Below are 72,089 nucleotides of genomic sequence, written 5' to 3'. Positions count from 1 at the left end.
CTTTGCAAAATGTTTGCAAGTCGATACACGCCCCCTAGCTGTATGAGCTCCCCTTCTCCACCTCCCCTGCTATTTCCAATATTGACAGGCTTGGAAAAATCTCTGCCAACCTAAAGGTTCTAAAATGCTATGATTCCTTCGATTCGTGTTTAATTCATAGCTATAAACAAAATGTATTTTTGTTTATTTACATTGGGATTTTCGCTACTGAAAGTGCTCAGTCCAATCCTTTGCCCTATTTCAGTGAAGTCCTATATTCTTTTAAAGTATCTTTTTAGAAATCTTTATATTTTGGATCCATTTCCTTTGTCTGATTTGTATATTGAAAACATTTATTAATGTAATTGTCTAATAAAACAAATACAAAAACTTTAGAATGGAAAACTAATTAATATTTAGTGTGAATATACTGGTGACTGGATGATTTTATCCAACTACACTAATTAGGTTTTGGTTTGGATAAATTTTTGCGTGTTTCTGAAAAACATTTTATATGATTCTATATTTTCCTACATTTGAATGCTAACACATAAACTAGTTCATGTTTAAAAATTATTGTTCGTCCTTTATGAAGGACTTCCAAATTCTTTATAGATCTGCGATTATGAAAGAAGAAACAAACAATTCCGAAGGCAAGGCAGATGGGGTTGGGCATACGTGACCTGTTTCATTGCCTCTGGGCACTATAAACTGAAGCTCAATTATCAACAAAGGGTGTAGTAGTTTGTAGTATATTGTAAATGAACATTCAAAAGAATTGGCTGGATGAGAAGGTTATATATTGAACAAAAAGTGGGTGTAGTTAGTTCCTAGCTAGCAGATTTTGCTCAAGAGCACTGCAACCTTGCTTGAAAAACATTCCCTTCGAGGTTTTTAAATGGACACTTTTACATTTGGCTTCCATTCTGAGAGCCTAGTCATTTAAAAATGTTTCAGCGTTATCCAGCCCTCAAAGGAAATGAGCTATCAGGCCACAAAAAGACACGAGGAACCCGAAATGCATCGCTAAGTGGAAGAAGCCAATCTGAAAAGGCACCATACTATGTATATATGATTCCAACTTTGTAACATTCTGGAAAAGGCAAAACTGTGGAGACAGTGAAAGGATCAGCTATTGCCAAGGGATGCGGGGGGGAAGGATGAATAGATGGAGCACAGAGGATTTTTAGGGCAGTGAAAGTACTCTATAGGGTACCACAGTGATGGATACGTGTTATGATACATTTGTTCACATCCATAGACGACAGAACAGCAGTGTGAAGCTTTGAGTGATCAGTTAATGTAATTACTTTTAAGCATAAATGTTAGCTACATGTTTTTGCATCTTCAACTTATTATGTGAGCTGCTGGTGTATTCTTGTAACATCTGCAGAAGCTAATTTACTTTTTGAAGGACTAAGCAACACATTTTTAATATCAATAAACGCATATGCACAGCAATACAAAATATTCTAAAATTGGCTTTTCATTGATTGAAGCCCAACATATGTATTGAATGTTAGATATATACCTGATACATGATATGTAGATATGGACAGCATTATAAATGATCAAAAATGAGAATAGGTTATTATGATGAATACATGTTATTCTAAACTTATTGTTGAAAAATTCACAGGGTGTTTGACTAAATAGATAGGAGTAAAACATTATTTAATCATGCCTTTATCTTATATGAAGATTTTAAATTTTGTCAATACTTTTGTGAAATACATTTTTATAAAATCCTAATATGAAACAACGTAGCTAGCATTCTGACAATATTGCCATAACAATAGATGAAGGGATAAATATAGGTAACTATCAATTTATTTTAGGCAGGCAATAAGGGGAAAATGCCAAAAGTTTTTAAAAATTAATTTACATCTTTGAATGCTGTATTAAAAATGAGTCCTCTCAGGTAACGTGTCTGTTTTAAGCTGTCCAGACTAAATGGCCTAGAGAAAACCCAGTGAAATAAAAGCAAAATGATGGGCAATGTCCAGGGTCCTGGGGTCCTGGTATTAATGGAAGAGGCCACCTCGCCCAACTGCGTGATGTCCAAACACATGGGACAATGGGGTCACTGTGGTCTCTTCAATGTCCATGTTAGCACACCTTGAGGTCATAGTGTCCCAGACATACCTAGTAGGTTATACCCACACCCACACAGTTTATGAAGTAACATTTTGCATTTCTGTTCTACAAAATTACATGTGATTATTACATCTTAACAGGAAGTGGATTTGTCCAATACTTCACACAACTTTTGATAAATATGATTAGAAATACATAAGTAAAACCAGAAATTCAAGCGGCCTTCTGTGTACTGCTTCAGTGTTTTAGGAAATAAGGTTAAACACTAATCAGAGTGATTTTTAAAACTATTATAATTACATGAATACAAACTTTAGATTGGTTTATTAATTCCTTTCTATTTGATATATTTAATTAACTAGAGTAGGTCATTTGTATTCCATTTCATTTCTCTAGTCAACACTCACATTTTTTATTTAGTCTTATTTAATCCTGTATGCTGAAATTTGTAGTCTCATAGAGGACACTTAGAGTTATAGAACAGTCAATGAAATGTATCTTGGTAACTGATTCAATTACCACCATCTCTCATCCATTGCTGGCTGATACTTTCTATATTAAGCCCTGTGGCTCCATGCTTCTACTGAGTTTTTCTCTTTACTTTCTTTTTCTTTCTCTTTACTGTACTTTCACTCTCCTCCCTTAAAGGAACTAAGTCTTTACATTTATCTACAACTCCTCCCAAATGAACTAAAAGTTATAAACTGTAAAGATATCTCTGAAAATCTGATCCACAATGAACGAGCTTCTGGAGTCTTGTCTTGTGGGGAAAGCCTTACAAGTTAAATCCACATATGATTCTATAGGAGGACGAGATTTACATGAAGTTGAAAACTTTGCTCGTTAGAAATAGTTTGCTTCTGCATCAAGAACCAGGCCTGGGTGACATCCACATTACCCCAAACCCACCTTTAACACCTTAATCACCAGTCCCGCAGAAAGACCCAGTACATTTAAACTTAGAAGGATGCCAAGGAGACATCACGTAGCTCTTGACTGCTGTCATCTTTACCGGAGACCTGTAGACCCAAGACGGGCCTTCGACTAGTTCGCAGCACTGTGTGCTCTCATGGTCCCTCTCAAGGTTTACGTGGTCTAAGATGCAGATGGCACACAATCCAAGAACATCTTTGTGACCCGCCAGAGTGTCCCAACCTGCTGGCGGGGACACAGCGGCTCAGAGAAGCATCACATGTGTCGTGCATTTTGCAAACCAGCCAGCCAGCCAAATAAAAAAGGATTTGGAGGATTTAGGAGACGTATTTATGACACGTTTAAAAGTCTGAATAATATTGAATGTCAATTGTGGTGGAAAAATAAAAAAATAAAAATAAAAGGCTGAATGAACAAAAAGAAGATTTCTAAGTACTATAGATGGGTTATCTGATAAATTTGGAAACATTAAAAAGAAATGTTTTTATCTATTTACACTTTTTTCAATTGGGGTATGTTTTTTTGTCTTTGCAGGATTTTTTTTTTCCTTTAAACTTAAAGACCTCAAAGTTAATCAGCATGTTTTATTCATTTTCACCAGATTTGAAATATTTATAGACACAGAAAGAATATAGTTAAGAATGATAGTTTCATGGCTTAGTATTTGAACAAAAACAGTTTAATACAGTTTCTTACTGAAACACTGAAGCGTGTACATCAAAGAATAAGTCAAGTCGCTGTGAATAAGAGCACGTTCTGACACTCCACCATGGCATCAATGTACGTGTCACCATTAAGTTACTGTTCTTGACCTTCAGAGCACTTACTACATTACTCTGTATCACAGTATGTATATATGTATATGTATTAAGCAGTATGTAAGAGTAATATATTAAGTTATATATATATATATATCAACCATCTCTTTAAGACCTGTCTTCCCCTTTTCTCTGCCAGACCACAACCTCTACAAAAGGAGGGCCTCAGTCGAGTTCAGAGCTTTCTCTTTTGTGTTGAAAATTGTGTCTGACACACTGAAGGCACTTAATATTTTTCAATTACTAAAGAGAGTGAAAAGGAATAAATCATGATCTAGTAGCAAATATTTATTAAGCGTGTGTTATCAATTAGAAGTTATATTAATACCTTGACATACACAGTCTCATCCAATTGTCACAGCAATGGGTGACAGTGACCTCTCAGTGCCTCTGCTGCGCAAATGTGGACACCGAGGTCAGTGGACGAGCGTCGGAATTTCAGGATTTCAAAGCTTTTGTTTCCCGAGAGGTGTAATAAACTTCTAACCATATTCCAAAATTAACACCTTATTGTTACTTAATTTTCCTGTCCAGTCCTATAATATGCATAATAAAAAAACTGATTATATTCTATTCCTTCCTTAATTCCTGGAAATATCTGTAAGAGAATACATATTCCATACAATCACAAAATATTGCTTTTTTTGTTCATGTACCTAGGAGACCCAAGTTCAAACTCATAAACAAGATCATAAGATATTTATAGTTTCCTCATATAAAAATTTTTGAACTTTTATTGCAATATCTGGATTTTCATTAGGTAGAAAAATGACAACTTGTAGTTTATCAAAATTAAATATTCCCTTGATTCAACAATGAATGCTTTTATATGAGAGAGAAAACCCTTGTAGTGAGTATTATGTACATATGTTTATATATCTAAGTATCCTGTGTGTATCCAATAAGGCTGTGCTCTAATTACATTTTATTCTTACATTTTTGTTGTTCAGTTGACACCCCCAAATATCAGTTTTGCATAATGCATCACATGTCAGAACTTAAAAGAAGCAGGTAACAAAAGACAACCTACACGGCAGAGGGATTCGATGTAAAACACCCACCACTTTGAAATCAAGTCAGATTTATCATCATTTATAATTCATTAGGACTTCCCTTTAAACACTGTTTCAAGCATCTCCCAGGCATTTCTGTCGGAGAGAGGGAAGATGCAGAGATGCTTGTTGCAGCCTAATAAATCTCCTTCCTGCGTTTCACTTGCAGTAGCAGAATCCCCTGACCTTGGAGGAGAGCTTTCATCCGGTGTCTTTATAGAGATGTGGCAGCCGCTTCAACAAGCGACAGATAAAACCTATGTGGTCTAGAACTCTCTCACCATTGCTTCATCTTCTTGATATACTAAGACAAATCCTCTTCCTCATTTTTATATTAACATATTTCATGTTTATCACCTCCTTTTCTAACTCTTAAGTAGGGCTCTGAAGGGTGTAGGAAAAATGCCGTGTGAGCACACTATTAATGGAGAATGCTCCCGCCTAGAAAAAGCCACCGGAAAGCTGATTTTAAATCAACACAAAATTACAGGAGGGAAAGATGAGGGTGGCAAGAACAAACCCATAAAACTATAAAGGATGGGGCAATAAAAGTAAAGCAGTGAGATGAAAGGTAATGTTTATTAATTGTCTAGTGACTTCTCTTCCTATTGGGTCTCATCCCTCCTCCGAAAGGCATCTAAATAAAAATCGTGGCATCTGCTTTTTTTCTTCCTCTTCTTCTACAGAGGTACCTGTGGGTCATATATTTGCAGCTGCTTCCCTGAATCACAGGTAATTGTGTATGTGGGTTCTCATTTGCAACAACAAACACAGTGTTTGAAGAAAAAGAAAAGATTTATGCATGGTGCTTCTTCAATGCTGGGGCACGGTATTATTTACCTGGGATTTAGCAAACTGCTTAAAGACCTTTAGTGGTGTCTTTGTCCCCCCACCCACACCCCCAAATGTTCTTCAAGTAGCGCAGGTTATGTTAATTACCTAAAATTCTGACCACATACCATGTCCATACGCTAATACAACCAAAGCGTCTTTTAAAGAAATAACTCAGTACATTTAAAACTTTGTCTACTAAAACTTTTACATGGAGTTTCAACATTTTACCCTGTTTAAAAGTTCGAAGTGAAATCTTAAGGCTGCCTTATTGAGTAAATTGGTCGGGTGGAAAAAAACACAGGGCGCTTCCCCTACCAAAGCACTTAGCTATTTTCTGTTTTATGTAATGGGGTCCTACATCACAACACATGTGAGGGAGGATTTATTTCCCTGTTAAATAATTCAGAAAAACCAAACTCAAAAGCTTTACATTTTAAAGTGTACCAGGTGGGGCAAGGGTAGGTTTATCATTGTAAGTATGCAACACGAAGAGTTTATTCTTGTATTATTATTTATTAATTACTGTGTTATTTTTACATGAACAACCGTAAACCTCTCTCTGCCCCAGGCTGCATCCTCATGCTCAGCTGCTGTTTACAATGACTTTCTCTAACTCACTGCATCCCATTCTCTTCACGACAGCCCCGGGTTGCTTCAGTACCACTGCACGCTACCTTTACTAAATAAAGAGTAACTATTGTGCTTTTCCCATGTGAAAAAGGAAATCCAAAGGAAAATAAAATGTTTAGTTAATGATATTTTGGGTAGTACTACAAAATATAACTTAACCTAACCAGAAGGAGGATAAATTATTCCTCATTATAAGAAATATACAAAAAACGAGTACATTCCTTTCTGTTTTTTGCTTTTGAAAAATTTTTGTTCAATTAAAGTTGTCCCCTTTTCCCCTCATTACTCTCTCCTGCCCTACCCATCCCCACCTCCCACATTCAATCCTCCCCCAAATTGTCCTTGTCCGTGTGTCCTTTCTACATGTTCCTTGATGACCCTTCCCTTTCTTTCCCGTTATCCCCCTCCCCTCTGGTTACTGTCAGTTCATTCTTTATTTCTATGTCTCTGGTTCTATTTTGCTCACTTGTTTGTTTTGCTGATTAGGTTCCACTTACAGGCGAGATCATATGGTATTTGTCTTTCACCACCTGACTTATTTCACTTAGCATAATGCTCTTCAGTTCCATCCATGCTGTCACAAAGGGTAGGAGCTCCTTCTTTCTTTCTGCTGCATAGTATTCCATTGTGGAAATGTACCACAGTTTTTTTTATCCACTCATTTACTGATGGGCATTTTTCCATCAGTACTATTTCCATGAGGCTATTTCTAGCACTTGGCTATTGTAAATTGTGCTGCTATGAACACTGGGGTGCATAGGTTCTTTTGAAATTAAAAAGCTTCTGCACAGCTGAAGAAAACATCAGCAAAATGAAAAGGGAACCAGCCATATGGGGAAATATATTTGCCAATGATACTGCAGACAAAGGTTTAGTCTCCAAAATATATAAAGAACTCACATGACTCCAAACCAGGAAGACAAATGACACAATTAAAAAATAGGCAAAGGACCTGAACAGACACTTCTTCAAGGAGGACATACAGAGGGCTCAGAGATGTATGAAAGGATGCTCAGCATCACTAGCCATCAGAGAGATACAAATTAAAACCACAATAAGATACGACTTCACACCAGTCAGAATGGCCATCATTAATAAACCAACAAACAACAAGTGCTGGCGAGGATGTGGAGAAAAGGGAACCCTAGTGCCCTGTGTGGCGGGAATGCAGACTGGTGCAGCAGCTGTGGAAAACAGGATGGAGCTGCCTCAAAAAACTAAAAATGGAACTGTCGTTTGACCTGGCAATTCCGCTGCTGGGATTACAGCCTAAGAATCCTGTCTTCTGCTTTTTTAATGGGACTCTGTCACTTAAGATTAATTTCCCCTGATAGCAAAGGTGATCCAAAGTCACAGAGGCTGAAACTAGACAACAATGTTTGTGTCTCTATAAAATTCTGGAGGCAGGCACTGCAGGGCTGGTAGGTCAGTACAAGTTCCCAAAGTCTGCCAGAATCCAAGCTCCTCCAGGCTCCTCCGGCATTTAATCCACCACCCCCAGAGTGTTGACTTTGCCCATGGGTCCAGGATGGTCCCTGGAGGCACAGCCATCATATCTACATCTTTGGCACTGAGGTAAACGAAGGGAAAAGGAAAGGGGGAAAAGTTTTACATCTGGCTGAAGGAGCTTCACCCCAGCTGTCAAATAACCAACCCTTCTACTTAAATTCCTTTGGCCAGTATTTGTTCACAAACTCACATCAAGCTAAAGGAAGGTTTTATTCTAGGTGGCCATATATCCTGTTGAAAGTTTACGTCTGCCTTTCCCTTTTCTCTTGAAGCTGGAAGTGCCCCAGAGGTTTAGAGCTTCAACATAAAAATTAGATCAGCCTTCAGTCTAGAGCAGGGGTGTCTAACCTGTCGGCGTCTCTGCACCAACCTAGAAGAAGAGGTGTCTTGGCCCACATGATAAACACACTGTGACACGCAATCACAAAACATCTCATAATGTCTTAAGTAAATTTACGATTTTGTGTGGGGCTGCATTCCCAGCCATTCTGGATTGTACATGGCCTGTGGGCCACAGGTTGGACACCCCTGGTCTAGAGCGTTATTGTTATTCACATGTCATGGATGGCAACACTGAGACACCGAGATGTTAAGCAATATTTCATTTTCTCAAAAACACTGTGAGCAGTTCTAATGAGTTACTTGAACTTCCAATTTGTAGATAATGGGTCAGAAAGACAGGTAGCAATCTGGGCTTGCTGTGGGCATCTGAATTGGAGGGTGGTCCCATGGGACTGAGCCCTTTGCTCGTGGAATCTGATTGTATCTCTGGTAGACAGTGTCAGAACTGAGCTGAACTGAGTTTGATTCTTGGACATCCCATTGGCATCCAAGAATTTCTTCTTGGTGTAGGGAAACCTCCACACACACAATAGAATGGGCCCAGGCATTAATATAGGTATTTACAAATAAGAATATTATATCTCATTTTAGGCTGGAAAAACATTAAAACAATCTATTAGAATTAATTCATTTTGGTTGTATATTTCTGTGTTTTATGATTTTATATATTGTATTGGTGTTATCCAGATAAACATTTAAGTTTCTAATAATTCACAGTTAACCTTACATTGTGCTTAATGGGAATTGAATAGGAAATGATACCTGTAGGGAAAATTAACTTTATCCCTTAAAATACATATATCAAAATTGTTGTACTGTATTGTACAATTATTTGACACCAGGACAATATCATGCTCTCATAGTAACTGTAGACCATCCACTCTTCAGGATTTGCTATATTCTGAGCTGTCTAGAAATTACACAAATGTATACACACAAACACAGACACATATACTACACACATATATGTGCTTGCATGTGTACAACTATGTGCACACAAATATATGTATATGTATAGGTGTAAACCATCAAACATTAAGAACACTGTGCTTTTCTTTCTTCTCTTGCAGTTTAACATGAAGAGTTGGGATCTCAGAGATACATAGTTTTCAAAAGTCAAAACTCATCAGGCTCATCACTTAGGGGGAGACTGGTTGTTGGTACTGGCTTCTCTGCAAGGACAAGTAGACAATTTCCTACCATAAAGTTCCTAGTCAAGAGAAGATAGGATTATTTGCATAATACCATGCACATAATTGGGAATTTGAATATGCAAATTGAGCACTCCATATTCTGGCCTTGTTTCTGGGACTTCTAGGGATTAATTGCCCTGAAGAATTTTAAAAGGATGAAAAGAATAGAGGTTTCTTTTACAATCAATCCACAAACAAATAAACAATAAAACGTGCCTATAAGAGTGGATGACTTCATTGGGTACAAATATTAAAGACATAAGACTTGAATTAAGTGAACGGGGAACATTTGAGCTACATCTTTTCTATCATCCTTTATTTTCTAGGGCAATCTTAATTTTTCCTTCCCTTATTTCACCTTGCACCGTATGCATCAGTGTGCACTTACCAGTGCCGATGTATAGCATGATACACATAACTGAAAGATGGCAAATAAATTAAGCTGCAATAAGAAGTTTTAAGTGTTTGCAATCCTAGTTAAAGGTGGAGTTATAAATGGTGGCTTCTGAACAGAGGGCAAGAAATCGAAGCAATTGACAAGAGACGTGTTAGGGGCTGACTGGTAGACCCCCCCCATCCATGTGTGAAAACCCCAATTTCTGAGTACCTCCAGATCCGACTCTGGAGATGAAGCCTTTGAACAGGTGACTAAGTGAAAATGAGGCTGTGAGAGCAGGCCCTAACCAGTCCGACAGGTGTCCTTTTAAGAAGAGGACCGTGGACACAGAGAGCTGCTGGAGATGCAGGACACAGAGGGAAGACCACGTGGAGGCCTGATGCGAGGCGGATTCTGCAAACCAGAGAGAGTCGAGTCAGGAGACACCAAACCTGCCAACATTGCAATGGGGGGCCTCAAGCCTCCAGAATTGTGGGGGGAAGACTTGTGTTGGTTAAGCCACCCACTCTGTGGTATTTTGTGTGGCCGCCCTAGCAAATTAAAATAGAAAGTATATTTATTATTATTTAGATTAATTGTGATAGTTACAAGTGGGGCCAAGGGAAAGTCCAGATGATACTGTAAATACAGACCAAAGCTTACAATAAACAGGCACCAGGAGTAAGCTTTGGTCCACCTGCTCAAATCTTAGATACATATATTTCATGCATACATACTTCATAGTATTTTATCTTTTGAATATTTGAGATCAGAGAAAATATCCTACTATTTTTATAAGACTTTATGAGTACATTTTCAGTAAATGCTATTTAATAAAAATGAAAAACACAGATCTTGAATCAACTGTTGAATGGCTATTTGGTCCAAGAACTTTCCTAGTGTTAGGGAAATGGCCAGTAAAGGTGAATAAATCACCATATAGAAGACATCACAGAGTAAGTCCACTGATCATCAACATCATTCTGCAGGAGATCAGAAAATATATCGTTAGAAAGTTGAAGTGTAGCTACCACTTAAAGGACAAATCTTATTTCCAGATTTTTCAGCTAGCATAGAAAAAATCTTCTTGCCTCAGGGACCAGTGAGCCTAAAGAATTATAGATAGACTGTCTGAGACAATTTTAATTTGATCAATTCATATCATCAATCAGTGGTGACAACTTGCTCATATAGATAGAGACAGAGATAACAGATGATATAGATACAGATATAGACAGACATAGACATATATAGATATATAGATATATAGATATATAGGTATACAGATATACAAATATATAGATATATAGATACAGATATTAGATACAGACACACGGCCACAAGGACCGGGCATGGACCCCTCTGTGCCCTATTCCCCACACAAGCTGTGGCTTACCTGGTCCAACAGGCATTAATGTCGTGAGCCTGAAACTGTCAGGCCTTATATAACTTTTTAAAGAAATTAGAGGTAGGTGTAAACATGCACTAAAGAAGTAAATAATCAGTTTCAAGAGTTTGAGATGCCATGGAGAGAAGAAGGGATTTGACTGCTTAAAACTGGGGATTAGAAAATTTTTAGAAAGGTCCCAATAAATCCAAAAATTTGAATAGAGGTTGGATATGTAAAATAAGAGACTGTCATCAGAAATATTCCAGGAAGTGGAGTCAATCGAAGTAATAATCACCTTCAATGTGAGAACAAGGAAAAACGTAAAGATACAAGCCTGGATCATTGAGACAAATGTACTGCCATTAAGAGAGGGAAAAAGGCCTTCGTTATGTGGATTAATTGTGCAAGGGTCATTGTATTCATGCTTTCACACATGTGGATGCTGAGTTGGGCAAATCATGGAGGTGATCCAATACATGAAAGGAATTCCAGAAACCTTGGTCCTAATGTATAGCCCTTATGTTTAGCTTTTAAACAAATATTTTCTCATTCAGCCCCTTCTCTTCTCCCCAACAGCTACTGCCCTGGTGATGAAGTCACCAGTGAATCTCGCTGAGATGACGATATGCACTTCCTCAGCGCTATGTCTGCATTTACCTTTGCCTTCTCCAGTGTCCTCTTAACTCAGCATCCAGAGCATTTCCATTAAACGTGAGTCAAACAGTGCTCGGACCTCTGTTGGAAATCCTCTAGTCCTTGTAATGGCCCCAGATCTCTGTGGGTTCTGCTCCCTGATTACCTTTCTGATGTCCTGGCCTCTGTCTGTCTCATTCATTGCCTTCCAGCTACTGACCACTCCATCTAAACTCCAACGCCCTTCTCTCTGACAGTTGCTACTACCCTTTGCATCCTTCCTTTTCTCCCTAGTACTATCACTTTCAAACACACAGGGTATCTTATTTATCATGTTATTTTTCACCTCCGTTCTTAGAATGTGAACTGTGCAGGACAGGGATTTTCGTCTGTTTTGTTAGGCACTGTGATCTTGGATGCTTGAGGCATAATGGTTGGTAAAGATTTGCTGAATGAGTGAGAGAAATATTTGTTGCTCAATGAGTTCCAAAAAATATTATGTGGTATTTTTAAAGAAAAAATGGCATGGACAAAAAAACTGGTAAAACTAATCCAAATGGAATTTCTAAGAAAAGTTATTATAATTAATATTAAAAACTCAACTAATGTAAGTTTTAACATTAAAACACTTTGAGTGTGTTTTACATAGAGATTTTTTCCTACAGTTCTCTTTCTAGTAATGTGAGGGGCTAGTATTTGATAGCACCACTGAAGACACCTTAAAATATTGGGGACATAAAGCCAAAAAAAGACCTTCTTAAAAGCATCTGAATGCTGATGACAGAGTCAAAAAACAGTAACCTAAACACTAAAACAGTTTTTGAGGATATTTCACAAATGTAGGGAATCTGAGATATGTGTTCACAAAACTGAGGAATGTGCAGGAAAAAAGATAATACTCAGAACTTGTTATCATGCGGCAGAACCTAAGATACTCTCTCAGCTAGAACAGGAACCAAAAGCATTACTCATCACTTAACAGTGACCCAGAAGTAAATGCACTCCCTCCCTTATCTTGAGGAGATTTCACCAAAAGTTATGGGCTACTAACCAGCATGGTGAATAAAAACAAAACAAATATTTGAAACTTTACCTCCACAAATTGATCCCTGTGTGTGGCGGATATGCAGATCAAACTCACAATATCAGCCTTAATTAATGAAACGCATGCAGATCAAACTCACAATATCAGCCTTAATGAATGAAATGCAAATATTTATCTTAGTAAAAGAGAAGCATGAAGGGTGAGATTTCATAAAGTGATAAAATCAAAATCTAGCCCTTTGAAAGGACAACAAAATCGACAAACTTTAGGTAGGTTGATTAAGAAAAAAAAGAGAGAATCCTTGAATTACTAAAATCGGGAATGAACGCAGAAACATTGCTAGTGGATTTATATATATAAATAGGATTATCAGAGAATACTATGATCATTCAGTGACCACACATCAAATAACTTAGACGAAACAGACATACTCCTAGAAAAACAAACATCACCAAGCAGACTCAAGAAAACTAGAAGGTCTGAACCTACCTACACGAGTGAAAACTTGTGCACTCAGACCTCCCAACAAAGACAAATGTGGGTCCGTGTGGCTTCACTGGCAGAAGCTACCCATTGCTTCCAAAATAATGAACAGCGACCCTTTTCCAATTCTTCTGATAAAACAGAAGAGGAGAGACGCTTCACACTCATCCTGTTACAAAAGTAGTGCCCTGATCACACAGACATGCACACGGTCATGATTCTGCAGAGTTATGACAAGTTTTGAAATCAAGTTAGCCCTTTGTCTTTGTCCTTGTGTTGTGAAAGCTATTTTGGCAATTTTAGGTCCTTGGAGTTTATGGATGAATTTAGAAACAACATGTCAATTTCTATAAAAAGCCTGCTGAGTTTTTAATAGGTATTTCATTAACTCATCATTTATTTTAAAGATGGTTGACCTCTTCATAATAGGCAGTCTTCTGAGACATGACCAACTTACCTCTCTCTTCTTGTCTTCTCTGCTTGCCGAACAGAAATCTGCAGTACGTTTAGTTCTCACTGTGACCCCACACCTTTTCTCTAAGGTTTATGTTGATATTATTTAATTGATTTAATTGATACAGGTCTTGATACAATTATTTGATATTATTAGAACTGCTATTTTTATTTCATTTCAATATGATTTTAATTTCATATGGTTCTTACTAGCATAGAAATACAATTGATTTTTGTATATTGATATTATATCCTGTGGCCTTCCTATACTCATATGTTCATTCTGGTAATACTTTTGAAAATCTATCAGATTTTCTACATATTGAATAGATGATCCTGTTGTCTGTAAATAAAGGTAGTTGTACTTTTTTCTTTCTAATCTGGTTACCTTCTGTTTGCACCTTATTATGCTTATTAAAACCTTTGGCAAAGTATTAATAGAAGCTGTAACCACAGATACACTTGTGTTTTTCCTGATTTTAAGGGGGAAACATTCACTATTTGCATGAATTACGATGCTGTCTACAGAGTTGATGCAGACGCTTGTATCAGGCTGAAGAAATTCCCCTTTGTTTCTACTTCCCTGAAAGTTTTTTTTTTTTAATCAAAAGTGGATTTGGGGGTTTGTTCCATTTCTCCTGCACATATTAAGATGAGCCATACTGGCTCTGACTAATTGGAAGCAATTTCTGGAGCTGGATATGGGATCATCTTCACCCAATCACATATTAGGACAGCAGGCACCTGAACAAAATGAATGGCAGCAATGGATTCTGGGTAGGAACCAAGAGCATCCTGTCACCTGCCTTTTATGTGAATCCACTTTCTCTTATCTCCCAAAACGTATTATCCAGCTCAAACTGAGGTGTCCAAAATATATTCACCTGGGCCTCTCTAACCTTTTATATTGTTTAATATTTACTAGTTTTACATATTCGGTATCTCCATGCACATGATGTACTTACAATCGTACTTTAAGTCTCAAAAAATATGTTAAATGCATTAGGGAAATTTTTATGCGGAGAGTTACTAACTTGCCGTTCAGGCTTCCACATGAACATGAGAACAGAGTGTTGTACTTTTACACACAGAACAAATGCTACAATAGGGGTAGTATTTCAGGACTTGGGGACATAGCACCAACAGCGAGCTATGTACAATTTTTCAGAGTGTTAAAATTTTCTATTTTCCTCAGGTACACACTATGGTAGGTCATTTAGAACCATATTTTGGATTAAAAAATGTTTCATTAAGTGCTCCTTCCAAATAATCTAATTTGTGAGAATATAAATATTTTTCCCTGGTTTACATATTGAATTAAATATGGTCATCAGAGTAATGATAAGTCCCTACTGCAGAGAGTTTTCCTGCAGGGAACAGGCTTTCCTTCAGTAACTAGATTTTAGTTCTCTTTTCTTTCACACTCTTAGAAATTATATACATGAGGAAATGAATAGTGTAATAATGTGGTGTTTATCCGACTTGAAAATACAGAATTTCTAAGGAAAGTACACAAAATCACAATAAAGCAGAAAATAAAATAATGGATTTTACAGACTACATTGTGATTAAACCATGGATATTAGAAATGAAAACATATAACATATTTAGGTTAGTTAAAATATTTCATAAAGGAAAGTGATATAACACAGTCAACAAAAGCAGCAAAAGCCAGGATTATTATAGTCAATACAAAATGAAGAGACATTCCGATCTTATCGTTGGTGAGACTGCAGCTGCTGATATTGTGTGAATTCTGAGGCACCGCAATACCACGTATACACAGAAATGCTGGCAAGAAAGAGTCCAGGAAAAAAACCAGCTGAATAATGAGAAAGGAAGCCTGATTTATGAGGGGAGATTAAAGCAGCATAATATTTATAGCCTGGTTAAGGGAATATGAAAATGATCTGCAAATATTTGAAAGATGTAAATAACAAGTAGAAAAGGAATTCTTGAGGAGGTAGCGGAATTAGAGGCAATGTAATCTGAATGAAAAGTGGCAGGATTATTTATGCCAAGTAAAGATTAAAACACACACATGATTTCCTGACCGGACTACTAAACAGAAGCACAGGCTTTCTCCTTAAGCACTAAATGCCCTCCTGCACGAGGCAATGAAATGTGTTATTTGCGGCTCGCCCAGGCATTGACAGGCAAAAGCGTAAATTATTTTATCGAAACCAGAACAGAAAGAGAGAGGATATGTTGCCTGACCCACTGTCTGGATCTACTGAGTGGGACTGCATTTTCTTCTCTGACTTAAGAATGCAGAATCTCATTTTCTGTTTTTTTTAAACCCTTCACATGAGAGGTTATTTGAGATGATTAGACATTACTCATTATTAAAATCATAGCAAGCAAGGAGAATTTACAAAGAGCCGGGCCAGGATCCCGCACCAAGAGGCGAGGATGAAGGACTGACTGGCAGTTAAGGGGACCTGCAGATGGTGAGCTCTCCAGCGCAGGGTTTCCTTCGTGCTTCTATGAACCGGCCTCTTGCTTCCTTGAATTTCTGTCCTTTGGTGATCTTGTTGAACAACGTGAATTGACAGCCCAATCTGTGTTTATTCCTCGGAACATCTCATTATTATTTGCACACCTTAAAAAAGTCTTGACCTGTGACGGGCACATGTCCAGGTAGACATTGTACTTCCCGGCATCTTACACCACCTGGCTGGTGGTGCCCACGTGACTACTTTTCGCCAATGAATGGTAGAAGTGATGTTTCCATCTTTTGTATTTATGCTTACAAAGAAAACATAAGTAAATGATCTTCCCCTCTTTCCCTCAGCCTGGCACAAGTGTGTGAGCCCCGTGTGAACATGCAGCTAAAGCAGCCCCCCAGAGAAGAGCCGAGATCACATCTAGAAAGAAACTAGGTCAGTTAACGATCTTTGGGAGCAGGAGAAGAGCTCCCAGCCACCCAGCGCAACCACCTTGGGTCTGTTACTTGAAACAAAAATAAATGTGTCACCTCTTCAGCCACTTTATTTTCAAGATATCTCAGTTGAATTTGCTTACCTTGAACTTAAATTACTCACTGGGGTCACGTTAGATCCTCTACTATCACCCTCAGTGTGCCACTGGAATTTCCAAGCAGTTTTTTCATATTTATTTGGCTAGCCCATTCATCTTTCCCCTCCCCTGAGTGATGATTTTAGACAAAAACCAACAAACAACAAAAACAATTTGAGGGAAAATAATGACTAGTTCAATACATTAGAGAAAGCTTTATGCAAATAGAGTTGTGATTCTAGAAACCAAAGCAAGAATGTAGGTCAGTATCAGAACACCAGCAACCTCTGCTTCTGTGCACATTTGCTAAGGCCCTTTGTCAACCACTCACGCTGGCCCACAGTCCACGAGAAATAATGCCACCGCTGCCACACCCAGCTTTCCGTGTGAAAGTCTAATCTATGTAAAGACGTAAACGACCGCTACCAATTTCAGCTCTTGCCTGGGAGAATCTTTCTGTCTAAGTTATTATTCCTACAAGTAGACAACAGGTAAAATTTGTTACAAGTAAGAACAAATACTTGTAAATTAAAATTTCAAAACTCCAGAAACCCAGATAGTTAGGAAAAAAATGGTTGTTGACTCACGGACAAACAACTCAAAACCTAAGACTACCTTAACAGCCAACACCAGATTAGAGAATGTTTAAGAGAAGTGCAAATGTATAGGAAATTGTAGAACAGAAAGTGAAAAAGTTGACTATGAACAATATTTTCAAATGCAGTATTTTTGCCTACAGTAGGAATATATTAAACACATTGCATTTTTAACTACTTTAGGTAGACTTTGAGAACTTTTAGTTTAGTTTCATCTTTCAAAATTATACTAGTACCTCAAATGTCTTGGATTTAGAAATATATTATGAATGTGGCACTGATGTTAATAGAAACCTGTATAATAAAATAAAAGATTTTTTCAGACAGTATATGATTGTTCAAAGTTGTTCTTCAGCAAAAATAAAATTTTAATTTCTCTTCCAGTTGATTATAACTGTAGTTTGATTTTTTCAGTTAAAAAATTGCTCTTCTATTTATATCAGAAAGGAATTTTAGCTTGAGAAATTAACCAATTCCCTGAGTATGAAAAGCATATTATTTTTCTACTGCCTTGGGTTATAACCTTGGTGCTATAAAGGTTTTGCTCAGATAAATTACTTCATAAAATTCACTCCAGAAGCAGGGACCCAAATACTGCATACACCTCTGTAGTCACAAAACAGCTGAAAGAAACTGATGTTGTTCTTTGTAGACTCTATTCGGGATTTCAATAAACGATATCTAAGGACAACAGAGCGTGTTGGACAGCATTCCTGTCACCATATATAATTTTTTTGCATTTTACGTCATGCTCACTCATTCTGATACTAGAATGTTCCTCCTGCTGATTGAACTTGTGATATAGCCTTCTAGAATCAGCAGTAGTTAGCTAAAAAAAGGGGGGGAGCAAAGGGAACTAGATATTGAGTTTAATAAACTGGGAAGTATAAGCCTGCTTGCTAGCCAGGAAGCAACAGGTTTCACTCTCCCGGGGAAGGCAGGCACCTGTGTGATGGAAGTCAAAAAGGGGCAGGGGGAGGTGCTGAGCCATTGATACTTGTCAGTCAGCCTGGGGAAAGAAGTGACTGGTTGGGAGGTAGACCCATTGGAAGCATACCTGAAAGTTTGGGAAGTTGATCGGTCCTTTTGAGAAAGCACCTGATCCATAACCACATCTAAGCTAATACAGCCACAGGGAAACGAAGCTGCTCTCTCTTGCCTGGGTGACCTGCACTCATTCTGTGCCTTCGCTCATCCTCTCTCCAAGCTCTCCAAGGCCATGTGGCCCCAGCAGCCACGTGGCCCATGGCCGTGCAATTCCAAGTGCCGGCTCCAGGAGGGAGCCTGAAATGGGCTACAGCTGGAAACACACGCTAAGCTAGCAGGATGCTGGACTGGACTGGACTCCCATATGGAGCCTAGACTCTGGGCAGTGTGGCCTTCCTCCTGGTGCTACTGAAGACAAGGCTGGACATTTTCCATGGTGACACAGACAGAGATGGGACACTGGGAAGTCAGGAGGGGAAGCCCTTTCATTCTACATCATCAAAAAACTATACCACGGGGCTGGATCCTGTGGTGGGGGTCTCAGGAAATTATTTTCCTTTAGATAACACAGGAACCCGCTTCTACTGGTAACACTTCTTTGTCTTACTTTGAACAGTTTCAAAGGTAAATTTAAGGAGTACTTTTATGTTATGCAAACTGTGTAATTGTAAACATAAAATCTGAAATAGTAGTATTAGTATTAGTAACATTATTATATAGAGAAAGATGTTCCTAAAAACATAGATATGTTCATTCAGATGTTTGAAAAAATAAATAGGACAAAACTGGTGTTAATGCCTGTTATGTTTCCATGTAATGTAACTATTTCTCATGTCTGTAGGAAGAGGAATTTATTCTTCACAGGAGCCCTTGGGTGTGACAAAGGCAAACTTCTCTCTTAATACAGTTTGTTATTGTCTTTCTTTCTGTCTCTGTTGTTTTTTAATGGATACATAAGTGTCAATAAGTAACAATTAAGCTGGGATTATTGATAGGTTTAAATGACAGGGAATATATTATTAGAGCTAAATTTCATCAGAGTAGGAGGAAATCAAAATTAGATGAGAATCGAGTGATGATAAAGCTTTTATCCAAACCAGACTTGATTTTATGTGTTTGGATACAAGTCAGTAGACCACTTTGCTATGTCATTTAAAATTGTAACAGTAATAGCCAGATTAATTTTATAAAATTTTATGTAACTTACTTTCTTATCAAATATGAATGAATATGACTATTTCTTTACATCTCTGCAATCACTGTGTTTCACTAGCCTTTTTTAATCTTTGCCCATGTGAGAGGTAAAAATGGTTTCTCATTGCAATATATTTTTAGACAATATGGCACATAGTGTTAATTACATCTACTTAAAAAACTCATTTTCTAATAAACTGAGCCAACAATTACCACCATTGAAGATTAAAGTTGTCCTTTAAGTTAGAATTCAAGGATAGATTTTCCTTTCCAGAACTTACGATTAAAATCAACACCAATTACTTGAGTGTGAGAGGGATTTCTTCCTTGTCGGTAAAGAAAAATGTTCAGTACTAGAATGAGTTATTTAAGGGATTATTGGCATCTAAAGACCAGTGACAAGATTTAAAGAGGGGGAAACTCAGGGGACTAGAAGAGAACACTCAGGCAGGCAGTAGAAGCATTACAGGCAGGTGGTAGAGGCATAACAGCAGGGGGTAGAAGAAGTGCAGGCAGGTGGTAGAAGAAGTGTAGGCAGTTGGTAGAGGCATTACAGGCAGGTGGTAGAGGCATAACAGCAGGTGGTAGAGGCATTACAGCAGGGGGTAGAGGCATTACAGCAGGTGGTAGAGGAGTAACAGGTAGGTGGTGGAAGCATTACAGGTATACCCTACATACACGCAGAACCACTGAAAGCTGCTCAGGTACACACTATGTAAAATTTATTTCCAGATATCTCTTGTGATGTCAGAAAGGAAAATAAGGGATTGAAGCAGGCAATTCTTAGTGTAGAGATATATGGAAGATGGGAGCGAAGGCTTGGCTGCCTCACTACAGAGTAAGTGCAGAACTGGGGGCCCCAAGGAGACTGAGAAAACCAAGAAGAGCTTCATTTAAGGTGCTATGACCTGAATGCTTGTGACCTCCTAGATTTCTATTTTGAAAACGTAACTCCCAAGATCATGATAATAGGGTGTGGGTCCTCTGGGAGGTGGTCAGACCCCGAAGCAGGAAGCCCTGGTGAATGGCCTTAGTGCCTGTGAAGGGGAGGCCCCAGAGAGCAAGCCTGACCCTCCCACCTCGTGGGCACTAGATGTCTGTGACCTGGAAGAGGGCCACCACCCAACCATGCTGGTGCCCCAGGCTTAGACTCACAGCCTCCCAAACCATGAAAAATAGATTTGTTGTTTATAAGCTACCCAGTGTGGTATATTTTAATAGCAGCCTGAAGGCACTCTGATATAAAGCAATTTAGTTTTTGGAAAGGAATACAGGAAAGTTACTATTGAAACAAAAGGAAAATTTCATGGCCCGGTCTTTAATAACAAATGAAACATTCAGTTTCTGGAATGAAGTTCAAAGACGGGAACTTGACCATCAATCTGGGGTGTGCCAACCGAGGAGTTGTATTTTGTAATGAACTACAGAATGAATGTGCCTTATGCTTCTTAACAAACCACCCTGTTCCCCAGGAGCATACTTAAAATAAGTTAAAAATAGCATAAATAGCAAGGAAATTAATTGAATGCATTATTTAAACAGTGCCATCTGCTGAATGATACTCACAGTGAAAATTCAGGTGAGAGGAAACATAAGATCCACTGACTTCTCTGATATATGACAGTTTATAATAATTCCCAAGAAAGTAACTAAACCTTTGGGAACATCTGTTCTACAGTTGAGATTCTCAAACAAATATATTTCAGAGGAAATTATAATTTTGTCTAAAAATAACCACAATTTGGGGAAATTACTTTGAATGAAAGAAAACCACACTTTCCCCTACAATTTTTCTCTTTCACCATTCCAAAGTTATCTTCTAAATTCATTGTCTTCAATATTTTGTTTAATTGATATTTGTATGCGTACATTGTATAAGCATGGATTCCACAAGAGATCAAGAAAGAAGAGAATAAACATAATTTAAATATGGGATATAACATAGCATTTAATTGGAGAGACAAGTCAAATATAAAATGGAGCAAAATAATAACTTAAATTCCCCAAAAAAGAAAATCCAGCAACATATAAAGTAAATTATGTACCATGACCAAGTGAGACATACCACAGAGATACAAAGTTGGCTCAATATCCAAAAATCAAGTAATGATATATACCATATCAATAGAATAAAACAGAAACACATGCTCATCTCAGTAAACTCAAAAATCATTGGGCAAAATCCTACTATCTTTCATGATATAAGCATGCAATGAACTAAGCTACAGAAAACTCCTCAACCTGGTGAAAGCATCTACAAGAAACCCACAGCTGCCATAATTCTTCTGTGGTTAAAGACTGGATGCTTCACCCCCAAGATGAGGAACAAGATGGGGTGCCCACTTTCACCACTTGCAGTAAACACCGTACTACAGGTCACACCCTGGACAATCAGACACAACCAAAAAGAAATAAAAGGCACCCAGATTTTAAAGGAACACATAAAATTACCTGTATTTGCAGATGATATGCCTTTATATACAAAACATTCTAAGGAATGCCCTTACAGTCTATTACAACCAATGCATGAGTTCATTAAGGTTGTATGAGGCAAGATCAATATACAAAAGTTAATGATGTTTCTAAAATATTGCAATGAACATTCCCAAAATGAAAAATTTAAAAATCCTTTTGCACTAGCATAAAATAGATTAAAATACTTATAAATAAATTTATCAAATGTTTAAAATTATACTCTTAAAACTGTAAAATACTGTTAGAAGAATTTTTTTAATCTAAATAACTACAGGAAATATCTATGTTTGTAGATTGGACAAGTTAACACTTTCAGAAGACTTTACACCCTAAACTGATGTACAAATTCAAGACAATACCTATCAGAATAAAAGCTGATTTCTTTATTGAAAGTGGCAAACTGATTATAACGTTGACATGGGATTGTAAGAGACCCAGAGTAATGAAAACCACCTTGAAAAGCAAGAACAAAGTCGTCTGATGCTCACTTCTCGAGTTCAAAACTTACTGCAGAGAAACAGTGATCGAAACAAGGCAGTACAGGTACACGCACAGACACCTCCCTCTCTGCAGGAGAACAGAGTCCAGAGTCTCCAGGGCCTCCAGATCACCCAGTGAGAACCGGGCACTCTTTCCAGCCACGGGTGCGGTTACCACTGCATGTCCACATGCAGAAGGGTGAAGTGGCACCTTACCTTACACAGCATACAGCATTTACCTCATAATGGATCAAAGACCTACATATAGGAGCTAATACCGTGAAAGTCTTAGCAGAAAAATAGGGGTAAATATTCATAACTTTGGCTTTGGCAATGATTAAAACAAAAGGAAAAATACATAAACCAGATTTTGTCAAGTGAAGTAAGTTGTTTGTCAAAGTACACCATCAAGATACTGAATAGATCACCCATAGAATGGGAAAAAATGTTTGCAAAGGCTGTGTATTAGAACTTTGCACTTAGAATATATAAAGAACTCTTACAAACCAACAATAAGAAGAGAAATAATCCAATGGACAAATTGGAAAAGGATCAGAATAGACATTTCTCTAAGGAAGATACACAAGTGTTCTGTGGGCACATGAAAAGATGTTCTGCATCATCGGTAATTAAGGAAGCACAAATGAAAACCACAGTGGTATCCTACTTCCTGTCCACTAGGCCGACCAGAACAAAAAAGTAAGAAAACAACAAGCATTGTCAAGGATGTTAAGAAATCAGAGGCCTCAGATGGTGCTGATGGGAATATAACACGGTGTAGCCACTTTGGAAAATAGCCTGCCAGCTCCTCAAATGATTAAACAAAGACTTACCATATGCCGTGGCAATTCCACTCTTAAGTACATACCCAAGGAAAATAAAAAGTTATGTCTACAAATAAAGTTGCACTTCATGATTATAACAACACTGTTCGCGATAGCTGAATGTTGGAAATAACGCGAATGTCCGTCAACTGAGAAATGCATAAAGAAAATGTGATCTATTTATGCAATAGAATATTGTTTGGCCATAAAAAAGAATCAAGTTTGACTTGTGCGACCACTTGTATGAATCTTGAAAACATCCTAAGTTAAAGCGCCAGCACAAAAGACTACAGAGCTATGATTGCATCAAATGGAAGTCCAGAACAGAGGAAGCTGGAGAAAGAAAGATCAGTGTTTGTGCAGGGTTGGAGGTGGGGAAGACGGAGGGATCGAGAGATAGCTAAAGATTGTGGGGGTCCTACTTCTGGGGAGGAAATGCTTAAAAAGTTTCTGTAGTGACGGTTGCCCTTATCTGTTAATAGGTTAAATATGGTAAAACCATTGAATATACTTTAAATGAGGGAATTGTGTGGTATGTGAACAATATCTCAATAAAGGTGTTTTTTAAAAAAGAAACAGACTTAACATTTAAAGACAAAATTTCAAGGAAATTGAAGAATATTTCAAACTGCAGAAAAATCATAACCTACCCTATCAATATTGTGAGATGTAGCTCAAGAATTACTTAAAGGGACTATTAGAGTATTAAACAACTATTTCGGAAAATTAGGAAAAGTTTCAAAATAATCCAGTCTCCACCTACAGGAATCCAGAAATAGGAAAGCAAAAGACATCCAGGATAAGTGGGAGAAAAAGGCACAATAAAAAGAAAAACAGAAATCAATACAATTCAAAATAATTATAGTGAAAATCCATGAAAACAAAAATTGCTTTTTAAAAAGGGCCAATTCTCACACAAAGGTTCTTTGCAAAAGCTTTAGCAGCTTTATTTGTGACAGCCAAAACCTGGGAGAAGAAAACATCTCTAAAGTTCATCAAAAGCTAAGTAAACAATTATGGTACACACATTTAATATTTTTAGCAGCAAAAAAAGAACAAGCAATTGATACATACACCAACAAAGGTGACTCTCTGAAGCTATATTTTACTGAGAAAAAGTAGCCATACACAATAGAGTACAATCGAGATACAATTCTGAAAAATAGAAACATATCTATAGCAACAGAACAGATCAACATGCCTGTGGGCAGAATGCAGAGAAGAGCCCACGACAAAGTAGCACCAGGCACCTTTCCAGAGTAACGGAAGGGACAATCTAACAACAGCCAAAGGGGAGTGGGGAGGGGACAGTAGGGAGAGGGGTTTTCAGCAGCTACTATAAAGGACAAAGGGACAACACCAAGGGGGAGGGTGGAGGCGGGGCAGGGAGGTGGATTTGGCTTGGGTGGGGTGGAGGGGTGGGGAGAAAATGCAGACAACTGTAATTGAACAACAATAAAAAAAAAAAAAGAGTAATGGAAAGGAAATGTCCACTATCTTGACTGTGCTAATATTTTCACAATTGTATGTACATGTCAAAGCTCCTGAACTTGTAGCATTTAAATATATCCATGCATTATAGTACATTAGTTTAAAATTTAAAAGAAAAAGAAATTATAGATATTTGAGATCCAGTGAAGGGAGGAAAAAATACTTTATTTAACATTCTAGAACAAAGGTTACATTTTCCGCTCTTACCAAGTTAAAAAAAGAAAAAAGAAAAAGAAATAAAGAAAAGGAATAGAAACGCCACATGGTAAAAGTGCCCCAGCTATGCCATCACAGTTTTCTGCATTTGTGGCCTCCATCAAAGTTCCCTGGGGCCACTTCTGTAACCTGCCTTTCTTTTCATAGTGTTTCTGTAAAGGATGACCTCTCGATTAATATGTGACTGCAAATAGACAGCCCACTTGCCTAAGAATTCTAGGAACTTCACAAGAAGCAGGCCCCCACCTCCAAACATCTGGCTTTGGGCAATCGGCTGACCTTCAAACAGTTATTTGAAAAGTCCCCTGCATGGAGAAGTCTCAACACTCTCTTTCCCATTCCTTTTTTTCCCCTTCCTTCTCCCTCCTTATCAAAACCCCTGCCCTTAACCAATTGTTAAGATGGACTTTGCAACATTAGTCCACCATCTATCTTTTCAGACTCTTGAATACACCTGCTTTCCTTCCACCAACTCTTGTCTCTTGATTACCGGCTTTTGAGGGGCGGGCAGCTGAACCTGGGTTTGGTAACACTTCCTTTCCTTACATCATCACCAGCCGTTTACCTATAGCATTATCGTCCTAATGGCCAAACTTGAATAAGCATATCCCTCTGCCTTTTCTTGAATTTGGAATCAGTTCTTTAAATCAATTTCAGCATGACCAGCCTTCTTTATGAGCTTCCCTTCCTGTAAATTTTCCACGTGTCCTTCTCCTTGACATCATTCACAGGATAACATACATTCCCAGGGCTCAGCACCATTCCATTGCATTTTTTAGTCATTATGGAACTGCCTCTAATACAAACGTAGATATTTCCTAACAGTTTACAATGCATAATTTGAAGAAAGGGAAGATCAACTAGGGCAAGTTTGAAGTTGAACTTGATGTTGAACTTCTACTTACTGTAATAAAATTCAAACTCTACCCCTCGTTTGTACATCAAGTAAAACATTCTCAGGCTGTGTTTTAGAGTTACAGACCGCTAATGATGTCCTAAAACAGCTTACTTGATTATCATAAATTAAGATCTTTGGCTTATAACTGCAGGACCCCTCAATGCCTTGGTGCATATTCATTACCTTTTGTTCCAGAAGAAGCAAAAGCAATTTACTAACGGGTGAAACATGTTAATATGCTTTTAAATTTTTGCAACTCCACAGGAAAAATAATGGAGTTGGAGAAAATTGTTATTTTGAATTCCCAGCATAGCGTAGGAGATAGTGTTCTTTTGAAGCTGTATAATAAAGCTGGGAGATGGAAGCAAAAGTCTATTACAGTATCAGCAGGGTATAGACACAATATTTGACAGAGTTTTTATGTGAGCTGCCCAGAAAGCAGTTGCTTAGAGCTACCTATTGAATTTGGAACATTCTCGAGTTGGAAAAATCACCACAATATTAATTTTCACCAAAGCTAGTTTTATTATATCCTTATTCATGATAGCAGGGTAGTTTCAATTTTAGGCTAGGAAAAAACTGCCAGTGTGGCAGAGAAGGCACTGTGATGTAATAGAAAGGAAGAAGTGGTCAAGAGAAGTGCTTCCGGTCTACTATTTCTGACTCAATGTTCACCTGCGGGTGGCTCTTTACACTGGATGGGCCTATCTTTTCACAATCATACACCAGGAGGACATTGGAGTGGATGATTTGTAACATCCCTTTTAGCACTCAGAACCAGCAGGACCCGTTGTCACACAGGGCAGACTTAACATGACATCTCCCTCTGGGACGATGAGGGGAATCTGTTAAATATGCATGGTTACAACACATCGGTGTCTGTTTGAGAATCCTGTAGCCAGCTGCTGGTCCATCGGGCCGGTACTTCCCTACTTCCTGCCTTTGGCCAAATGAACACCCCCAATTAAAATGCAAAGTCAGCCTCTCTGAGATGGAATGGTGCTTCTTCAGCAGTACAGATGTTCTTAAAAGTGGGCTCTGACTGATGCCAGAGGGCCCCAGGGAGGCCAAGGGAGGCCTCAAGCAGATAATGGGGTCCACATGCTTGCCACCGCACAAGAAAAACTTCCAGGATAACACAGAGAGATTCAGCAAAGCACAGTGAATATGTTAAAGTGGAAGTATGAACTCAAGAAGGGAGAGTGGGCCAAGGAAAATATGTCCCCACCGGGTCTGCGTAGGCAAGGTGGGGTTAGATGGGCTGGTCCTCCGCATCTGACACTGGCAGGGTGACTGCCCACTCAGGTCATCCTCGTCTCTGCCTCCAAACAGAGATTTCTTTCCTGGTCCTCTTGCAACTGGCATGGATAGTGGGGGGAGGAGTGGTCCCAAAACCACAGTGCAAATTTATTATAATAATGGTTGTAATGGCCCTGCTGGTCACTCGTAGGTCAATATGATTACTGAATCTGGTGGAGGCTAGTGTCTGTTTTAACTACAGGAAATGGGGGAGGGGAAGCTGGGGACCAGGTGGTCAGCAAAAGTCCCATCTGTGATGTTCCAACCAGGACGGAAAAGGGCAGGCACAGAGCTCGAGGCCTTTGTCCCCTATTCTGATATTCCTGCCTCATGGTCATTCTTACAGTGATAAAACCTTCTCGGTTCTTGCAAATGTTTGCTTCTCGATGTAACTGCCTCACGAGAGTTGCTCGCTAGCTGGGGAGTGCTGGTGTTAGATCCAGCGGGGCCCACTGACTAAATCTCTCTTGGGGCTTCTGGATCCCAGCTTGTCACATTAATGGTGACTACCTGTCCCTTGGATGTGGGTATCTTCACTTGGCCTGCTCGTTTTCTGTCACTCCCCTTGTGGTAGGATATGCCTTTTAATTCCAATCTCAGAGAAGCTCAGGAGAAAGTCACTTTGCAACGGGCCAACTAAATGGTTACCTGATTTTCAAAGAGGTGATACCAACTCTTACATGAGACTCTTTTGCAATTGACAAAGAACAGATGCATCAGACAAATTAAATAATGATGGAAATAATCAAGAACATAGCCACCCTGGCTTTCAGACATACAAATGAACCAAACTGCATGGTTTGACAGTAACTGGGCTGTGGCTATAATCAAAATTATTAAGTAAAATAAAATAAGACTCATGAAACTGCCATAGTATGCCTTTAAGCAAATAATGCTGAATTTTACTGACTTTGTTTTCTTCAATTTGTTGTTCACACTATGCACTAAATTTTCTCTTAAAACTGCTTTATGCAAATCATAATTCATTTTATTTTTTTTCTTTGATTTGCATCTACTGCATCCTTTGTGCTTCTCCTGCTGTTGGAAAGGATTTAGTTTCTAAATATAATGCTGGCTTGAAATGCTCTTTTCAGATGCTAACCTTTCATTCCAGGTTTTAATGAATGCAATCCCGCACAATGATCAGTAAATTTTTAGAACTTCTTATTGGTTAATTAAGTTGAATGATTATTTGAAATTTTCATCACATTTTTTTTAGTTGAAAATGATTGCAAATAGATGGAACACAATGTGTTTCCAGAATAGAAGATCTTAAATTTGAAACATGTATCATTTTAGAAATCATAAAACTGTCATAATTGATAAGCTTCCTATTGCATGCCATTGTTAATTGCTGTGATATTCCAGTGCTTCATTTTGAACGGTGAAACAACAGCCCTAAGAGACAACTTCTCTGTGTTTCTGTATCTTTAATGTTTGTGATTGGTACGAGTAATGTTGTTTGTTGTGCGGAGTTTTCTCCCCTTGCGCTAAAATCTTGAGTTAACCCTTCTTTACCACAGTGGGGTCTGAACAGCCTGTCTGCTTTCATCTCCTCTGCTTTCTACTCAGCACTGTGGGGGACACCTGAGAGTGTCCCAGTGGGTGGAAAAGTTAAGCAATGTCCACTGGAATGATGTCACACTTCTTTCTGCAAGTGTTCCTGTCACACTGGACGCACAGAAGGCCTTCATCTCCAAAGACACCTGAGTACAGGTATTCAGCCTGGTGCATCTGAAGGTTCGCGAATTGGGGTACGGATGGAATAAAAAGCCAGGACTCGTTTGCTGACCTTATGGAAGAAGTGCGAGGTACCGCTCCGACTGGGAGCTGGTAGATATGTACGGAGAAGCGGGCAGTGGGGCAGGATCGCCACGTTCCACATCGGCGGTGCTGGAAGACGCAAACGAGACCTTGCTGCCCGTGGGCGTCCAGGCTACGCAGCATCTCCGAATTTGTTTTCCGTGTGTTTGCTTTAGAAGCAGAGCAATGGGGACAGCAGAAAAGATAGCGCATAGGTAGGGAAAAACACTTGTCAAGGACGGGGAAGCGTTTTCCTAAAACTATGCTTGCTTCCGCTAGAAAGTGATATTTGATGCGATTCCAAAGTGCGTACAGCAAAGGAGGAACGAGGCTTAAAGGCCTGGGAACATCAGAATGCATTCTGTTGGGGCAATGTCGAGTCATGTAGGGTTCAGAATATCAGTTTTGTGGGGTTGAATCAGGGAAAGCCGATTTATTTACTTTTAAGCCGTAAGAAAATAATGAGCTATTAAACGTTTCTTAAATAATCATTATTAAAGACTTCACTGCTTGATGCACACTTCGCAAACCTTGTTTCTAACACCTCAACAACCAAGCAGCATGTGTGAAATGCAACATCTTTAACAATACCTTACTTCCTCTCTTTATAAAAAAAACAAACAAACCTGGAGGGATATTTGTCAGGAATGTATCTCTGTCCTTTTATACAATTTCCCAGTTTTCTAAATAAAAGTAAATGGGGGTAGATGACACTTGAGATGTCTTAATGAAGACCTAGCGCAAGGCATAGTGTGGCAATTCCATATTTTCTTATGAAGGGGAGCAGACTTTGCCACCCTAAAATACACCTCTGTCACAGCATTAGCTTGAGCTGGTTATTTTTAAGAAACAGCAGATACAGGAGAAGCTCAGAACCGAGCTTCTACCGAGGTAGAAGTTGGCTTTTTGTAAGGAGACATTTACATTGAAAGGGAACCCACCTGGAAGGGTGTCTCTCTGGCTGCACCAGGAAGAGGGGTGACTGAGGACTAAATCTCTAGAAACTCTTATCAGTGGAGAAGGCAAGGCCTTCACCCTGCCTCAAAGGCTTCCCCTCCCTTACTGTGCTTTGCCTGAAAACCTCCTAGAACAGGCTCCTCCCACCCCCACCTGCCCCCTCAACATCTCCTTCTGTCTTTAAGATGGTATTTAAGATGAGCCCTTGGGCCATTTTGGAGGGTTACTCAGTTTTCCTGGGTATCCCCCTGTATACAGGAATTTTACATGTTAATAACCTTCTGTTTGTTTTTCTTTGGTTGATCTGTCTTTTATTACAGGAGTGTCTCAGCCAAGGATGGAGAACAGAGGGAAAATTATTTTTCCTCTTCTACACTTAAGTAGAAAATAGTATTTGATTCCTGTTTTGCAGATACTTGCAAATAACCATTTTCACTTCACCAAATATTGTCAAGTAACCTCAAATATTGATTCCATTTTTCTCAAGTTTATAAAAAGTCTGTATCTGAAAGAAAACTTCTAATTTTGGGACTATATTAAGTATTTCTATGTACAATGATAAAAGGTTAAATTTAATTTGCAAAATGTCTGTTTTACCCACTAAGAATGCTTTTTTCACCTAAGTTCATTTCATGTGCCTGTCCCATTAATCCTAATAATGGGGGACTCAAGAGTTGAAAAATTTTAGTTTAGGTAATAGCTAATAAGCTTAGTAATCAACATTTGTAAAAGCTATTGTTCCAGGAACTGAAGGTATGACCCACCCTGACTCCAGGAGACCATAAGCGGTTCCACCTTTGCCAGAGGACTGCAAGCCATCAAGATGGTATCTGAGCCATTGTGCTCCCTGATGAGACACCCACTGCCCAGAACACAGATAAAGACCACTGCCCAGGGCACAGATACTAAGACCTGGGGCCAAGTGGCCAGATGGAAGAATGCTGTAGCTTTTGTCTGATTAACTTCTTCCCTGAATTCCAACCCCTTCTTCTCCTTATAAAAAGGGTGGGTTTAAAATGGAATTTAAGGCAGTCTGTTAGGGTACAGACCCTACATCTTCTCAGATTGCTGGCCTTCTGAATAAAGCGCCCATAAAGATTCCATCCCTGTCATTGCTTATTAGTTCTGGTAGTGCCAGGCAGCACGAACGCCAGCTTTTCCAGTTGCACTAATTGATCATGAAGGTTCCTGTTTGAATCAAGTGATATTATCATGTTTCCACTGAGACTTCACTAACTTATTTCTGCTCTTCTACATCCCCTTGGACATATTGTGCCCTGTTTAGGTGATTTACACCCTCCTCAGCCCTACAAATACACATTTTATCAAGCTTTTTCCTTTTTCCCTCTTGTTTCTTAAAATTTATATGAGAGTGTTCATGCCATTTTTAGTTACGATTTTCTTTTTTGCTCTTATACAGATAAGACCCCAAATTCACCTAGACTTGCTGATGTAATTAATGGCAGACTTTCATCGCTCTCCAAGGATACTTATTCTATGCACAAACATTTATTGCAGTCCCTCTGATAAAAAAGAGTCATGATTGTTCGTTCTACGGATGGTAGTATTGAGTTGAAAATTTAAGTAATTTACTAACACATAGTGATGGCAAGTAAAAAACATCTAAGATGTCTTAGATTAAACTGCAGCAGGCCAGAGAGAGAGAGACAACTGAAGTTCATCAGCTCACAGCTGTGGGCTGAATCTAACAAAAAACTACTCGCATTCCTGAATGTATATTGAAAATTAGAATCAACTTCCAGAAGGCTATGAAAAACAAAACAAACAAATAACAACAACAAAAACAACACTACACCTCACCACGAGATGCCACCGCACCATGCTGATGTGTCATCTTTCTGAACTACTGCCCACAATGCAACAGAAAGCAGTGAGCATTTCTCCCTTAGAGACCAAGGGCCTATCTCAGAGCTACCCCGCCTCACATTGCCCCAACCCCTTATCTGGGCCAATGTAAATTATTTCAAAACAAGTACATTTTTCTCCTGCTCGACACATGGACCGATCTGTCTTGTGCATTCAGCCCTGCTCCTGGGTTCTGACCACATGCCCCAAGACCCGTCCTTTCTCTGGCCAGCAAAAGGCTCCATACACCCTTTCTTTCAAAAACACCTCTAGTCGTGAAGGTTATCTGTTTGTTTGTTTGTTTGTTTAAAACTGATAAATCCCCTCTTCTACCAGACTGTAAAAATAACTGTGATTTGTATTCAAATCACATTAAAAAAATGCTAACACACTTCAGCAGAAGATAGCATGACAAGATTATCTCCTGTCCTTGATATTTTGACACCCTTCAAAATACATAAATAGGTAAATACATGTATAAATTTTTACTGTTTAAAATCCTAAAATCTGTTCCCATACATGATCATTATTAATTCCAATGGCATATACTTAAAGGTCATTTAAATGTAGAGATCAACGTTTGTTATATTTCAGCGATTTTGCTGACACCATTTTTCTTTTTTCCTGTTTTTCACCCTGGAGGCTCATTGTGGAAATTAAGTTTAGATGATGCTATCAAAAAATATCTTGTTTAATCTAAGCCTTCCCTTTTATTTCTTTGTTAATTTCAAATTTTAAGTTTCAACATTCCACAGCACTCACAGTACAATTTATGTGATTTATCTAACTCTTTATTATACTCCACATGGAAGGAAAACAATCTATACTAGCAAATGCCCCCCCGAGCTCTGCCTCTATTTTTAAAAATTACGAAATATATTTTAAATTAAAAAATACTTCTGTAAAAGTATGAAGTATCTATTTTAGTAGAGAGAGTAAATATAAAATATTGACAATAAATAAAAACAGCGTGACTAAGATTCAGTCAGGTTTTTCTAACATATTATTCATAAGTCATTAGAGTAGAATAGAAGCATTTTATACTCATTAAAAATGCATAGAGCTATAATTTTAAATAAACATAAGGACAATTGCAGAAGCAAAAAAAAAACAGTACAGTCTCCCAATTTAAAATAGGTTCTATTTATTCTTATAATTTTCAGGGAGGTTTTCTACCAAATATCATTTTTAAGATGCCTTAAGTACTGAAGAAAAACCCCACCCTGTTGTCCCTTAGCTGGTATTCTAAACCAATACAATAAGGTCTCCATTATAATAACCTACTTTATGAAGATTAAATGCTTTTGCAATTCAAACACAGTAAAATTGGCTTAAAGAAAAATCAAACACCAGTTTGCTGGTTCAGGATTTGAATAGTGGAATGAGAAATCTCTCTTATATTGCTATTGTGCACTGGTCAGCTAAGAAGTAATTGCTTTTTATAAGGCAAATTTGCTTTTACTTTTCTAAGGTAATGAAATGAACCTGAAACATTTCTTTTGAAATCAAAGTCATCATCCCTGAAATGTCACCAGACAAATTCCATCATATAGTTTCGGCAAACACATAATGAGAAAGTTGGGCCTGGAGTTGATTGACAGAATTCAATTAGAAAGCCTTCTCTCACATTCTTCTCTAATTATCTCTGTTGTGAATCAATACTGATTTGATTTCTTCATATTTGTGTGGTCTTAACATAAGGGAAAACCGAGTCATTCATATTTCTGAGAGGAATAGCCAATGCAGAAATGTTCCGATAGGCTAAGATGCCCCCACTAGATTCTTGACCCATTTGTGTGAAATGATCCAGTGGGATCTTAAAAATAAACGTGCAGCCCTGGCTGGTGTAGCTCAGTGGATTGAGTACAGGCTGTGAACCAAAGGGTCGCTGGTTCGATTCCCAGTCATTGCACATGCCTGGGCTGCAGACCAGGTCCCCAGTAGGGGGCGTACGAAAGGCAATCACACATTGATGTTTCTCTCCCTCTCTTTCTCTTTCCCTTCTCCTTTCTCTAAAAATAAATAAAATCTTTAAATAAATAAATAAATGTGCATGTAACTATTATATTTATACATATAAAGAAAGTGCCAATTCTTCAGCAGTTATCAAGTTATATATAAAATCAAAAATTTATTTCCAAAGTTTATTTCCAAATAAAATATGACAGTTTGAATTGATTATATTATTGGCTTAAGTAAATCATAATAGATAATGTATCCATCTCAGATCTCTACATGTGCTGACTGTAAGTGTGCAAATTACAGTTTACAGGCTGTTCAGTGGGAGCAGAATGACCTATAAGTTTAGTCATAACAGGATCATGGGTAGGATTAAATATGTCTAGACTGAAAACAAAATACAGATCAACAACACATAAAGAAGAAATTTTTGGATGTATTCCATGTTTAAATATTCCTGTGAAGTGGTTTCTAGGTAATTACTCATTAATTACTTATGTACATCTTCTTTTTCTGAAAATTATATGTAGCTTATGATAGCTGTATTACACAGATTTTTAAAAAATACATAAGCACCATGGGATGTTTTAATTTAAATACCTTTCCAGCACACGATTTTGAAATAACTTCTTTACCTGAGAACAAGTTACCACATAGAAAATGATTTAAAGAGCTAGTATCCAAGTTCTCGCGGTTCTTTGCAGTGCTCCAAACCTTGAACTATTTTGTGAAAGCGTGACATTAGTATCCAAGGAATCTGCCAACGGAGTAGAATAAATCAGTAGAGTTGAAAAGATAGGGGGGAAAAAAAGGCACGTGACATCAGGCACGGTGACATCTTTTCTAGCCAACGCCACATCCTCACTCCAGTCCCATTTCATACCCTTATTGAATTCAGGTGCGCGCGACATCACCTTCTGCTGGGCACGTCTGAAGCTACGCGGAGGCGGAGACATCCGTGAGCACTCAGTTGGCTACTCTGATCTGGAGTCTACAAACTGCGTATTATTTTGTTTGACCTCAGGCCCCCTTTGGCATTCAGAAAGTTCTACTTTGTTCTAATTCACCCCTTGAAATATGAACTCTTACTTTTATTTTTTCTTCCAGCTCACTACTTACGGAGCAAGATGTAATCTCACACACCCAAATGTGATGTTGGCAGTCACAGGAGTCATTGGCTACAGATGCTAGCGATCCACAATTATTTTTAGCCTCTAAATTTCTGTAGCCCCAGTAGAAATAATGCATCCACATCTAAGATTGTTTCCCCTGGATAACTGCTTACAATAGAAATTTCTTCAAAATGAATATTGTGTCTAACTTGCTGTTAGCTTTCTAACATCCATTCATTCTTTACTGCTTGTACTTGTATTTATATGGAATAAACACCGTGGTGTGAGGAAAAGACCCCCGATAGGACAGTTGACAAAGGAGACATGGAGCACAGCATTATTAACGAACTGTGTGATGGCGATATTGATCCTGCTTATGTAACTTCGCCGAATCCCGGTCTGTAGAAAAATAAGATAACAGGACTGACAATAATCTCAGTTCCTTTATTAATCTAAGTTGCCATTTACCTTCATTTGATACATACACTTACTTGATATGTCTGGGTGATTATTTTTTACATTTCCAACAACAAATTATCCAGCCTCCTGGTACCATATTCCTAGCTACAAGTAAACAAGGACAAATTAATGGATATTATTGGAAAGGTCCACAGCTATGTCTACATGATGAAAACTAATCAGCAAGGGTCTGGACAGACATTCCAAAGGACTGACTTCAAAATGATTTTTCAGCCTGAACGAGGTAATCAGATTTCACTCTAAAAAATAATGAAGGCATCCACTGTTCAGATAATTTGTATCAATTGCTCATATAAAATGCACATAAAATTTTAACACCACCTGTCCAAGATCTTAATGTGCCTGGAAGTGTAAAATGTTGGATCTTCAATGTGATCTGAAATTTCATAGATGGAACAGTGCTTAAGATTAGATTTTCAAATAAACTTTGATGTTTTCTAAAAGAAACGAATTTCTAGACAGCTCAGTCACTTTTGTCAGGTCAATTGCATCTGTTAGTGGCTTGATTCCCATTAACAAAAGGGGCACTTGCTCAGCATGTCGAGTACTTTTCTCCAAAAGGTCATTTCGTGTTGAATATAAAAGTATCTCCTATACATGCTCAGGTGAATTGTCAAAAGGAATAACCTCTTTTAAAACACTTGATTCTCCATTGGCTTTCCAGATGAGGTCAATCAGTGGTATTGTCCAGTATGTTGATCTTAATTTTGCCTCACCCAGCTGATATTTCAAAAACAAAGGTGGGTAGACTACCTGCGTGGAAGAAAGCTAAAGTGGAAAGTCAGCTGAGTTCTAATTGCAGTCCCCACCCACCGCACCGTGCTTTCAGGGAGTAAGGAGCACTGTGAGGATCAATTAATCGCTAAGAAGTCCTCCTGAGACAGACAGGGCTAAATTGACCCAGAAAAGAAAAGACACATTAGCCTAAAAGACATTCCTGAGTGAAAAATCAGATTTCTATAAGCCCGAAGCACTTTCCTTTGTCTTCATTAGATGCCCTCTCTGCAGAAAAGTTGTTTTTTGGGGGTCATACTTATGTCACATTCGATTTTGACTCTAAGTCCGATGCTCAGGGTTATTATTTAAGAAAACTTAGGAGGAAGGGATTTTAAAGCCTAGAGCTTCCTCAGCACGATTGATGTTAATATTCATACAGCTTTATAACTTATACTCAGAGTCTTTGCTAGGAGAATAAAATGATATTTCAAATTAGAAATAGAAAAATTATGCCATACAGACATCTTCATAATGCAGCCTATCCCAAGTGCACGGAACATATTTACACGTCTGTCTTTAGGAACATACTAGATACTCCTGGTATGTTTCTAAAGCTGTAGACAGCTTTGTAATTGAGGCAGCCATTGGGAGTCAAGTGCATGGAATAAAATGCACCCCGCATGTTAAAACTCTGCTACATTTGTAATTATAGTTATTATTCTTTCATACCATGTCTAAAATTAATTAATTGATCTAAATACCATTTTTAAGAATGATGTAAAACTTTACACCAAAGATAAACAGATTCACTGGGAATGTGGCCTTAAAGAGGTTTTCTGTGACAATTTAATAAGACAGTTATAATTTAAATTAAATCAGACATATTTTTTATGACAAAAGATTTTGCAATAATAAATGATTTACTATGAAATATGCCTAAAGAGTAAGGGCAAAAACATTGCTGATGAATACTTAAAATAGATTTTACAATGTGCCGGTGTTAAATTAGTTTGGGTGGTTTTGACAAGAGAAAAAAAATCATTTTTATTTTAGCATTGGTTAAAAAAACCTGATTCTGAGCAATGAGTTGTTTTTCCCTCTACTTTTTGTTTTTTTACCTAAGTTTTTAAGAGTTTATGAAATAAAAGTGTATTAATATTTGAGATTTTAAGTGGATTTACCAAAGACAAAATGGCAAAGACAGAGAAAATGAGAGCCTCAGGCCACCATATACGCGTGTCACCCAGATGCCATCTCCAGGCTGAGGGGAAGGAGAGCAGAGCCTCAGGGCAGACCCCTCCCTGGTCATTCTGGGACGTGAGTACCGAGCAGAACCTGTGTGCCAACAGCAAACACAGTCCTGAATAGGACTCCACTCTCTGTGGCCCGGGAAAAGAGGTGCTCGGGGACACACCCAACCACAGGCCAACACGGGAGGGAAGTGCTGTCTTCCTCGGCTGACAGACAGCACTTCCCTCCCATGTTGGACAGCACAGTCACTGGCAGACAGAACGACCCACCTGGGGAGTGAATGAAAGCCAGTCTGCATGTGTGTGAGACCTGGAGGGAGCCGACTCTGAGTTAGTGTGTGATGTGTCAAGGGCTACTGCAACACCGCACCATCACCTGGAAGGCTCAAGCCAATGGGAATTGATTCCCTGGCAGTTCTGGAGGCTGGAAACCAAGGCATTGGCAGCTTGGCCCTGGCTTTGGGCTCAAAGGAAAGTCTGTTTCTGCCCTCCCTCCTAGTTCTGCCGGTTTCCAGACAATGTTGGAGTTGCTTCAATTGTGGCAGACTCTGCCTCCAGCGTCTGATGTTCCCCTGTGTCCCCATGCCCCTCCTCTTACATGGACAGTAGTATCCGATTAGGGCTGCGCCTAATCCAGTGTGGCGTCATCTCAAATGGATGACATCCATAAAGACCCTTTCTCCAAATTAGGTCACATTCGCAGTTCTAGGGATTAGGACTCTAACATATTTTGGGGGCGGGGATAAAAATTCAACTCGTAACAGAAATACTAGTATTTACATTAAGTTAAAAGGTACTAAATGTATGAATTAAGTGATTTAAAGTTGTAAGACTGGTGAATAAAGCCATACTGTCTATACTATTTATGATGAACATGTATTGTGTATGTCGCCACAGTGAGATTGACTCTAAAGGGAAGCATTTAGTCATACTGTGCAAATATGGACGCGAGGTAGTAACATGGCGATGCTAATGTCAGTGAAGGTAAGATGCATTTCAAGAGACAAAAATATTTCATGTAGATAAACATGTCGATTCACGGAAAGATGTAACAATTATAAATCTGTACACATACAATAAACATCTTAACAATAAAAATTAACACAGGCAAAATAAAACAACGAAGACAAACTACAACCGCAATTCGAAATTCACCTCACTAGCTAACCAATCACACTGACGCCAAATTAGTAAAAGTAAAGCATCAGAGGCAACATGATGAGAGATGCAACCTGATAGGATCGAACAGAATACTGGAGTCCCCAAGTAAAAAAATAATAAAGACCTGCTCTCAGTGGAAGATTTATTACTGCTATCTATACACTGATTCGTAAAACAAGCCTCCACAATTGTTGTTTATTCAAAGTAAGTACTCTGACCACAGTACAATTAGTCTAGATATTAAAAAAACAAAAACAAACAGAAAACTCCCAGCTGCTTGGAAATTACCAACATATTCTAAATAATACATGTATAAAATAAGAATTGAAAGGAAGAATTTGAACTGACTTATTATAATGATTATTAAAATGAGAAATTCAGCTAATGCTGTGCCTGATCTACTTACTATAAAAGGAGTGAAAATAAATCACCCAGCAAAAAATTCATGTATAAATATATGAAGCCAGAAGAAATAAAATAAAGGAGATAACAAAGAAAATATCAGAAAGTAATAAAATAGAAATTAAAGTTACAATACAAAAAAACCCCACACCATATAGGGGCTCGTTAAATGACTGAGAATATATATGTTGGCCCCAATAAAGTGAGACACGGAGAGAGAAGTAATAATATCAGGAATAACAACAGCCACAGAGTTCTTGTAGATATTAACAATAATAAGAGGATATCTTGAAACTATAGCAATACATTGTAACAATTAAATAGGCACATTTCCAGAAAAATAAGCATAATAGTTGATATATTTTATTTTTATTAAAAAAATTGAATATGTGTATAAGAGTAGGTTGTTAAAGAAATCTCCACATGTACATGGTCTCGCTCCAAACCCTGGAGGAAGAAATAACACTAATTTTACACAAATTCTATGGGAAACTAGAAAATGTGAGAAAATGTCTGTACTCATTCTATGAGACCTAAAATGACAACAAAGTTTTACAAGGGCACTACAAGGAAGAAATACAAGCCAAACTATACCTTAAGCTTAGAGGTCCAATTACTGAGTGAACTTTTAGGAATCAAATCTCCTACTGCAAAGGGGCCATACTGTGCCTTGACCAAACCATTTCAGGTCACATGGTTGCTTTTACATTAGAACATTAGGTTAATGGTGTTAACCATATTAACGGCTTTACGGACAGAGACAATGTTAGTAGATGCATAAAAAAGCACCTGACCCCCCAAAAAACAAAAACAAAAACATTAAAACAACTCTAAGCAAACTAGAAAGACTAGGGGACATCTTCACCCTGAGGACGAGAATCTGCAAAATAAAAAATAAACAAACAAAAGTTTACAGAAATTGCACGCTGGTACGTGGGTGCTCCTGCGTCTCTTCCCTCAATGAAATTTGCACACACTAACTTCTGATTCATCACGTCGTTGTGAAAGATCAGGGGTCACTGTACAGTAGCTGAATGCGCTTTCTGTTACTTCCCCAAACATCTGTATGCCAGAGGGCACCTAAAGATAAGCTACTCTATACACACCAGTGAGGTCGCAGGCAGCCTGCCACTGCAACAGCAAATTTTATAAACAACCATAAATAATCCTCCAGCAGCACATCAGAGACAGTTAGCCCGCCCCGTCGGCCCGGTGCTTTGAGGTAGTGGGGTCTCTGAAGCCAGGGCAGTCCTTACCTCTCACAGCCAAGCGCAGGACTCCAGTGGTTTGATAGTTTTCTCAGGGCTCGTTGTGTTTGGCTTTGTTTCTGCGGTTTTAGTGCTTTTTTTGCGTTAGGAAGGTGGACACATACTGTCGGTCTTAGAGACATTCTGTCTTTTTGTCAGTAAACGCTAAGAAAGGTGTGGAATTTGCTAACTAGTGTCTCCAACCTGATCCCTTTTCCATGGGAGGGCGGAGTTGGGGCCGAGTAAGAGCCCACAGGCACTGTGGCCGGTTTCGTACCTCTAAATAATTTTGTATTTTAAATACCCAATTTTTCTCGACAGAGGACAGGTCTATATCCCAGGCCCATGCTCGTCACTTACAGTTGCTCAGTTTTTCTCTCTTCAGCCCCTAGTGTGTTTTACATCATCAAGCAATTGGTTTCTCAAGTCCTTATCTCTTCACCTTTGCCAAGTTCACTGTGTACTTCCCATGCCGAGAGAACAACAACAACAAAAGAGTTTAAAAGTCAGATGATAGAAGTAAAATGAAGCTCCATATAGAATTTAAACCCATTTTTCCTTGTCACACTATACTTTAGCTATTATTTATCTGAAGTCCCTAAACACAAGCCACGCCACATTAGAACATATCATTCAGCACAATATTCCTGAGAAAGAACCAGAGAAAGTTTGTTTTCTGTGGAGAATACATTTTTATTATATTATTTATAGTTACAGTGACTCCTTTAAGTGTCTTAGGTAGCTCCTAGGTGAAATGCACACTTAAATTTCCGTATGTCAAAGTAATTAATAATTTGTATATTTATATGAGTGCCATAATATGTGCAATTGTCAATATGTACCATGTCCCTACCACGTTCTTCAGAGAGGAGTGTTAGCTTCTCTCTGCCACCTTCTCCCACTAACGCTAAAGCTCTTGTCTTTCCCGGTGGTCTTCTTTCTCCTTTCTTTGCCTCTCACTCCCCTCCCCTCCCCGCCTTCTGTCCTCCCCTCCTTCATTTCTGAAAACAGCTCTTGTCTGCACGGTTAATATGACCCTTTGAATGCATGTCATGCTGGAAAATTTAGGATAGAAAAGCTTTTCTCGTCAATCTAGCTTGTCCTCAATTGAATGTACAGTATGTATGAGGCCTGATATATTTGTAATGTATTTTATGCCAGGTATACGTCCAAAACACTACTTTTAAGCACTGACATACCCTTTAACCACAAAATTTCAATTATTTAAAATTTATGAGTTTAATGTGGGCTTATTCTGTTGCACTCCACAGTGACTCCAAAGCAAAAATCTGGGGTTTTTTTGTTTTTTCTTTTTTAAAAATTGACTATTTTCTAGCCTCAAGCAGTGTGTTTCAGTTTACAGAACTGATGGATCTAATAGGGCCATACAGGGTATTTTTAACTGTCGGTATTTACTAATAAATGATTTATTCCTTGCTGTCCTTTCATTCTGCGTCTGCTCTATGCACTTCAAGCATATGTCCTAATAACAAGATTTTCTCAGAAGAATTTCCTAATTTGCAGAGTGCCGATTACATCAAGGACTCTCCTTACAGATGCTTTCTGTGTTATGTCCATTGTGATTTCTCTGTAAACAAAATGGAAGCATTTATTTACAGGGAGAAGCGGAAGATTTTCAAGCCTGTGCATCCTTCACTGATGCTTTCCTTTCAGTGGCAACATCTATATTCTCGGGGCTAGAAGGGAAAGATGCCGAGGAGCGCTGTTTCTGGGCCAGCTGTGCGATGAGATGTATGTTGTCTCTGCACTCTGGCGGTTTTTCTTATCTCCCTGAAAGCTAACGTCAATTCACCACCACTTTTCCCTCCGTTCCCAGAGCCCAAGTGTCCTGAGTTAACTGGCTCCTGCAGGGATCAAAGTCCCCTTGCCCCACAGAGCTGTGAGGGGACGTGCCTTTCATTCATGATGGTAATAACTAGAGAACGTCATTGTAAGCATCTTTTCATACATTAACTTTCTGAATCCTTACCACCATCGTGGGTGGTAGTTACTGTATGAGCCCTCATTTTATGGGTCAGAAAATTAAGGCACCCAGAGAATTTAGGTGTTCCCCAGGTCACATAGCACATGGGCGGAAGAGCTAACATTCAGAATCTAGTCTTAATCGTGTACTATAGCATCTTTCAATAAATTAGGAAACCATAAATCAATATATTAGTAACTAATACAGCCTTTTACACATAACACTTTAAAACTCAGGTAAATATAATTTTTTCAGGAGCTTAATTAATGAACACTGTGGCAATAACAATGGAGAGCATTGTCGTATTATGCTATATCTTTGATTTGGGGACATGCTACTGTTGACCACATACCGTACTTTTCGGATCATAAGATGCACCTAGGTTTTAGAGGAGGAAAATAGGAAAAAAATTTTTGAAGCAAAAAATGTGGTAAAATATTTAATAACACAAACATCCTCCCCAAGTGAGCCAGGTAAGCTACATTCAGACTATAAGATGCACCCCCATTTTCCTCCCAAATTTGGGGGGAAAGATCGTCTTATAGTCCAAAAACTACAGTAAATGTAGAATAGCTCCCTCAGCCTACACCTGGCTTACCCAAAACTCTGACAGAGCTCTTCCAAGTTTCTAATAAAAAATATATATGTACTGAAAATTATTTATAGACTATACCGTACATTTTAGCCAAACAGGAAATGGATGTTGCAATCATAATTCCTATTATTGCCCAGTGTACTACCTCATCACCAGGCCCTCGTTGCACTACTCCCTGTGTAATACCAATGTTCGCTGAGTCTCTGCCTTATGCAACCCTTCATGAAATGTTCTTTACATTCGATGTATCCAGTGGTCACAGTAACCAGTTATGCCCAATGTTAACATCTCAATTTAAACGGATACGGAACTTGAGGTTTATGTAAGTTCACTTTAATGTCACACAAGCTTCCTGGGCTCCTTAGAACAAAAGAACTGGCCATTGTTACAGCACTTCTCATGCACCTGTTGGCCACTGGCATGCCTTCCTTGGAGAAATGTCTTACTCAGCTCCTTTGTCCACTTTTCAACAGTTATTTGGGTTTTGACTATTAAGTTGTCATACTAAAAATCACCATGGAAAATGCAAATCAAAACCATAATATCCTATTACCTTACACCTGTTGAGGTGGCTATGATGATAAAATGTTGGTCAACGTGTGGGGAAAGGGAATCCACGTACATTGTCGGTGGGGATGTGATTTGAAGAGACGTCTGCTCTCCCACATTCACTGCAGCCTTACACGCAGTAAACAGAACACGGAAGAAAACTGTGTCCATTGATGGGAGGCGTGAACACAGAAAATGTGGCATATGCATGCCAGGCAGTATTATTCAGTCTTAAAAAAGAAGAACATCCTGCCATTTTTGACAACAAGAATGAATCTGTAGAATACTATGCTAAGCCAGGCGCAGAAGGACAAAAGCTCCGTGACCCCACCTCCATGAGGAATCTAAAATGGTCAGACTCAGAGAGGCAGGGAGTAGGACAGTGGCGGCCAGGGGCTGGAGGAAGGGGGCAGTGGGGAGGCCTTCGTCCAAGGCACAAAGTTGCACATTTATGCAAGATGAAGTCCTAAGCCTCCACTGTACAGCATAGTTGGCAATATTGTTTCATATACATAAAAGGTTGCTAAGTGGGTAGATCTTATATTGTGTTCCTATTACAAAATAATATGTTTGTTTATAAATAATAGTTATTATAAAAAGAGATTGGGAGGAAACTTGGGAATGACGGTATGTTTATGGAAGAATTTAGAAATATACCAACTAATACAAACATATAGCAGTATTATATAAAGAAGCTAGAAATAAAATTATTAATAAATAATTTCCACATAAAATTTGAGCACTTATTTGTTAATAAGCCACCCAAGTGGCGTGTGATTTAGTCATTTCCTTATATTTTACTTCTGTCCTGTTAGCTCTGAGACAAATCAACACTTTGATTTCGCTGGAAGGTTATTTGAAAGTGCTCTTCCCCCAAGGGTTAAGACTGGTTGTACAATATTAGAAAAAAAGGAGACAACTAGAAAGTAATATTTTACTTTGAAAACAATGACAACCTGTGGTAGAGAACTGTGACATTTCTACAGTAGCAAACTCTGTTATGTGGCTCATATACTTCTCAAGTCAGACAGATAAAGTGGGGCCCTTTGCACGTTGTTGAATTTGCCATTCTTAGGGACAGCTTTCCTGCCACTGATGATTAATGTGTCTAATAAAGTCACTTTTTTGCTACTGTCGTTTGGCAAAAGCATCAGGTCCTTGCAGGAAGAAGAAGGCAACAAAATGAGGAGGAAGCCGTTGTTAGAGAAAGAAGAAGAAGAAAAAAAGGAGAGGGCCAGTGACACCGTGGTCAAGTTCAGGGCAGGAATGTGACTGAGGAGCAAGCAGAAGAGCAGCACGGGGCAATGCATTACTGGAGTAGAAATGAATGGTGACCTCGCTGTAAAAGCGTATTGGTTTATGAAGTAAAATTTAACCTCAGTTACTGGAATACCTAATATAAACTCGATGCACTTTGTTCAAAAGGGATCACACGAGTTAGCTGCTACCTGGATTTACGACGTGGTGCTGGCCGTCCAGAAGTCCACTGTCTACCTGGGGAGACAGACACGCACAGGACGTGATCAACGGCACCAGGGACTTCTCGCCAGCAACCCCAGTCCGCAACTGCTGTCCACTGGCAACCGCACTCTCCCCTCGCATGACCACGCCGCGTGGGCACCTCCAGCTCTGGGTGGGCTCTCACCACTCGGAGCCCCAGCCTCCCAGCTTGCTCGCAGTCTCCCCACGGTCTCTGCACTCCCCGGGACTGGAGGTGCACTGGCCTGCCGTCTCTGTGGATGCATCGTCCGCCTAAGAACCCAAAGCGTGTACCAGTTCCTCTGAGCACCCCCCCCCCCCCGCCCCGCCTTGTTGTCCCCGTCACCACGCCAGCTGTTCCTTTAACAACTCGACAGGTCCTTCCCTCGCATCTTACTACCTCCTCTGCCTGAAATGTTCTCAGGGCAGCAATCTGCCGGACTCCCTTCATGTCCCCTAGGTCGCCTCCCTGTACATTCACAGCTGGGGGGAAATGCACCAAATGACAGAAACCGCATTCGAAAATGGGTGGTACGGGCTAGACTGAAAATCAACTTTCCCAGATAACTTTGTATATAACCCATGATAGCAACTTGCAGCATAATTTATTTATTAATTTATCCATCATATTTATCTCAAGGTCATTTTTAATCTAACTTGACATAGAACTACATGTGTATTTTATAAACACTCTCTCTCTTTTTTTTAAACTGCTGCAGGTCAGCTTAATTTTGATGCTACAAATAATAATATTTAATGAGTGGACAAAATTATAGAGACTATCTACAGCAATTTATTCGGAAGTTTAACATCTACTCTAAAGCAACTCCTGGGAATATCATAGAGCTTATCACGGACACCATCAGTGGTGGACGGAGGGGTCACTGCTTCATGAAGCAGCTTTTTTTCCCCCTTTTCTGTCTTTTTTGTTTTGAAGTACTGATGCACAATTCTCCCTTATATTCAACTGAAATGTAAAGTACAGCACTTTTCCTCATGGAGTTTTTAGAGTTTATAGTATAACTTTCTTCATTTTCAGTTATAACAGTGTGTATAACACGTGCAGATTTTGTTTAAAACCCAATTTCTGTAATGATTTTAACCTAGATCAACACTGCTGTTATTGCCGAGTTCTGTCGTGACTGTGGGAATATTTCCAGATTTATTACTTCTGCTTTTGCTGGGTATTATTCACATGTAACATTGGGTTATATTACCAATGTCCCAATCTCTAAAATTTTGCCCTTCTGTGAATCTCCTGGAAGATAAGATGCCACATGAAACAGCGACAATGATATTGTGGATCAAGCAAACCAAAGCAAAGCTTTCATCAACCTCAAACCAGCTGAACCCATCCCAAGCTAAGGGAACTACCCAGTCTGTTGACAGACCTCTGGGAGTGGGAGGCCAATTTATTCTTGTATGCCACTGAGGTATTGTGACTGTTCATTACATGGCATTGTGACAATAAATAACTAATGTGACTAGTTAACCATTTCATTGGTAAATAAATTTGCCTATGATAAAAAATGTGACGTTAAAACTAAACTACAAACATACATATTGTACTGTTATACTCAAATGATAACTCTTTTTACATATGTTTAAAGCCATCCACTAGAACACAATAAATTGAAATGTATGACTAGTAGAATACAGGTGAAACTTAAGTGCAGTAATGATCTGAAGTACTTTCATGGTTTAATTTATACATTAGATATTTATTACCAAGCAACAGAGCTGCAAAATGTGCCAACATAAACGTGCCAGGTAAAGCCATGGGAAATGGACTTGTTCATTTCTTCACCAAAAGAACTTACCACATTTGTTTTGCATAGGCATCAATATGGTGCTTATCAAAAATTGGGAATATAATAAACAATCTTCAGAGTCAAAGGACCAAAGTGGACTGACTTTCGTGCCCTAAGTCAAGGGATGGGACTATGATAACGAGTTTGTGATGTTTCCAGTGTAACTGAAATTACTAATCATTTGACTTGGAGTAACTAAAAAGGGAGATTCTGCAGGATGGTCTAAACTACGTGTATGAGACCTTAGGCAGAGAGCTTTTTTCCTTTTGAGAGCAGACTAGGAAGTGTGAGGTGGAAGTCGGAAGAAACTAAAGCATGGCGAGGATTTGACAGTGGGAAGAAATGACCTTATATGTTGGGTGTTGTGGGACATATCTGGGCAAAACTCCTGCTACAAACATTTTTTAAGATGGCAGATTTTTAAAAATCACATTTTAAAACCAGCAAAGAACCTGGTAAGCAATAAAAATAAAGAACTAAAAACCTATAAATTCATGGAGTCAAGACCCTTCCCAGGGTGAGTTGACAATATTCAGCCATATTTTTTTACTGAAGGCATTTTCAAGTCGTGGGCAAGCACAGAGGATCCACACGAAAAATGGCAGAGAGAAAAAAATAGTAGTCCAACAAGGCTGATAACAAGTTGGAAATTGAGGAGATACAAGGGAATGGCTGACTGCACAGGAGACTCGGGAAAGAGAAAACAAACCTTCTACAGGTAGAAAGAAATAACCCTCTGTCTTGGGACACTTATGAAGCGAAGACTTGGTGGAAAAGGAACTTATTGCAAAAACGTTGTCAGCTTCCTGAAAACAGGTGCATGATTGGGAAGCCACAGGGGGCAGGGAAAGACCAGAGAGTTAGGTTAAAATCCCTAACAAATATAATTGAATCCCTTACAGTGTTTTGGGGTAAAGGATACTGAGTTGGAAAGCTCTCAATCAAAACTTTGTTTAGGTGAGCCATGTTTAGGGAAAAAGGCAAACAAGAGGTGTACACAGTCTTATTAAGATTGAAACAAAGACCAATTTATCTTAATTTCTAATTGGATTTAGATGATTAGCTAGGTCCTCATGTATTTGCCTCACATAAATGTGGAAAAGATAAACCTTATGAAGTGCAATATAATATCATCCAGAATCTCTATAATTATTTCATTATACATTAACTGGCATAATTTAAAAAAAAACTAAAAACGGGCTAAGAATAAAATAACCAATCATCAAGGAAAAAAGCAATATATTTGGCTATGCCAATGGTCTACATATTAGAATTAATGAATACTTTAAAGTAACTACAGTTCATACGTTAAAAAAAATAGTGAAAGAGAAAAAACATTAAAAGTTAATGAAATTTACCAAAGCACTAGGATCAACAAGACTAAAGAATCAGTTGGCAATGTAAACAGAAAATAAAATATCTGAAATTATGAATAGTGGATAGTTTTAAACAGACACAAATATCAATTACCAGGTGAAAATCAACTGGGATAATGTAGAATGTAATAGATCATAAGAGACATTTTGGACACTCTCCAAAATTTACCATAATTATAATCAAAGATTTAGAAGGAGAGAAGAAAAACGATGGGGGCAAAAGCTATAGTCAAAGGAATAAAGGCTAAGAGTTTTCTAAAAAATGATGAAAGACTCACACGGACATGAAATCCAAGTATATCTGGAGCAGTATATACAAAAAGAAAGTGTGCCTTGGCACTTCATGGTAAAACTGCTGCAAAGCAAAGAAGAAAAGGGTGAATCGTAAAAGTCAGCCACAGCAAAGGGGACACCTTCTCTTCGAAGCACAGCCATAAGAATGACAGCTGTCTTCTCGACAGCAATGATGGAAGTCAGAAGGTGGTGGATGACATCTTTGCATTTCCAAAGAATAAATACTGCCAACTTAGAATTCTAGGACAAGTGACTGTATTCTATCCTTCAAAAATAAATGTGAAATAAAGATGTCTGCAGACAAAGCCTGGAGAAAGTTGTCAATAATAGGGACACAGTTAAAAATAAAAGTCTGAACTAAAGCGAGTTCTTCAGGCAGGGGAAAAAAACTCATCTGAAATGTGAACACAGAAACATAGAGTGGAATTAAAATCCACCGACTGAAGGCAAATAGCTGGATGAACATGTGTGAATTTGAGACATGGCTCGCTGAGGTTAGAGGCCATGCTTCCGAAAATCCCATTGCACAGATATTTTCTATGATAGCAAACTTCTTTATTTCAAAACTCCTTCTAAGATGGCTAAACAAAAAAACCCTGCAAAGAGCACTGAACATTAACTACTTTATGACTATGGGAAATATTATGCATTGCTTATACTGAGTCTTTTTAGCTTTATTTTTTTCTGTTTCAATCATGGCCCAGGTTATATATAGTTCAGGGAAATATTAACAGATAAAGTAATTAGTTGTAGGTATTAAATGAAATACATATAGTCCCCTTTGTCTCAGTAAATGTTTTACATTAAATTATGAAATTCACTTCCATTAAATGGGTTATAAATATTACACAAGGTACTAGGTATGCAAAGGAGAATTGGGAGACCTGTACCTAGAACCTAAAATATTTGAGCTCTCTAGGACCTATTCCACCACTTTAGTAGACATCTGTTTTATGATTACTGTTGGAATTCTCCCCTATTTCTACTTACAAAACCTTCTCCTGGGGAAGTACTTTATTCCAACTCCAACTAGAGTGCTCGGCAGGAGCTACTAAGCAGTACTCATTGCATCACTGGAAACGTGAGTAGCTCCACGATCGGACCGGAGCCAGCCAGAATTCCTGTCCAGTACTTCCAAGTTTATACTAAAGGAAAAGAAGTACATCCTTTCTGGATGTAAAGCTGAAAAAACATGAGCTGAGAAGTCACTGGTGTTCATGATACGGATTAGCTGAGGAGTCAACGTAATTGGATAAAACCAAAATGCAAAGAAAAAGAAAACAGAAAAAATAAAAATGAAGGAGTCACTCCTCTTGAAATTTTACTGAGGTAATATATACTTTTACTCTTCCCACAGTTGACTCTTTGAGCTATCACTGCTTGTTTTATTTTATGCTTAATTATTTACTTACTTATTTTGCTTTGTGTTCACTTTTATCTAAGCTATTTAAAGTTTAGTTTTACTTTAGTTTCTCAATGTCTCACTCCTTCACTTGGAAAGTTATTATAATATTTGAGTCAGTAACATTGTTTTGGTTTGAAGTAGCAGAAAACCCGACTGAAACTGGATTAAGTAATTTTGAGGATCAGATCACTAAAAACTTCAAAGTAGGACCAGCATTGAGTGACAGCCCAGCAGCTCAATGATATCACCAAGATCACATTTTCTCTTTCTGCTCTGCTCTATGCGGGACCAGCATCATCTGCAAACAGTGCACCTCATGGTTGCCAGGGAAACGTTCTATTACGTTCACATCCAGCAGAGAAAAAAAATCCATCTTTCTCTTTGAATCTCCTGGAAAAGACCTGAAAGTTGCTCTGATTGGAATGGTTTAGGTCACAATTACGTATTGTTCACACACCATAGCCGGTCTGCAAATGATGAGAAAAATGTAAATCCTGGTAGCAAGGTTTAGAAAATAATGTAGTCATTTAATATTGTAGCAACATAAAATTTTATGTTGAATGGAATAAGAGCAAGAGTGGGCTTGTATCTCGGATAGTACCTCTTTAATTCTATAATTAATATGTCTCATATTAAGTTACTTTGGAATTATAAATAACATCATTCTGACATAGAAAAAGACAGTTAACAAAATTGTTCTCCACTGCAGAATTTTTGTTTGGTTCACAAACTCACTTCAGAAATCTAAGTTTTGTGGGACAGTGGGTGGAATGTGCTACTGTTTTGCCCTTGATTATCTGTTCCTATGTATTTATTTTTGGAGGGAGTATTAAAATGGAAAAGCATTGAACCCCCCCAAACCATACCTACTTATTACTTTTAGTTACATTGATTATTATAACAATCAACAACATCTTCAACAAATTTCCAAGCAATCTGGCCAAGACAATAAAAGTACAAGTTGACATTTATTTGGCTCCAAAGAAAGGTCGCACGTTCTTCAGTTGTCTCAGGTGCAGAGAACTAGCTTTCATAAGGGCACCGCTTCCCACACGGTCTCTACCCGGTGGCTCATCAAAGTGGAGACACACACAAAAAGTTGACCATTTCAGTGCAGCAGGGGGTGACTCCGATGGCCATATATGGCTCTGAACCTCTCCGTGGTGTGGCCTGGATCTTCTCTGAGCCCTCACTGATAAAGGGGGCCAGAACAGAAGGACAGGTAGGGAGTGATTTGTTGGTGTGGGGTATCTCTCTCAACATACATAGCTTAAATCCCTGGCAAATAACCCTGCACTGTGCAGAATGACTACCTGTTGGCTCCTGCAAGCATGGAAAAAGCTGTGCTCAGTAAAACCCCAGAACTGCTATGGCAGACAGTGGAAGAAGGGAATACCAGTTCAAGGAGGCTGTCCCGCTGGGCGGGTATACTAAGGAGGACTAGATGGCCTGTGAGATGATTGGGTTCCCTTTGAAGGTCCAGAGGGCCCACGTTTGCCAAAGGTATGAAGAATGCACTGGGGAGACAGACACTAGTATCAGTAACCAAGGTCTTGCTGCTCTCGTCTGTACCAATCTGAAGGCTGAGAGACATACAGAAGTTGGCTTCCTCTTAGCGATGCAGATGGTACAGGGAGTGGGGCTTTAGTGCCACCAGCTAGGAGATCACAATTATCTAATTATCTTAATGACCAGGAAGGGAAGAGGGCAGCCAGGGGCTTTTCACTCACAGGGAGTTATGGGAATGGTTGCTAGGACATAGTGCCCCTGGAAACAAGGCAGGTGGTCAGCTCACAAGGGTGCTGCTTAGCCCACCGTCGGAGGAAACAGAGGATGACCGTCCCCATGGCAGAAAGCACTCAGGCAGCCTAATAGACGTGTTAGGACCTCCTCGCCCATTTCTGGACTTTACTCCTTTCCAGACTCAGCACCTACTGACTACAGAGGTGGCCAGGTCTTGGGGAAGAAGGATGCAGCAGTACTGTAGCAAATCCACCAGGAATGGACAGCCAGCCAGGCTCTCCAGAGAGATCTATGGTCATTGAGAGTGAGAGGAAATTAACATCTCGAGGCCTGCTGGACACAGGGACCTCTAGCATCACAATGCCTGCCTGGTAACAGGAGAGTCCCAACTTCGAGTTCCACTTCCTGTGGATCCACTGAGACCCACGGAGCCACTCAGTGGTCACGTGAGAATCTCTAAATGCGTAATTTCCATGGGCACACTTAATATTTGGCATAACTCCCACACTGATACCTTGTCCGTGGGGGGAGCTCTCTTGGAGGAAGACAAAATAAAGACTCAAAACTTCCACTCTGTCCATGTAGTAAAGAGAAGACAATAATGCATTCTGGGGCTAATGGTATGAATTAACAAGGACCTAAAGGATGCAGGGGGATGTTCTCAATCATCTGGCCCTCCCGTTCACCAGGCTGGCCCCTGCAGAAAACAGATGATGACATTCATCCATTACCAACTCAAAGGAGTCACAGCCCAGTTCCAATGCGAGACGGTGGTCCTCGCTGGAACAGATTTCTATGGCCTTAAATGCTGGAATATGGCATTGATTCAGGGAGCGTATTCTTACTTTATTACACACATTCGACGGTCAGAAAGAGGATTAGAAACAGTTCGTATTTACATGACCCAGGTTCAATACACATTTACACTTTTCCTCCAGAGCTGCATTGCCCCCCTGCTCTCCATCACTTTTTGGTATTAAGAGACCTGGGATATTTGGATATCCCAACACACCACACTGACCTGCTACATTATTGTTAATTAAGATGAATAATCAAGCAATATTTAGCAGTCTATACAGGCTCTAGGAAGACAAACACACAACAGAGACAGAAAATAAACCGCTTGTGGATACAGGGCCCAGATACGTCGTATTTAGTAAAAACGGCCACATTTCTGGTCTCAAACTCCATAACTGAATAGATGGTAAACAGACATTCTTAAGTTTGAATGTAGTACACTCATATTTGAAAAATTGAGTTCCAAGAGAGACTGTTTTAAAACAGGAGCTAAAATAGATCATTTAATATCACAATATTTGCATAATTTGTTGTTCTAAACAGAAACATTAGATTTAATCTATTTGTGTTCCAAAGGAGTTTGTGTTAAAATACATGTATTAATGACTAAGAAACTCAGGCGCTTCTAACACTTGAGTTTGATTGCGTGCGGTATTAATCACTGCATAAAATCAGCTTCAAATTCCATGCAATTAGAATTGCTTGAAGGAAAAGCATTCTTAGAATTAAAGATTCTCCAACAAGGAAATAATTAAACTGTTAAAATATTTGGCACAGGGAATTAGCATTGTGAATTATTCTAACTTTGCAGACAAATTTAATGACAGCTTTTGTGGATGATAGAAATAATGGACCACTATGCATACAATATATATTTTTAAAAACCTAATTATTGTCAGTTTTGATTAGCTAGGCTAATCACAGAAAACAGGGAGGTCAATACTTTAAACCAAGAATAATTCTCAAATAATTAACATTTTTCTTTCCAGAGAATTTTTTCTCTGTGGATTTGACATCCCCATTATATCTTTCTCCCCTTAAGGTAAAATTCAAACTAATTTACAATTTAATTCAAATGATTTAACCATTATCCCTTTCTCACCTTCTTTTTATAGGCATATTTTCTTCATTTACTGTTACCTGTCTTCAAACATGTAGCACATTCTACCTTCTGTCATTTATGTCAATGTTTAAAAAAATCTAATATCATTGTTCTTCCATTATCTTTTTTGTAGGCAATAATCATCAAAATCTTTAAAATTTAACACTTCGAGTAAGAAAAAAGCAAGTATATTGTAGTATTGAAAATCATAACACACTGTCGCTATTTAGTTACATGAACATGTTCAGCATTTCAGTAGTGCCTTAGGAAGTGAATGCTGACGGGGGTCCTTGGGCATCAACCTTTTCCAGGATACACCCTCAGTGACTCTAACAGAGCTGCGAGTATCGAAGGCTTTTCAAGAGCGTGTTTTCCACGGTACCTACTACACATTTAGGTAAGTGTTCTAACTGATATATGGAGCTTTAAAAATGAATATGAATTAACGCAGTGAAAACTGTTTCCACACTTTGATTTGAGCCCTCTGTAATCTGTGATCTTTAAACTATGACACATTTTTTGGAAAGACAACAAACAAACAGAATCACAAGAAATTATCCTGCACGGGTGAAATGATCTTCTTAGTAAGACTGTAATTGTCTGAAGTGGTTTTGTATCAATCAAATAGAACTTTGAACAATAGTAAAGCCCATTTCAGTGGCAATTAGTCTTTAATAGTCCTTCATTTTTCATACCAGGTGGGTAAAACAATGGGTCTCGTGTTCTCTGTGGGGTACATGTACATATAACATATAACATATATATTTATAATATATACACGGAATCAATAGCACTAACAACTTCAGTTATCGAACCTAAGAGTTTCTAGGAAAACTTGAAGGTATTCCAATGTTGACACTGGTTTTGTTGTTGTTTTCTGCTGTTTTTCTGTAAGTTCTGATAGAACACCCCCTCCATTATGGTAAAAGGACCATTTGAAAAATTAGTGTGTTACAATTTGGACCATCGTGATTTATCAAAAATATTCTTAATTAACTTACAAATTAAGCAAAGTATAGAATTTCCAGAAAATAAATGAAAAAAATGTAAAAATATCTCATATGTATTTCCTTAAACATGAGGGAATAGAAGATTGATTGATTATCTGGAATTAAATAATTTAAAAAATGTGAAGCTTTCTTTGATGTAGCAATTATCCTTTTATTATTTGGGGGATTGTGCAAGCCTAAAATACTTAAGTAACTTAATTTAGCTGCATGCCTAGAATAGTTTCAGTCGAATTAAGTACACAGATTCTCAAACATACATTGCTAATTTAAGTAATTTAACATTAATAATGAAAAGATTTGTGGAAAAGGAGAAAACTGTGATTCATGTTTTTCGTAAATACTCTGCCGGTTTGAATAAATTAGTTCTAATAGAAAACACAAGGTAAATATTTTAGAAATTGAATGAGTAAAGGTTACTATAATAACAAACTCGCCTTTATTCTTAAAGAAAAAGCTAAATGAATGGGCAATGAGCCGCTCCCTGCAGTTTGGTTCTACACTGTATTTCTTAGTGTACAATTTGAGAATGGCCTTAAGGCAAATAAAAAGGTCACTTGCTGAGTTTCTCAGTTTCTGGTCCCTCTGCCACGAGGTCTTCCAACAACACCATCCTGTCAAATTGCCTTTTTATTGGCAAGTGTATTGATTTCCTGATTAATGTACAAACTCTTTTATTGGCGTTTACTACAGGAGATGTAATTTTAATGTTTGTGTGATCAATAGTTCCATCAGCACTAAAAATTCCTACTGTTAGTTCCAATGGCTGTAACTACAGGGAATTGTCTACTTCTTGATAAATACCCGGGAAACATTGTAAATATTAGCAAACCAAGGAAAATGGATGTTCTGTGTGGCGTTCTATCATATTTCACACCCAAAGGAAAGAATTAAAACCAAAATCAAAACAAAAGGAAAAAACATTTCATGTAATTCTTCATAAAGGAAGCAACCCAGCAGATGTGAGCTGTTGGGCGCTGAATAAGTAAAAATATATGGAAAGCAGGTAATTTTACAATCCCCAAAGTTTAGTCTTTCTAATGTCAAATGTATAAATACACATTAAAAAAACATATGATTCTAAATTTTTAATTGGACCTAATCAATTCAATTATCATAATGGAAGTCCATGATGGTAATTCCATGACAGTAAAAAGGTAGATTTCAAAACTCCATAAATTAAGCTAGATACCTCAGAGTAAGTGTCAGAAACATAATAAAGTTGTACTTAAAATTATAACAGGTATTAAAATTAAATGATTTTGCTGAATATATATTTTTTATTTATTATGTTCAAAATTAAATGAATTAAGACCAAGTGAAACTTATTCCAGGTATGCAAGGTTGGTGCAATGTTCAAAAATGAATCCGTGTAATCTAATACACTAATAGGTTAAAGGGGAAAAAATCATATCAACTAAGGTATACAAGCATTTGATGAAAGCCAATAACCTTTCATAATAAAAAAAAAAACTCAGCAACCTGGAAATAAGAGGGGTACTGCCTCAACTTGGTAAAGAACATGAACGAACATGCGTAGACTACGTTCCGACAGGACGCTCTTCAGCAGGGATCACGAACGAGTCATGGGTGTCCGCTATTATTCACCACGACTTTGAGGTACAAAACCAAAGGCATGATCCACACAAGAAAACAAAGTTAGCTGGGCTTTTTTTAAGTTAAAATTTTGATCTGTAAAGGATACTATTAACTAAATGAAGTCCAGCTGTTGTTTGAGAGAAAATATTTACAAAATGTTATGATTAAGGACGTACATCCAAAATGTAGAAAGAACCCCTAAAATTCACCCATGAGGAAACAAACAATCCAACAATGTAACATGGAAAAGATGTAACCAGATATTTTTCCAGTGAAGATACGCAGATAGCAAATGCGCGTATGAAAAGATGTTTAGCATTACGTGGCCTTGAGGAATGCAAATTACAACGCGCGAAACAGCCATTTAAATGGCCGCTTTCCAAAAGCTGACAAGAGCGAAAATTGAGCAACAGGAACTCCGATTCCCTGGTGGTGGAAATGCAAACTGGTGCAGCCACTTCGGGGGGCAGTTCAGCAATATCCTACAAAACTGAGCATAACGCTACTTTAACTCCAGCCATGGGGCTGTTAGCTACTTCGCAACTGATCTGAAAACACCAAAATCCACGTGTGAGTATTTATATCACCTTTATTCACTATTGCCACACAAGAAGCAGCCAAGGTATCCTTCAGCGGGTTACTGAATAACTGAACTATATAGTACATCAATTAAATTAAAATACTATCCAGCAATAAAAACATTAGTCCATCAAAGACACACATGGATTTTAAGTGATTATTGATAAATGAAAGAAGCCAGGCAGGCCAATACACTTAATAAAAAATAATAAAATGAAATATTTGATACATAAAAAAAAGAAGCCCATCTGAATAGACTACATGCTTTGATTTATGTTTATATGGACACTCTGGAAAAGGAAAAACTACAGAAATAATAGGTCAGTTGAGGAGAACTTGCTTTGAGGTAGAGAGTTAGCAGGTGAAGCACAGTGGATTTGTAATTATCTGAGTGAAATTATTCTGGGTGATGCCGGAAGGGCAGATATATGGAATTACCCTTTTGTCAAAGTCAACCTTTTAGCACGAAGCGTCAGTCTTAATGTCTGCAGATAAAAAATCATTTAGGAGTCGATGAATCCCAAGATAAAATCCAGAATTTGATATAATAATCTAACTATTGCACATATACGAAATAACCTCAAAAAGCGGAGGAAAAATTTGTTAATTTAAGAAACCTGAAATGAGTGAATCTATACAACTAAAGGCAAATGAATGATACACTAGTGCTTTATTCTAGTTGAGAAAGTGGTCCATGGAGTACAGGTTAACAATTCTGAAACTGAGATATATACATATGTAATATATGTAAATATATATATGTATATTTACTTCATTTGGACAGTTTTTGTTTTCCACATTTTTTAACTTTTTAAAATGTGTTTACAAGAAAATCCTGAATTATGTATGTGGCTCATATTTGTGGCTCGCTTGGTACAAAAATAGGACTGTGATGTTCTAACTGTCACACATCCAACAAATTCCAAATTTCTGAGGGTCAGAAGTACGGATTTATAAGACTTGATATGTCCAAACTTATTTCTGAAAGTTCCCCATTTGAAGAATTCCTGAGGCATTGTGAACATTTCAGTAAATGGACGTCAGCTGACGGAGCCCACGTTTCTCAGTGACGGAGTGGGAGGCGGTAGATAAGCCAGGTGAAGGGGCGAGAACAGCCTACATGCCGATTGATTAGATTGGAGACATCAGTGTGAGCTAATGCATATTTTCACACAGATGTCTACATACAAAGGCGTTTATGGGTTACTCTACTTCTGCGTATTTCCTTTCTCTGTCAGCTAAGAGTGCCTCTGTGCAAAGACCCTCCACTAGCAACAAGCACCCCTAGAACCAAAATGTGGTTTCTAATCTCATTCTTCAACAAAGGAATCGGCGCTGCTCGCAGACCTGGCTGTTCTCGAACAGAGGCAGGAAATGCACAGGATTAGCCTGCAGCATCTCATGGTGTCAGAAAGGAAGGAAGTGCTTGACCACACGGAAGCACACGTGTGCGCACACACACACAATGAGACCACCCAGCAGCCAAGCGGACAGAACTGAAATAATCAGAACACAAAAACGTAAAGCAGCATGAGATGGTAACACCTGCCCCAACTTGAACCAACCCCCTTCTTCCTTTCTCAAGGCTTCCATGGATTGTATCACAAGTTCGTTGTGTTTTTAGGCTGAATTTAAACATGCACATAAAACTCATTCTCTACACCTTTCAGACTTGTACTTCCTTTGCCATTTATTCAATGGGTCTGGGAGGGACTTCGTCATTTCCACTGGTTGGCACATGTCCTTCCACCTGGAGAAGCCCAACTGTTTAAAGGCTGAGACTTGCATGAAAGACACAGGTGAATCTGGCAGGCATGCTCCAGGGGCTTCCAACCTTTCGGCGTCTCTCGGCCACACTGGAAGAAGAAGAGCTGTCTTGGGCCACACACTAAATACATCATGACATGTGACCACAAAAATATCTCACAATGTTTTATGTAAGTGTATGATTTTGCCTTGGGCCACGTTCATAGCCATCCTGGGATGCATGAGGCCTGTGGGCTGCAGGTTCGACACCCCTGCTGGGCAAATTTTTTAGAATGTGTTTATAATGTCCATTTAGAAAGCATTGATTAGGTGGTAGGGAGAATATTGGATACAAACTGGTTTGGAATTTTTACAATTGTATTATTCTGGTGATTAAACAAGTGCGTGATTTGCGTATGTATAATTACAAAAATGAATGCATTGATATGCTCTTTAATAAGTTTGGGTAAAGAATAAAATATCTAAATGAGTTCTTATTCTCCATAAAATACAAGAAATACTTTACTTTGAGGCATGTTCTATGTTTAAGGGTATATACATTTAGAAATGCTTTATATTTACAGCAGTATATTTACATAGGCCTCCAAATCAATGTATCAAAATAATGTGTTTCTCCTTTTTAGTTTATGGGAACAAGAGGGGTCTTATGGAGAGGTAGTGTGAGCTTTGCAAAGATGTATGAGAAGAAGACCTAGTATATTACTATTTATCTTGCTCATTTTGACATTTGCAATTTTCTTCATATAGAAAAATAAATTTAACAGGCTTCATTGTTTTCCCATCAGTCCCTCTGGAATTGGAATTATGCTATGTAAATAATACAACGTAACTCCCATTAATTCTCAGAATAATAATGAGAGTCCTCTCTAGATAAATTAATTGAGACTGTCATCTTTTATTATTTAAAAATAATAATGTGATGTTATCATTATGAGTTAGGCTCATTTTACTGCTATTTTAATGTTGGTAATACTTTATGAATCACCTTTAAGGTCTGAAATTTAATAACTAAGTCAGATGACAAAAAATGGTGTTAAGATGTCTTATCTGTCAGGGATTTATTATTGACTTTATTTCAGTGGGACTGTAATAGATTTAAAATTAAAGGTAACTGAGCTATGTGGGGTTTATGTTCCTGCAGGGAATCCTGAGCAAACCTCTGCACATCAGTCTTAGAAGTCATTAAATAATTCTTCATTAAAGGGGCAGCAATGACAGGGAAGAGAAGAAAAAATTTATTGCCAATTCAACCCTTAGCTCCTACATAGTTAAAAACAAAGAAAGGCAGGAGAAATACAAATCTAAAAACAGTGAGGAATGACCTTAACTGGGAGTTTCAATTTGACCTGAAAAATGCAAGGACTGGGAGACGGAGCGAGCGACCGGGGTTCACTCTGGGGCAGGTGGCATGGGGTCGCCAGGGGTGAGGAATGTTTTCTCAGCTGTGGGCATTTGACCTGACACCTGGGTATGGGGAGAAAGTGCAAGGTCACTTAGCTATCTTATTACAGTTTTAAGAAGGAACTGGTAAAAGTGTCTGATGACTTGGGGGTGATTAAAGCCTAACCAGCTAATACTTATTATTCAAAGATCAGTGGTGTAAAATTCAAGGTGCGTCCCAACCTGTACCCACACGCAGAGTTTGAGTGGTGAGAGTGAGTGGTATGCCGAGTAAGCACTTTTAACTACATAAATGAATTAAATGACTATATATGGTTTCATATTATCATCACTATTATAGTTTCAAAATTATCTGATAACTTTCTTAAAAGAAACTTGTAGATAAGCCATTATGTGATTTCTTCCTCATATTTGTTGAAATGTGTGGCATATATTTTATTTGGTTCTGCCTCCCAACCTTCTGTAGATATTTTGCAATAACTTCTACTTAGGCAATACTAAAAATAGTAATTTAGTAACAAGTATTTAAATATTAATATGTGAAATTTAAAGCTAAGTCACTTTGAAAAAAGTCTTTTTCGCACAACAGAAAGCACACAAAAATCACAGAGTTCATAATCGTTCAAAGAAAAACTGCTCCGTTTAACAGAAAATGCAAAAAAAAAAGAAAGAAAGAAAGAAAGGACACTGAACATCAACAGACAGAGACACTGTGAGGCAGTTCTAAGAGGACCGTGAATTTGGTTGTTGAGAACGTCGAACAACATAGAGGACGGCAGCCATGCACTGAACAAAGGAAGTTATTAAATAACATGGGGAGCACAATGTCAGTGACCCCAATGGGAATGGCGTACTCTCTCTCCCCGCAGTGCAGGTGGAATCTACAGCTTCCTCCTAGTGAACAGACTAAGACAAAGATAATGGATGTCACCCCTGCAATTGTGTGTGTTATCTAAGACTCTTAGCTGGTAGTGAGGGGGGAGAGGGGGAGAGAGAGAGAGAGAGAGAGAGAGAGAGAGAGAGAGAGAGAGAGAGAAACAGAGAGAGGGAGAGAGGTTCTCCTGCTGGCCTTGATGAAGTAAGCTTCCCACTGAGGGAGGGTCTGTGGGAGGATCGTGTGGCCGGGAGCTGTGGGCAGATTCCAAAAACCTGCTGGGCCCCAAGTCAATAGCCAGTGAGAAGAATCCAGAACCTCAGTTATAGAGTCACAAGGGAATGAATCCTGACACCAACCGACATGAACTTGGAAGCACATTCTTCCCCAGTCAAGTCACCAGAAGAAAGGGCAGCCCGGCCCGCACCTTGGCAATGACCCTTGAAGACCTGCGGCAGAGTCCCGGAGAGCCAGGCCAGGACGCCTGGTTCACGGAGACTGTGGGACCATAAAGGAGCATTCGTTTAAGCCGGGAAACTTACCTGATTCATGGCACAACAACAGAAAATAGAGAAATAAGAAATGACAGGTATAAAAAGTGACTTGGAATATGGAAACGTTTGGATGCTTCAGTACTTCACTCACAGTTGATAAACAGAATAAATATTAGACACAACGCACTGAAAAAAAAGTGTTAGTAAATTCAAAAGTAAATATAAGGGGTCTGAAATGAAGCAGGTGGAGATAGAATTAGAAAATATAAAATGTAAGTTGAGATACTGTGGTGAGAAGCAGTAGCTACATCACATAGTCAAAGAAGTTACTGAGGGAGAGAATACTGTTAACAATACTGATAAAAAGAAACACTGGATACCATGTGAATACAAAGGAATATTATGACTGACTCCTTTCTAACACGAAACAACGTATGAGTCCTCACACTAAATGCATCGGCAGGGAATGTTAGCAGAACTGAGTAAATTTTAGAAAAATACCCACTTAGCCACTGCATACTGAAACAGAAAGACAACAAATATAAAGACAAACAGGAAGAGCAAGCAAGGAGATAAAGACAGCTCCCCTGCAGAAGCACAGGAAAATTAATAGACATGCTATATAAGCAGGAATGACCAGGAAGCATCAGAGTCACAGCTTCAAAGTGAAGCGAAAAATAAAAGTCAATTGGGATTCAATTACACTCTCCTATCATTCCAGCAAAAGGGTACACCGTCAACTTTTTGGGGAAATGATGCAGAATTGTACTACCTAGTGACCATCAGGGAAAGGAGCACTAAAGACTGACAATCATGAAGATGAAAAATTAATCCATTAATTTAAATAAGAGAATTAATTAAGTGAATATGAAATTAATTAATATTAATCAAGACATAAGAAAAGAGGAGGAAGCAATGGTGAGCAAAGAAACTTATATAGCAATCAGAAGGCATGAATAATTAAGTATTATATATTAAATAAATAATAAAAATAGAATGTAAATTTCCCACTCAAAGGAAACTGGAATTAAAAGTGCAGATATGAATAATATAGGAAAGGAAAGCAGAAGTTTAAAGAGAAATCATTCCACTCTGATTTCTTTCTTATTTTATAACAGGCAAAAGGGTATTATTAATTTTAACTGTAAATTATCATATTTATTCTAAAATATTAAATATGTTATGGGAAGAATGAAAAGTATATTTTATCAAACATTAAAAATGTATTATGGAAAGGTCTTTATCAATCCTACAAATGAAGACATTTTTTAAAAAAGTAAAGCATAATGAATAACAAGCACAATTTAAGGTGCTAATAACTGCAAAATCTCACTATAATCACATGTTATTCTCATCTATTAAAAGTTAGAGAGCTTGTCTTGAAACTGTGTACTGCTTTAAGTAACAAAACTAAGCACAACTTTACAGAATAAGTGAAAATTAATGGACGGAGGAAGATCCAGTTAAAAAAGTGAAATCTTCCTCTCCAAAAAATTATTGTGCCGAGAATTTACATTAAAAAATGAACCTATGACAAAGTACAAAAATTCACACTAAGAAAAGTAAGGGTATATGTAATATTTTAAAAGGGTCAGACAGATATATGTAGCTAAAATATAGTCAAATTACATACAGAAAAAAATACAGACCAAAAAAATGCATTCTTGGCATTTGCAACTGGCCTACATGGATGGACCTGGGGTAATATGCTAAAGGAGATAAGTTAGACAGAGGAAGACCAATATTATGTGATCTCACTTACATGTGGATTCTGACAAAAACAAAACAAGTTCATGGACACAGAGAACAGACTGGTGGCTGCCAGAGCAGGGGTGAGAGTGGGAGAAATGGGTAAATATTCAAAGCGCTCATTACAATAAAAAAATTGTAACTATGGGAGGTGATGGACGTTATTAACTAGCCTCACTGTGACGGTCACATCGCGGTACAATCATGAAATCATTATGCTGCACACCTGAAAACTAATGGAATGTTTTATGTCACATACAATGCAATTTAAATTAATGAGATTAGAAACACAAAAATGTCTTTTTTACTCTGTCATCTAAGTGAAGAAATGAAAGGTCAGAAATTATCGTGAATGATTACATGGACAGACGTCGGGAAAACTGAGATTCTAATCTGGGTACACTCGATCCCAAAGCCTGATGAGTCTCTGAAAAACCGATGACGAATATCCCGTAACAGACAGTCTAGGTAGGGGCTGTATCTGCAAAAAAGACCAAGTAGAATTGAGTCACCAGGTCTGTAGGAACTGTGTAAGCCTGATGAAAGATTGTTGTTATTATTTCCAAAGTTTCTCAGAAATAAGTGTTTTCTAACTGAGGGAATAAGATGAGAGAGAGAAATTAATGATAAATATTTTAAAGTTTGATTGAAGATGCTTATTTTGGTTCCTATTTATTAATTTACTAACTGCTCCACATTAAAGGAGGAACAAGAAAATAGAGAGAAAACCTTACAGAAACCATGAATTGGAGAGTTGACTGACTGATGGGCTAGGTGAGTGAGTTCACGGATTACTTTTATTTCACGTTCCTGTACTTAACAGTGAGATTCCTCATTTCTAAGCTCTTAATGATTCATGATTGGACCACTAAGAAATACTTTACAGGGAAATATTTGTCATGTGGTGAGAGTGGTAGTATGCGCATGTCCTTATAAACAGTTCAACAGGAACTGTGTCACATGCCTACTGAGCACGAAGAATCCCCATGAGGACTGTATGTCTGTCTACTTCGTCTCTGTTCAACAATTTAGTTTCTTTTGGTGATGCTATCAAGTCAACACGGAGAGGCCCTGGCATCTCCTCTGAGGAAGGAAACCCTTCTGACAATTAAAGGACAATGTATTCATCTGGAATTCTTTTCATTTATTATTTAAATGCTCCCTAGAACAATCCATACATTCCTTTATTTGATAACACAACAGGTTAAGAGTAGATGGGGATTCATTTGTGGCTTCTGCTTGAATAATTGTGGTAAGGTAGTGTGTCAGCAGAAAGAAGTTGAAATGATGTCTCTAAATTACTGTCCTTTGAAGAACTGCAGGAGGAATTTAAATGACAAAACAGTGCAATGACCTAAACATCCTCAGCTAAGCAGAACTCCCCCAGTTCCTCGCATCTACTGAGAATTCTCTTGCTGTGACTCACGCTAGTTTTCCAAAGACAAGCTGTAGATTTTAAACTATTCATTTTTCTTATAATTGCATTACACTGTAGGACCATTAAAATAATTTAAAGGATACATGAAGAATGCTATATGAAACAAACAAACAGGAAAAGATAGTTGAGTTTTTAAAAGGAAAATTGATGGTAATGCAGAAATTAGGTATGCATACAGGCTGAAAAAAAAGGAAGTTACCTATGTTAAATACTGCTAATTATAAAAAAATATCATTTGTATGTAATGTAGTTGTAGTAGAATAGCATAATAGCTAAAAAAAAAAAAAAAAAAAAGTGAAACATGCAATTTCTCTGGCTCTACCTCCTGCCATAATCTCTGCTCTGCCTTCCTGGGCTTGGTTTGCTTTTCCCTTTACACACCTCCAGATTTATCCTGGGTCAGACTCCATGAGAGATGGGCATATTCTATAAACAAGCTACTGAGAAACCATAGAACGAGATAAGAAACCAAGTGTCTTTGTTTTGCACATTTCTTTTAAGACTTTTTTTTGGTGGGGGGTTGTTGGTTTGTTTGGCTATAATGAAACAGAATAATAACTACCATATAGAGGGAGATACAAAGGTGAGTGGAGGCTGCTTTAACAGACTGATGGAACACAGGTGCTGATAAGCAGACATCACTACTTTTCTGGGACACAGTCTATAATTTACCTATAAACAAAGCTGATAAACACACACACACACCATTGAGGGCTGTTATCAGAAGTGGTTGTTATGACTCTGAGACCTTCGTAATGCAAGTATCAGAGTGAGTCTATCCCAGCTAAGGACTGTCGTTTCAGACTTGGTTATTCATTAGTTTTCCTCTGATCAGTTTCTTGACGATAAACACGTACTCACGTGTTCTATCATCTGGTCACGGAATGCGATTACGAGTGAAGGAGGTCTTAGCCAGAGGTCAAGCACAGGATGCGCAGGAGGAAATTGCTGGGTACGCGAAAGGAAAACTGCTCATTTGCAGACCCCCTACTATTTGGGGAGAGACAACATCTCAGGCAGCAAGCTTCTTGAACATCAAGACCAGAGACTGTACAATTACTCCCAAGAGCCTCGAGAACTGTCTTTCCTTTAAGGGTTGAAGGGTGGAACAGTCAATGCCAGAAGCGGTCAGCTCATTTACTACACTTCACTCTAAATAATCATGTTTATTCAAAATTATAACCCAATACTCACAGTATCTTAGCTAATACATTTTAAGGACAGCTTTTTAAAGAGAAGTTTTAGTTTCATCTTAAAGCCGAGAGAAGGTCACAGAGATTTGAACTGACATTCACACATCATCATCACTCAGAGTCACAGTTCACACGATAGGTCTTGCAGGTTTGGACAAACATTTGAGGCATACCCACCACGACATAAAGAGTTTCATCAAGAGTATTTCTACTAGCCTAAAATCCTCTGTGCTCCTAATTCACTCGTCCCTCCCCCAACCACTGGCAACCAATGATCTTTGACTCTCTACACAGTTTTACCTTTTACAGAATATAGTCACATAGTTGGAACCACACAGTCCAGATTACTTCTTTGGAAAAATATTTTCCTTTGAATTCATCCTTAAATCCAACTTCTATCGTGAATTTGGATGTATGCAGCCATTTAAAACAAATGTTGCGTATATATTATATATACATATATATGAACATGTATTTATGAATACACATTTATGAATACACATTTATGAATAACATATACAATATCTTAATTCTTAATTTTTATACTTTTTAGTATTCACAAATGTCTTTATTGTTATATCTTCATTGTGGAAGGCTTTTTAACATTACAAAGTATCCTACTTTGTCTGATATGATAGCTTTTGGATATTAATTTGTCTGATGTCATGATTTGATTTGATGTTTAATAGTTTATTTTTATTGTATTTTTCCATTACCATTTATCCCCCTTCTACCCTCTTCTACCTCCATCTACTCCCCTCCCCCTGGACTTCCACACTGTATAGTCCATATCCATGAGTCCTTTTTCTTTCTTGTTTGACCCCTCCAGACACCAACCCCTCCTCCCCAGGGCAGTCGGTCTGTTCCAGGTATCTGTGAGTCTGCCTCTGCTTTGCTTGTTATCAGTTCGTTCTCAAAACGGTACTTTCCTGAAACATATTTTCGTGCAATACTGTTTGCTCTGAAAACTATCCAGAATGAATAAAGGAATATCTCAAATTATTTAACCAGTCCCATAATAATAGATGCTTAGATTTTTTCCAAAGTTTTATCATTACCCCTCAAAATCCTGAAATGAAGATCATTATTGTTTCCTTATTTAAATCCGCCAAATGTCTAGCATATGTTTGTAATTTGAATCGGTGTTTATGGGTCTGCACAATTGCAAAATAGCATTCCAAACTGGGAGGTGGTTTTACAAGAAAACGACACTCCCACAAGCAATTTACAAGAGATCTTATTTTCAAATGGTTTTTTACCCCCATATAGTTTTCTGCTTTCTTTTTCCCTTAGCTCATCTTTTGATTAAGTTGCAGATTTTCCTACATATCTGATTAGATGTGTTGATCGTGAATGTTAATCCTTTGCCTGACATGTGGGGCTGTTGCTCACAATGGTGCTCACTTCTGTTTTCATCATTTATTTTTGGTCATTCTTGTCTTGCTCTGCGGACATCCATGTTCTTTGTGGTTTACTAAAACCATCTTCTGGTATTTTTTACCTCTATTTTATTTTATCTCAATATTTTTATCAGTGCCTTTTATCTATATAAGGTTAATACTGATATTACTTTATAGGCTATGATTTAAAAATTGAGCTTGTTTTAAATATCCTTTTTTAAATTAATGAGTTTAAAGTTATAATTGTAAATTTTTTAAGGTCCACTTATGTTGTGAAATTTTTATATATGGTTGTATACACAAGTATACATGTGTGTGTATGTGTGTGTGCCTTCTTTGTCATTCATTGCTAACCATTCCAGTCCAGTGTAACTTGATATTAATTCATGTGGGATTTAGACATTATTATTAATTTTCACTATTTTGCATGTTTAGTCAGAAAATATGTCTGTCAACTACCATGTCTATTTCATAGCTTGATTTCATTGATGTTCAATTTGTAGTATTTTTTAATGAAAGGTTCTAAAGTATATTTCAAGTTAATTTCATTCATTATGTTGTTTCAAACTTCTGAAAATCAGAAAAACTTAGGTGACTTTATCAATCAGTTTCTGATTCAGCCTGTTTTAAATCTACCACCAAGTTTTTGTAGTTCTCTTATTGCTTGTGGGATGCGGTTATACGTTCTGCATCTTTCTTTCAGGTGAATGTAGCTTACAGCAGCTGTATCTTTCTTCACTGGCTGTCTTATTTTGTGGAACTCCTACGAATTCCTGTGAATTGTCTCCACTCAAGTGCAAAGAGTTTATGTTTATGGGATTGTTAGGCCAACTTTCACTGATCCGAGTTCATTCTTAACAGTTAGCTTAGTAATTGGTCCATTTGTACTAATTTGCTGACTGGCCCATTAGTTGAATAGCAATTGCTCTCAACATTCTTATTTCATCTAACAATTTGGTTTTAGTTAACTAGTTTTTAATTTTTTCTTCATGATGGAATATCAAAGAATTTTCAATTTATCTCCATAGGCCTGCTGCCGCTACCACATTTAAAGACTATAAATTTCAATCACTGTGTTACTACATCCACAAAACTTTTCAATTACATGAAACAACTAAATGTTAAAAATAATTTTATAATGCTCTAATAAATTTCATATAATTACTGGGAACCTTATATAAGTTATATGAATCTAGATGCTAACATGACCTAATTCACTTTAAAAGTATTTTGAAAAATATTAGTTAGACAAAGATACTAAAGCAACATCGAGAAATACATAAATAATAAATCAATAACATGGATATCACTATTTGAAGCACAGATAATAACAAGTCAACTAAAACTATAATATAGAAAGAGCTCTTAAAATAGACCAAAAAGACACAGCAGAACCTTAAATGCATAAATTGCCGAAAGAAAAAGCTGAAGGAGGAAAAGGTATGTGCTGTATGAGTCTAGTTGTCTGGGGAAGCAAACCCATGGAGTAAGAAGATCAGAGGTTGACAGGCTTCAGGGGAGGGCGGGGACTTAAGCAGGTGGCGCAGAGGGATTTAGGGCGGTAGAACTATTCTGTGTGACACTGCACGGCAGGCTGACAGTGTTGCTCAAGTCCTCTGTCTCCTCGTCGACCTTCACTCAACACGACCTACGCATCATGGAGAGGGGGCCTGAAAGCCTCCAACGGGCTTGAGGAGTGTCTATGCATCCCTTCAATTCTGCCCATGCTTCCTTCATCCATCCTGAGACTCTATGTTACATGGGTGTACATTTATTCCTGGTGTATCTTCTTGATGAGTTGACCCTTTTTATCAATACGAAACGCTCCTCTGTAACTCAGTCCTAACACTTTGGGACACAAGGCTGACCTTTCCCGGTGTGAGCAGAGCCACCCCAGCTCTCCCTTGGTTACTATTTGCCTGGAGTATCTTTCCCATCCTTTCACTTCCATCCCTTGGTAGCTTTTGGTTTAAAGTGAGTCTCTTGTAGGCATCACGTGCTTGGGCCATGGCTGCTGTTTTCTTCCTTTCTACTGATGTCTGTATTTTAACTGGCGACTTTCATCTGTTTATGTTTAAAGTAATTACTAATAATAAAGTACTGACTTCTATCATTTATTACTGTTATGCATATTTTACATCTTTTATTCTTTAATTTCTCCAATATTACCTTCTTGGTGTTTGATTTGTTTTCCAGGGTACTATTTTAATCACCTCTTCTTGTCCTTTATATTTTCAGTCATATTCTTGGTGGTTACCATGGGGATTGCAGCCTATGCTCTAACTTTATAACAACTTATTTTGAATTGATACCTAATTATTTTTCAAGGAAAACGTGAACTCTGCTCCCACCCAACTCTGCTACCTCATTTATGTTGTTATTGTCACAAATTACACCCTCTATTTTCATGCAGTTGGCATATTTATTAGTTTATGCACTTGTCTTTAAATAATGCAGGAAACAAAAAGAGGAGTTACATTTAAAAAATAAAATATACTAGTGTTCATTTTTAGCTAAGTGATTATGTATACCAACAATCTTTGTTGTTTTTTTTTTTTTTGAAAACCTTTATTATTTCAGAGTTGTTTTAGGTTCACGGCAAAATTAAGAGGAAGGTACAGAGATTTCTCATATACCTCCTACCCTCACACATGGCAGACTCCGTTTTATCAATATGCCCAGCAGAGAGGTACATAGTTAGAGCTGGCAAACGTACATAACATCATAATCACCAACAGCCTATAATTTACATTAGGGCTCACTCTTGATTTTGTACGTTCTCCGGACTTGGAAGAATGCATGATAACATGTATCCATCATTAGGGTGGCATACTCAGTATTCACACTGCCGAAAGATCCTCTGTGCTCTGCCTATCATTCCTCTCCCACCCCAGCCCCCCGACAGCCACGGATCTTTCATTAATATGCATTCAAGGTTCCTGATTGTCTTTTGGTCTTTAGCTCTGAATAATATTTTGTTGTCTGGATGTACCGCAGACTATCTATTCACCTAGTGAAGTACATCTTAACTGCTTCCAGATTTGGCAACTATAGATAAACTTGCCATAAGCATCCACTTTCAGGGTTCTATGTGGATGTAAGTTTTCAAACCCTTTGCCTAAAAAGATCAAGGGGAATGATTGCTGGGTCGTACAGTAAGAGTGTAGCTAATTTTGTAAGGAACTGCCGAACTGTCTTTCAAGTTCGGCTGCAGCATTTTGCATTAGACTAGCGATGAAAAAGTGTTCCTCTTGCTACCCACTCTCGGCTGCATTTGGTGTGGTCGGGGTTTTAATCTGCATTTCTCTATGACCTCTGACGTGGAGCATCTTTTTCCGTGCCTGTGTGACATCTGTGGATCTTCTTTGGGGAGGCGTCTCTTAGGCCTTTGGTTCATTTTGTAATCGGGTTGATTTCTTATTGTTCAGTTGTAAGAGTTCTTTGTATATTTTGGATAACAGTCCCTTATAAGATGTATATTTTACAGATGTTGCCCCCTCTCTGTGGCCTGTCTGCTCATTCGCATGCTGCTCCTCAGGCAGCTCTTGGCAGCTCAATAGCTGATTGGGTGAAGGAAGCGATTCCTGGAGCGCCCTATTCTGTTGTCCTCTGTGATGTTATCTCTCCGTTAATATCTTTTCTTGTTTGCTCATGAAAAATACTCATTCTGTTTATGACCTATACCATCCTCATTGTTCTAGATGCAGTAATTACTTTTAATAGTATAATGTTTGAAAGGAAAAAGAACACAGCTTTTCTGTTCAGTATCCAATAACTTTACGCAAACACTTGTTATCTTAATGGTAAATTATTCTCTGTAGCCACTTTTCCTTTCTTTTATCAATGTTGGCAATGCCTTGTAAAACTAATGACAAAAAGTCAAGAATACATTTTCATGCCCAAGAAACGACTCTGGGTCTCAGTTTGAAGAAAAATGCACTGAAGCCAACTGAAGCCAAAAAGAAAGAGAACACTTGATGTTCAGAACTACTCCCGGTCACAGGTCTCAGATAGTGTACACTGCTTAAGACCTGAACAAGCCCTCCAGCTAGACCGGAGTTTCACTTTCTCATTTCAAAGCCTGCTCCCAACTGAAGCCAAGAGATTTAGACTTAAAAGGTCCCCACTGGTAAGGACCGGCTTCTCTCTGGTCCCTTAAATCCTTTTGTTCCCCCAAGTCACATGGAGCATGCACTTGTTTGTATTTATGCCCTCAACATACAAAATATACAATATTTTCTAGTGACAAAAATATTTTAGATATTTTTAAGCACACTTTTTTCACATAGAATTTACAAATACATGTTTATGTGTAATTATTATTAGTCTGTGAATGCGTGTGTATGTGTTTGTAAAGAGTAGCTCTTCCAACAACAAGAGCCCTACTCACCCACGCTCCTTCGCGCCCACCTCCAGAGGCCTCTGTGCAACCGTCTCGACAAGTCTGCACACTACGGAAATTTCTCGCGTAACTTAACATCTACTGGGCTTGTTTGGGAAACTAACATAAAAACCCGGTGACTTATTTAAGATCCCAAATGCATATTTTCTAGGCTTCCTGGCCCTTCCAGTTCTGTTGCTGCTGTGGCCTTGGCACAGTTCCAGGCTGGACTAATTAAGTGCAGTCTCCTTGGGACACGGGGCTCAGTGATCTCAACTGTTAGGGAAACGATGGATTCATGGATACATACACACAGCCAATCAAAACATAGCTTCAGGCAAAGGTGTGTGGACTGCAAATAACAGAATTCAAGCTAATGTGAGAGAGAAACATGATGTGAAACGTCTTGTGTAATTCAAGTCCAGTAGAGTCTCACAAATGACAGGAACTAGAACATCATCAGAAATTAAGCAGCCTGGCCATGCTCTCTTTCTCTATTTTATTTTTACTTCACTCCTGAAATTGTGCCTTATTATTTCTCCCAGCGCCTGTGATTTAATTCTTCTTCTTGTACACAGGAAAAACATAATCAGGCCACAGCCCTGGTAACAGACCCATTAGTTTTCATCCTCCGTTCCTGCAGTTTGTCCACAACCAAGTGCAAACTTCTAAAAGAAAATCTGATTGTTCTGGCTGAGTGAGATGACTTCCCCCGCTCCAACCAAGTGCAGCGAGGGAGTTTGTGTAAGGTCTAAATAAGATAGTACATTGAACATTATCTTTTGCAGCCTGGTACACCGTGAACGGTGGGGTGGAGGGGTGGGAGGTGAGCGGGCCGAACACGAGGATTTGTCCAGCAGTGGAAATACTCCA

The sequence above is a fragment of the Desmodus rotundus genome, chromosome 12, assembly GCF_022682495.2.
Source record: "Desmodus rotundus isolate HL8 chromosome 12, HLdesRot8A.1, whole genome shotgun sequence".
NCBI lineage: Eukaryota > Metazoa > Chordata > Mammalia > Chiroptera > Phyllostomidae > Desmodus > Desmodus rotundus.
Note: the sequence above shows the minus strand (reverse complement) of the source record.